This window comes from Lissotriton helveticus, chromosome 11, assembly GCF_964261635.1.
Source record: "Lissotriton helveticus chromosome 11, aLisHel1.1, whole genome shotgun sequence".
Lineage (NCBI taxonomy): Eukaryota > Metazoa > Chordata > Amphibia > Caudata > Salamandridae > Lissotriton > Lissotriton helveticus.
In genome coordinates this window covers 1,096,468,336-1,096,540,424 of record NC_136072.1, presented here as the reverse complement: position 1 = coordinate 1,096,540,424, position 72,089 = coordinate 1,096,468,336, and positions in this window count along the sequence as shown.

The following is a 72,089-nucleotide window of genomic DNA, read 5'->3' as shown; positions in this document are numbered from 1 at the left end:
ATCAACATCATCTCCTACGCCGACGACACCCAACTGATACTCTCCCTCACCAAAGACCCATTCACCGCCAAAACCAACTTCCAGGACGGAATGAAAGATGTCGCAGAATGGATGAAGCACAGCCGTCTGAAGCTCAACTCGGACAAGACGGAGGTCCTCATCCTCGGACAATCCCCTTCCGCCTGGGACGACTCCTGGTGGCCCACGACGCTGGGCACCGCACCAACACCCACAGACCACGCACGCAACCTGGGATTCATCTTGGACTCCTCCCTCACGATGACCAAGCAAGTCAACACAGTCTCGTCCTCTAAGTTCAACACCCTGCGCATGCTCCGAAAGATCTTCCGGTGGATCCCCACCGAAACCAGAAAGACGGTCACCCAGGCCCTCGTCACCAGCCGACTCGACTACGGGAACGCCCTATATGCAGGAACCACAGCCAAACTGCAGAAACGCCTTCAGCGCATACAGAACGCCTCCGCACGACTCATCCTCGACATCCTTCGCCACAGCCACATATCCGCCCACCTGAGAAACCTGCACTGGCTCCCCGTCAGCAAGAGGATCACGTTCAGGCTGCTCACCCACGCACATAAAGTGCTCCACAACATGGGCCCCGAATACCTCAACAACCGCCTCTCGTTCTACACCCCCACCCGCCAGCTCCGATCCACCAGCCTTGCCCTCGCCACCGTCCCACAGATTCGCAGAACCACCACCGGAGGAAGATCGTTCTCCTACCTGGCAGCCAAGACATGGAACTCCCTCCCCGCACACCTACGACTGACCCAGGACCATTTCACCTTCAGGAAACACCTCAAGACCTGGCTATTCGAGCAATAGCGCCCCCCCCCCTCCCTACAGCGCCTTGAGACCCTCACGGGTGAGTAGCGCGCTCCACAAATGTATTGATTGATTGATTGCTTCCTCAGGCTTGCTCCAGAGATCTGGAAAACCCAGCCTCTTACTCTCCTTTCTTATATGACCAAACCATTGGATTTTTTCTGTCCCAGGAAGTCTCATAAGTTCCTTTACTTCTTCCTTAAAGTACCTCAGTTCAGGGGTTACCCATAGTCTGCGCCAGTAGGCTAAAGGGCGGAGACCAATTACCTCGTCTATGGGTCTAATATCTAGGTCCATTCTTAGGGGGATGAGGGGAGTACTCACTGGAAGGGACAGTAGAGATCTCAGAAAACAATTTTCCACTTTAAGAACATCTTCAGTTCGGGAGTGCCCCCACGGTTCTGCCCCGTACAAGATTTAATACCACTTTTAAGGCTTACCAATCGTCTCACGTTAACCTGCATGTCCTCGGCCCCCATAGTAATATCATACTTTTTTACTTCATCTCAGTAAATGGCCGTTCCATAAGTTCGACCATCCCATTTGCTCTAAAGTTAGCTTTGAATAGGCACCCTTCCTCTCATTAAGCCAAAAGGAGAGAAACCAAATGACTTCTTCACAGTTGTTCTGCAAGCCTGCAACTTTTCACCTACTTCATACTCTAGTCCACTCCCTAAAGCACTGCAAACCTTGCTCTGCTTTTTACACATGGATCATTCTGAGCAGAGGCCCTGACAGAAGTTGATGTATCCACTTATAGGATATCTGTTTGAAAGTTTTTCAACGGGACCAGCTCCCACACCTCCAACTCCAGCAGATGCAGCCATTCAACTGGTCAGCTATAGATTCACAGAACATAATCTAAACCACAGAACATGATGACTGGATTACATAAGGTAATCTTCTTTTCTGATTCTCCCTTCCTTGTCCCAGTACTTATATCTTGAGCGGGAGACCCTGCCTTCTTCAGACACATGCACCATTTGAAATGTGTTTTAACTACAATACGTGAATGTGTAAAGCGCACGTCCACCCAAGGGTATCTTGGCGCTGAATAACAGGTGTTTATTGTTACCCAACAGCACTCATTTTATCGGCCTCAGAAGAGTGAAAGGCTGAGTGAAACCACTGGGATTTAAACCTGTGACCATGAGGTCGAACACAGGCCCTACAGTGAGTGGATGCATTAGTCCTAAGCGACCAGATCTAGCTACGCCCTAACCCAACAGTTTACCACATTCCTTACTATGCTCTGCCTGCCACATGGACCCTAGCGGCCATCCAGGCCGTCCACATGTTACCTGTGCCAAGGTAAATAAATTAGAGAACAGACAGAACCTTCAATGAATTGGGGGGCTGTTTGTAAGTATTGGGACAAGGAATGAAGACTGAGTTATGAAGATTGTTTGTATGTGATCCAGGCATTGTGTCCTAATCCACTTCCTCCTGCCCTTCCTTAGATCATGAAGTTATAACCAAGCTGTGAGAAGTTGGCCTGATATATAGTGCTCACTATTCTAGTGATCACTCTGTATCATTCCAAACAACCCTTATTGATGATTGGTTGTAAGTCAACCTTATTAGACCAGCTATCCTAGTAGCGTGGACAAGAGCAGTCTTTAGGCTAAACTCTAGAGGGCGTGTTAAGCCAGCTGTTTTACCATCACATATACCCCTTTAACACCAAGTGAAAGGACACCACACAAGTTGTTATAAAAATAAAGGATATTTATTAATAACAAGACTACCCTGAACTCTTTATGAGTCAGGGAGCTAAGCACAATACAAAACTCTTACGAAAATACTGCAAGTTGCACAAATAACGCAAATGCCCGAGGGGCACGAAAAACCATATACTCTAAAAGTGGAATGCGAAATACTAGCAGGTAAGTAACCCGATCCAGAGGCTTCAGGACCGCTAGGACTACCTTACTGAACCCTCAGGTTAGGAGCAGGAGGCCTAGGGAACCCGGGTGCAGAGTGGGAACTCTTACGCGGGATGCGGGACAAAGTCTATGGATGCTAGTAATTCTAAAGTTACTGTTTCCGGACGAATCCGACTAGGTAGACTAAAAACGAAAAAGGATCTGGACACTAGGATAGTGAACCTGTGCTGGAGCACCGAAATGCTCGGGTTACCTAGCCCAGGGGCTGCGGCTGCACAGGGTTCAAATGACGTCGGGAATCCTCGTTGTAGTCTAGGGAGCCTGAAAGAAGATGTTGCTGGAAGGCGACCAGTGAAGATGTTCGGTGTGATCCAAGGCTGGGGGGACTCAGTTCTCAATCACTAGCCAGTGATTGTGTGGGCACCAGGATGGCACCGGATGAAGTCACCGCGATCAGGTGAGTGGGTAACGCTGGACTCTGCAGCCACACGGGCTAGGAGGCGTTGTCGGCGTCCAGGCTGGAAGTGCGAGCTGTCCCTCGATGGTGTCTGCTGTCGGCGATGCTGGATCCAGGATTGGAGCAACAAGCCTTGGCAAAGGCAAGCCCACGCGGTTGAGTCAAAATGGCGTCTGGAGTGGACCAGGAGGGTCCAGGCAGTGGTCGAAGTGGGGAAAAAAAAGTAGGGGAACTGTGGGTGGAGAATCAGGGGGCGGGAATAACCGAAGATTGAATCAGTGGGCGGAGTCAGGGGTGTGGCTAGAAATAGCAAAACATACCAATTTTTAGTACGTTTAGCATTTCACTGACCAGTTACAGCTTATAACGTTATTTAATTAAAACAATGGATAAACATTTTTGAGGTTTAATAAAAAAAAAAGCAAACACTCATAGGGAATACAGGTTTATGTAAAGCGTGTGAAATATAACCAGGAACAACATGTTACCTTAATGCTTTTACTCAATGTTCAGAAATCCATGATTATTTTTTGTCTCAAACATTGAGATCATGAATACAGGGCTCATCCTGTACACATGTGTTAAGCAGGGCTCAGAAGAGAAAGGAACTCTTCAGGAGAATCTAGACTCACGAAAACCCACAAAGGCTCCTTCATATTCATGTCGCCAGCTAGCTGCTCAATCATAATATAGCAAAAAGAACAACTGAATGCAGAACAATATCATACATTCACCCCAGTACAGAGATCTGGGCCTAAATCAATTGTTTCTTTGCTCACCATGCCATTCCAGTTTGGACCCAGCCATATGCAAATCAGTCTAGATTCTGCACCCAATGGGAACAGTCCTGCCCCCTCCCTTCTCCTGCCCCCGTCACCACGCCTGCCCCCGTCACCGTTCCTGCCCCCGTCACTTCTCCTGTCCCTTCACTTCTCCTGTCCCCGTCACTTCTCCTGTCCCCGTCACTTCTCCTGTCCCCGTCACTTCTCCTGTCCCCGTCACTTCTCCTTCTCCTGTCCCTTCACTTCTCCTGTCCCCTCACTTCTCCTGTCCCGTCACTTCTCCTGTCCCGTCACTTCTCCTGCCCCGTCACTTCTCCTGCCCCGTCACTTCTCCTTCTCCTGTCCCGTCACTTCTCCTGCCCCGTCACTTCTCCTGCCCCGTCACTTCTCCTTCTCCTGTCCCGTCACTTCTCCTGTCCCATCACTTCTCCTGTCACATCACTTCTCCTGTCACATCACTTCTCCTTCTCCTGTCCCGTCACTTCTCCCGTCCCGTCACTTCTCCCGTCCCGTCACTTCTCCCGTCCCGTCACTTCTCCCGTCCCGTCACTTCTCCTGTCCCGTCACTTCTCCTGTCCCGTCACTTCTCCTGTCCCGTCACTTCTCCTGGTCCCTTCACTTCTCCTTCTCCTGTCCCGTCACTTCTCCTTCTCCTGTCCCGTCACTTCTCCTTCTCCTGTCCCGTCACTTCTCCGTCTCCTGTTCCTTCACTTTTCCTGTCCCCGTCACTTCTCCTGCCCCCGTCACTTCTCCTGCCCCCGTCACTTCTCCTGCCCCCATCACTTCTCCTGCCCCCATCCCTTCTCCTGCCCCCGTCACTTTTCCTGTCCCGTCACTTCTCCTGTCCCGTCACTTCTCCGTCTCCTGTCCCGTCACTTCTCCGTCTTCTGTCCCTTCACTTTTACTGTCCCTTCACTTTTACTGTCCCTTCACTTTTACTGTCCCTTCACTTCTCCTGTCCCTTCACTTCTGCCCCGTTCACTGCTCCTGCCCCCGTCACTTCTCCTTCTCCTGTCCCTGTCACTTCTCCTTCTCCTGTCCCTTCACTTCACTTCTCCTTCTCCTGTCCTTTCACTTCATTTCTCCTGTCTCTTCACTTCATTTCTCCTTCTCCTGTCCCTTCACTTCACTTCTCCTTCTCCTGTCCCGTCACTTCTCCTATCCCCGTCACTTCTTCGAGTGGAGGATGGGCACATTTACTTATTTTGCTTGATGTGCATCAGAGGTTTACTGCAAAATGGGGGGCATTTTAATTTTCTGACTACTCCCTTGGTTGGAATTCAGCAGTGAAGGCCGCTCTTATAGGGAGTGCAAAGCACACTCTCATCACGTGCTGATTGCCATTATAAGTGTAGTTCAAAGTTCGGGGCATTTTGATTTTCTGGCTTCTCCCCTGAGCAGAGCCTCACATCTTAAAGGCCACAGGATCGCAGAGGAGGGCTTAAGATCTTGTTGTCCTCCAGTTAAAGGGGTCTGGCAGTTTAAAGGAAAACCCCGTTCTCTTTATCACACCTCATGCAGATCTCACTGGCATATGCTAAAGGCAGGCAGAGGGCAGGCGCATTGTCATTCCAAAGGGGATAATCAGCCTCAATCGGAATGACAATGGGCCCGCCCTCAGTCTGTGCGAGCTCAGGGAGGGGCTGCTGCAGCCTCTGGAGTTCAACAGAGAAGTGCGAGCAGCCCCTGGAAGCAGAAAAAAAAGTTTTCGTTTTTAGTTAGTCGGACTATTCTCTCCGTCCTGGGAGGCTTTTTTCAAAGAAAGAAGTAGGGGAACGGGCTGAAATTATTTTTAGAAGTAGGGGCACGCCGTGCCCTTCCGTCCCCGCCCACTTCTACCGCTGGGTCCAGGGCACTTCTTGTTGAACAAGGAGCAAGGGCCAGTCTAGAGGACCTAGACCAGCAGTGAAAACGTTGTGGTACGTCGTCAGGAGGGCCACTAGCCGACGGGCAAGTGACCGGACAACGTGGCAAACAGCAAGGCAACAGAAGGGCCCCACGCAGATCTCGTGGATGCTGGGGGGCTGGACTTCGGTTCTGGAGCTGCTCAGGGTTGGGGCTTCTCAAACCCCAGTGCACCCACTCGAGGATCCCTCGGCGGTCGTGCTGGTTAAGCGTCGTGCAGGTCTTGAAGATAGCCGGTCCCTCGGGTCTCGTCGCACCCACTAATCTCAACTGGGCTGATGATGCAGGTAGAGGTCAGAGATGGCAGGGAATCCGGGTCTCGTCGAGCTGGGCAGTCTTGATCCGGAGGATGGACGTGCAGCAAACCGCAAGCGCTTAGATGGTGCCTGCTGGTGCAGGGTGGCTACTCCTTAGCCACAAGGGAGAGTCTTCAGAGAATGACAAGAGTTCCTTTCGTGGAAAGTAGTTCAAGTTTCAAGATTATCCAATTTGGGAAGGGTGCCCGCTCCTACCTTTATTCTAAGAAAAGGGGCTGGCACGCGACTAGGTCCTGCCCATGGGTGGGACCAGGAGGGGGGTGGTTACACCCCTCTCCTTTGTCCGGTTTCTCCCCAGCTCAGGGGCTGGTGTTCCCCTGGAACTGGTTTGAGCCGGCATATGCACAGTGAGCACCGGGGTGCTTGCAGTCACCTTCCTCTCAGCCCTGCCTACCTGGGATACACAAAATCCTGTCTGGGATGGTGCTGGCACCGCCCCCGACAGGAAACCCTTTGTCCAGGCCTCCCTCGCTGGAAGGACTCCCAGCAGCAGGAGGTCAGACTCGTGTCTCAGTGGCAGCATCCATTTTGTGATGCTGAGGCTTGAGTTAACTTTTAACCGGGGTTTACAGTTACATACATGTCGTGTCCCTCTAGAAGGGTGGAATGCTACCCCCGTCGCCAGAATTGGCGAGGGGGTAGTATTCCAATTTGTATGACACCTTACTTGACATGTTTTGATAATGTTATACCAGAGTTAGCATTTAACCGCGAGGATTATAATGCACTTAAGAGTATATGGTATAGCGTTATCATGGAACAGCTATTAGGACTTGGTTCCGCAAGCTGCAAACGGGCTCAGCTCATGCCAGAGCACCATCTCACACAATTCCAAGCACTCTGCCTTCAGGATTGATAAGGCCTTCCATAGGAGTGACTGATAGGAATATATGTGTCCATTTTAGGTTTAGATATAGGGATACTATATCTAAAGCAAAGGGTGATTACACCACCTTGCCCCAGCTGTCGTGCAGCCAGTTGTGTCAGATTTGGGTGGCCAGCCAGGGGTGGCATAATACATGCTGCAGCCCCTTGTAGGCCCTGAGTGCACCTATGCCCTGGGTACCTAAGGTACACTGTACAGGGACTGTTAAGGTGACCCAGTATCCAATTGGATATGTACCTAAGGTACATGGAGTCCATTTTGACAGAGAGAGCAGGAATCCTGGGGTCCTGAATAGCAGGATCCCAGGCCAACTAAGTCAAAAACCAGCAAAACACCAGGAACAAAGTTGGGGTAACCGTAGTCAGATATCCACCTTCCTACATAACCCCCCCCCCAAACGAAAGGAGATAAGGCTATCCTTGACCAGGTAAGCCTATATTGCCTGAGTGGCCATATGAGGAGGTGCATGCACTGGCATGGTTACCCCCTATCTCATGGTCCACTAAGCAATCCCTCACCCTAAGGGTATCTGAGGGTCTCCACCATAGGGAATCTCTACCTGTGGTGTGTTTTGGTAAAGAAAAAGGCTGGTGCTGATATGGAGTACTGAAGTGAGGCTCCACTAATTTTGGGCTCAGCTTCCTCCAATCACTACCCACCATGCATGCCTTTCTTTCCAGGACTGAGTTGCTGTATGCTCTCAGGATCAACCTCTGGCTACCTAAAGCTGGAGGCTGGGTCCCTCTGTTTGGCTTACTGGAGGGACAGGTCAGGTTTGGGGCACTTAGGTCCCAGGTTTGGCTGTCCCCAACAGTGTCCATCTGTGGGAGGTCCCTAACTAATTTTAAGGGGGATCCCTCAGGAGTTTGTTTTATTTTCACTTGGCTAGGACTACTAGCTTCAGTGCCCTTAATCTGCTGATTGGGGAGTTCTTTTGGACAGGGGGCCCTTTGGGGTCCACCACTGGCCTCCCTGACCTCTACAGCCCTGGCCTGACTGAGGCAGGGTAGAGAGGGGCAGGTTACCTGCTCCAGACTGGGTCCCACCTTGGAAGGGTCCACTGACATCAGGGGCTCTGCCAGGCTAGGCCTGACTACCTCTGGGGCAGTTTCTTCACAAGGGGTAAGATCAGTTCCCTGAGGAGGCTGATCCTCTCCTAAAGTCTGGTAGGAGGGAGATTTCTCTTCCTCCTCAATGCTCTCTGTTTGAGTGGAGTGATCCATAGTTTCAGGCTTCACAACACTATTATCAGTCTGAGTATGGGCTGTGGCCATCACAACCCCACCAACCTTTTCAGGAAGGGGCTCAGTTTGGGTATGGGCTGTTACCATCACAGCCCTGCTAACCTTTTCAGGGAAGGAATCTATTTGGGATTGGGCTGAGCCTGGCACAGCCCTCCTAACCTGTTCAGGATGATTTACCATTTTAGAATGGGTTTCTTGTTCTACCTCTGCCCAGGCTGAGATCTCTAAATCATTCCCCAGTAGGCAATCTACAGGCAAGTTTGATGACACTGCCACTCTCTTGGGGCCAGTGACACCTCCCCAGCTGAGACTTACCACTGCCATGGGATGATGTTTCTGCACTCCATCAATGTTTGTCACCTGGTATGTGGCACCAGGTATAAGTTGCCTTGAGGGGACTAGGCTCTCAGTCACCATGGTGATGCTAGCCCCTGTGTCTCTATAGGCTTCAACTTTTAGTCCATTGATGAGGGGCTCCTGTCTGTATTTGCCCAAAGTGTTGGGACAATCAGTGAAGTTGGCAAACCCCATGCCATTCTCACAGACAAGAGTATCTGAGTTAGGGGACCTGGTTAGGCCAGAGTCCCCAAGAACTCCCAAAGTAAATCCACCCAAATTCTTGGGGGCACTCCCACCACCGGGGGAATTACTACTAGTAGTAACAGGAGGTTTGGAAGTGTTACTTGGGGGTATGTTCTCCTTATTGTTGTTGGCCCTTGGGCAACTGCTGTCAGTTTTCAAATGGCCTACCTGTTTGCAGGTATAGCAATAAGGTTTCTTCTGGGTATTGGAAGGATTCTGGGACCCACCCCCCTCAGAGGATTTTTGGGGCCCTGATGTGGTTTGATCTGTAGATTTATTCCCACCCTTCTCTTGAGGCTTGGTTGATTCCTTCTTTTGGTCACCACCTTGGTTCTTAGGCCTAATCCTGGTTCTGACCCATTTGTCTGCCCTCTTACCCAATTCTTGTGGAGAGGTCAGATCAGAGTCTAGCAGGTGCTGGTGTAATAACTGGTTCTGACAATTATTTAAGACTTGCTCTCTCATAATTAGATTATACAATCCGTTGTAATCAGTAACCTTACTTCCCAGTAACCAGCCTTCAAAAGCCTTAGTGGCACAATCAACAAAGTCAGCCCAATCCTGAGACTGAATTTTCTGGGTGTCTCTGAACAGCAACCTGTACTGTTCAGTTGTTAAGCCAAACCCATCAATCAGTGTATTCTTCAGCACTTGGTAATTGTTATCATCCTCAGCTCTAGTAGTGAGGAGCTTATCTCTACCTTTACCTTCAAAGGACAGCCACAATATAGCTGCCCACTGACTCTGGGGGATGCACTGGACAGTGCAGGCCCTCTCCAAAGCAGTCATCCATTTGTGGATGTCATCCCCTTGTTTAAAGGGGGGCACTATTTTACTCAGGTGTCTAGTATCAAAACTCCTGTCTTTATCCTTAGGGATATTGCTGCCACCAGTGGGGACTACCCCACTCAACTGTTGCTCTCTAGCAAAGGCAAGCTTCTCCTTGGCAAGGGCAAGTTCTTCCCTCTGGATCCTTAGATTAGCCTGTTTCATCCTTGCTTCATGTTCTCTCCTCTGAGGGGAAGTCATTCTCCTCTGGGGAGAAGTCATTCTCCTCTGAGAAGAGGCATGAGAGTGCACAGATCTATTGGAGTCCCTAGAATGAGACCTATCTCTTCTAACTCCAAAGTTAGGCCTGCTTAGGGTCAGTACTGGGGGTCCCCCAGATCCTTCCCTATGTAGGTCTAAGTTGGCCCTAGTAAGTCTGCTGACTAGCTCAGGACCTTTGTCTGCCTCATTCCCAGAAATATCCTCTTCATCCTCCTCCTCCTCTACTTCTTCAGTTTCAGGGAGGTCAGGATCACCAAGGGTACCTTCTAAGGCTGGCATGCTCCCATCTGTCTGAGAAGCTATTCTAGCATCATATGTCTCTAAGAGACCTAACAGAAAAGGAGTGGTAGGGTTAGAACCCTGTTTCAATTTCCTGGAGGTACACAATTGTCTCATCTCCTGGAAACTGAGAGCTGCATATCTGGAAAGGACCTGTGGAGGGTCACTAACCACTAGGGGAGTCTCTGAAAACTCTCCATGGGTAGACATGCTTCTAGTGTGGTGTAAGTGATGCACCTACCTACACTATGGGTTTACCTACTGATCCCTTGCTAGAGTTGTAGTTAGGGTGTGCTAAGCCCTGTTACACTACACAGCTGGTTCAGTAGAACTCAGAGTATTCTAAGCTAAGTTATATGTACCTTGGTACTTATGTGATCTTTCAATTGATATTCTTAGGATACGCGTGTGGTAAAACAACAGCAAGCTCAAATCCCAACCGCTGCTCACCAATGTGAGAAGTTGGCCTGATATATAGTGCTCACTATTCTAGTGATCACTCTGTATCATTCCAAACAACCCTTATTGATGATTGGTTGTAAGTCAACCTTATTAGACCAGCTATCCTAGTAGCGTGGACAAGAGCAGTCTTTAGGCTAAACTCTAGAGGGCGTGTTAAGCCAGCTGTTTTACCATCACATATACCCCTTGAACACCAAGTGAAAGGACACCACACAAGTTGTTATAAAAATAAAGGATATTTATTAATAACAAGACTACCCTGAACTCTTTATGAGTCAGGGAGCTAAGCACAATACAAAACTCTTACGAAAATACTGCAAGTTGCACAAATAACGCAAATGCCCGAGGGGCACGAAAAACCATATACTCTAAAAGTGGAATGCGAAATACTAGTAGGTAAGTAACACAATCCAGAGGCTTCAGGACCGCTAGGACTACCTTACTGAACCCTCAGGTTAGGAGCAGGAGGCCTAGGGAACCCGGGTGCAGAGTGGGAACTCTTACGCTGGATGCGGGACAAAGTCTATGGATGCTAGTAATTCTAAAGTTACTGTTTCCGGACGAATCCGACTAGGTAGACTAAAAACGAAAAAGGATCTGGACACTAGGATAGTGAACCTGTGCTGGAGCACCGAAATGCTTGGGTTACCTAGCCCAGGGGCTGCGGCTGCATAGGGTTCAAATGACGTCGGGAATCCTCGTTGTAGTCTAGGGAGCCTGAAAGAAGATGTTGCTGGAAGGCGACCAGTGAAGATGTTCGGTGTGATCCAAGGCTGGGGGGACTCAGTTCTCAATCACTAGCCAGTGATTGTGTGGGCACCAGGATAGCACCGGATGAAGTCACCGCGATCAGGTGAGTGGGTGACGCTGGACTCTGCAGCCACACGGGCTAGGAGGCGTTGTCGGCGTCCAGGCTGGAAGTGCGAGCTGTCCCACAATGGTGTCTGCTGTCGGCGATGCTGGATCCAGGATTGGAGCAACAAGCCTTGGCAAAGGCAAGCCCACGCGGTTGAGTCAAAATGACGTCTGGAGTGGACCAGGAGGGTCCAGGGCACTTCTTGTTGAACAAGGAGCAAGGGCCAGTCTAGAGGACCTAGACCAGCGGTGAAAACGTCGTGGTACGTCGTCAGGAGGGCCACTAGCCGACGGGCAAGTGACCGGACAATGTGGCAAACAGCAAGGCAGCAGAAGGGCCCCACGCAGATCTCGTGGATGCTGGGGGGCTGGACTTCGGTGCTGGAGCTGCTCAGGGTTGGGGCTTCTCAAACCGCAGTACACCCACTCGAGGATCCCTCGGCGGTCGTGCTGGTTAAGCGTCGTGCAGGTCTTGAAGATAGCCTGTCCCTTGGGTCTCGTCGCACCCACTAATCTCAGCTGGGCTGATGATGCAGGTAGAGGTCAGAGATGGCAGGGAATTCGGGTCTCGTCGAGCTGGGCAGTCTTGATCCGGAGGATGGACGTGCAGCAAACCGCAAGCGCTTAGATGGTGCCTGCTGGTGCAGGGTGGCTACTCCTTAGCCACAAGGGAGAGTCTTCAGAGAATGACAAGAGTTCCTTTCGTGGAAAGTAGTTCAAGTTTCAAGATTATCCAATTTGGGAAGGGTGCCCGCTCCTACCTTTATTCTAAGAAAAGGGGCTGGCACGCGACTAGGTCCTGCCCATGGGTGGGACCAGGAGGGGGGTGGTTACACCCCTCTCCTTTGTCCGGTTTCTCCCCAGCTCAGGGGCTGGTGTGCCCCTGGAACTGGTTTGAGCCGGCATATGCACAGTGAGCACCGGGGTGCCACTTGCAGTCACCTTCCTCTCAGCCCTGCCTACCTGGGATACACAAAATCCTGTCTGGGATGGTGCTGGCGCCGCCCCTGACAGGAAACCCTTTGTCCAGGCCTCCCTCGCTGGAAGGACTCCCAGCAGCAGGAGGTCAGACTCGTGTCTCAGTGGCAGCATCCATTTTGTGATGCTGAGGCTTGAGTTAACTTTTAACCGGGGTTTACAGTTACATACATGTCGTGTCCCTCTAGAAGGGTGGAATGCTACCCCCGTCGCCAGAATTGGCGAGGGGGTAGTATTCCAATTCGTATGACACCTTACTCGACATGTTTTGATAATGTTATACCAGAGTTAGCATTTAACCGCGAGGATTATAATGCACTTAAGAGTATATGGTATAGCGTTATCATGGAACAGCTATTAGGACTTGGTTCCGCAAGCTGCAAACGGGCTCAGCTCATGCCAGAGCACCATCTCACACAATTCCAAGCACTCTGCCTTCAGGATTGATAAGGCCTTCCATAGGAGTGACTGATAGGAATATATGTGTCCATTTTAGGTTTAGATATAGGGATACTATATCTAAAGCAAAGGGTGATTACACCACCTTGCCCCAGCTGTCGTGCAGCCAGTTGTGTCAGATTTGGGTGGCCATCCAGGGGTGGCATAATACATGCTGCAGCCCCTGGTAGGCCCTGAGTGCACCTATGCCCTGGGTACCTAAGGTACACTGTACAGGGACTGATAAGGTGACCCAGTATCCAATTGGATATGTACCTAAGGTACATGGAGTCCATTTTAACAAAGAGAGCAGGAAGCCTGGGGTCCTGAATAGCAGGATCCCAGGCCAACTAAGTCAAAAACCAGCAAAACACCAGGAAAAAAGTTGGGGTAACCATAGTCAGATATCCACCTTCCTACATACAATAAATTGGGGGGCTGTTTGTAAGTATTGGGACAAGGAATGAAGACTGAGTTATGAAGATTGTTTGTATGTGATCCAGGCATTGTGTCCTAATCCACTTCCTCCTGCCCTTCCTTAGATCATGAAGTTATAACCAAGCTACATGTCTTCATTGTGACATCTGGTTGAGCACAAAACACACTCTGACAGACGGGAGTAATGTAACTCAACACATTTTTTTAATTCATCACCATGAGCAGAAGGAGAAGCACAAATGTTCTCAATTGAAATACCAACCGAGAATGCATTCATACCAAAAGCAACCACAGGACACAACTGGCCGTAGTGTGAAATGTACATGGCAGAAGTAGGCCACGTAACGGCCCTGCAGCTATTTGAAATGGAGACTTCCCCAGCAGGGTGGCACTGGCATACAGGGCAGTCTGGTAGAACGAGAAAGGCTGGTCTGACAGGTCAGTCTGTGGGCCGTTTTTCTGGCTGTTTGTGGGCTTGTATGGTGTAGTGGGTCGGCTTTTACTGATGATTTCCCTGCTATTACCGTAAACATTGCCTGTAGCAAGTACATATGCATTCAGTCTTTCATATCTCGCAAATCACTTGTACAGTGGTTCTCTGTAATTTAAAATCTGCCTCATTTGTAAATTTGGGGCACTTTTTTGTAGCTCTCTGATTTAGTAAGGGGGGTTCATTTTTTTTTATTTTCGGTGCAGTGTCCTATTTTTTTGACCTGTCCAACCCAGCCAGAGAATGTTCAGACTTTACCCAATAACACATGGTAACAGGTGGAAGTCATGAAGCTCCACGTAGCGGCACCATAATTGATGAACAGGCTGTCACAATTTTGGAATTCTGCTAATATGCAATGATAAACCTGCATGGCTTGAGCCACAACAAGCAAGAATAAATGTGATTTATTCTCTGTAATACAATTTGGGAGAGAGACGGGGAGGGCGTTCTCCTGGTCACAATGAAAGGCAGGGTTAACCTCTGAAAGAAATCCCAGGGCCAAACTCCGGTCCCTATGAACAAAAAAAACTGGTCAAGAAGGGAGTAGCCCAACTAACCAAGACTTTGTGAAATGGTGATGGCCACCGAAAAGAGCATTTTGAAGTAAAGGAACCGTACTGAAATCTCCACTGTTGGACCGGACCCTGTTTGCAGGGTTATCCCCATACTTGTTGCCTTCCTCCACCTATCTGCCTCACCTTTTTGCTGGCTTTAGGACTCTGTGCACATTACCACTACTAATCAGTGCTAATGTGCATGTGCTCTCTCCTCTAAAACATAGTATGATTGGTTTCTCAATGATTGGCATATATGATTTACTGGTAAGTCCCTAGTAAAGTGCACTGTGGGTGCTGAGGGCCTGTAAATCAAATGCCACTAGTGTACCTGCCGCACTGATTATGCCACCCACATGAGTGGCCCTGCAAACCTGTCTCAGCAGAGCCTGTTTGTGCAGTTTTATACTGCCATTTCGACCTCACAAGTTCACCTACTTGCCAGGCTCAAACCTTCCCTTTTATTACATGTAAGGGACCCCTAAGGCGAGCCCCATGGGCAGGGTACAGTGTAATAAAAAGATATGGCAGGTATGTTTGAGTTTTACTGTTTTACATGTCCTAGTAGTGAAAATTGCAAAATTTGTTTTTCACTACAGCGAGGCCTATACCATAGGATAGCATTGGAGCTCCCTTGTAACACCTTACAAGTGTATATTCCAATTGGAAGCAGATAGACAATTGGAGGTTGGTGTCTCTGGACTCACAATTTAAAAATACATCTTTTAGTGAAGTTTGTTTTTAAATTGCAGGTCTGAAAATGCCACTTCTAAAAAGTTGCCTTTTTCTTACTTTAGCCATTCTGTGCCTCTGCCTGTCCAGTGAATACACGTCTCGGTTGGATGACTGCGGGACTTTGTGAATCCACTCGAAGCAGTCACACACAAAGGAGCTGAGATGTGCCCTGCATATCCTGATGGCCCACTACCAGGCTGATGAGCCTTCCTAAGCTAGAGTGGTGGGAGTCTATTCTGGTGAAACTTGCACCTGAGTAGGGCTGTGCTTGTCCCAACACAAAGAGCTGCATGCCGCCCTGTAGTGTGGCTGGAGCCTGGGCCAGGAAGGGCAGGGTCCTGTTCACTAGAAAGACCTTTCTTTAAAGTCTCCCTACTTCAAAGACTAAAATGGGTATACATACTGGATCTCTGACACCATATACTCAGAGCACTTCATGACTGAGGACATTCTGCCAGGAAGAAGAACCGTTGCCCTGCAAGGAGGGACTGCCAATTTGCTGCTTGCTTTTCTGAGTTGGCTTGTTACCTGCTGCTTCTTGCCTGGGAGTGAGAGGCTAGACTTTACTCTCTACGTCCTGCATCTAAAGTTTCTCCAAGGAATTGACTGAGTTTGCCTTTTGTTGCTGAAGTTGTGGAGACAACAAAGACTTCACCTGCATCTTGCTACCAGCACATAGGCTCCTCTGCTGGGAGTCCTGCTATACCAAGGGGTTCCAAATCCAGTCCTGGGCCCTTGGAAGTGAGCTTTGTGCTGCAATCAAGAAACCAAAGCATCAACTGTAAGTGTCATTTCGGAACCAATGCATCTCTGTGAAATCTATACATCAAAGCTGCCTTCACTGAAGCCGTGGTCCTAGTTCGCTGAGTGCAGTCCCGGTACAGTGTGGCTTCCAAAGGACGCCTGCAGCACAGAGGTTCAACATCAACCCACGAAGAATCGACGCCTCGCGCTCTTGGCCTCAACCCATGAACACCACGTCGCCTTCTAGAACTGAGGTTTCGCACCAGCAGCCGACGCATCACCTCATCGCACCGCATCGTGACCTTGCGTTAAAGTCTTAACGACCCTGCACTGCCATAAGGAACAAACACCTCACCTGCATCCGGGCGCGCCTCTCTTCCTCTGCACCAAGCATCGCCTGTGATTTCCTAAGCGTCCATTGTACTGTTACTGGGGTCTGCATAACTCCTGTATCCGGCCTGCGCTCCATCACTGTCGGACTGAACGTTTGGAGTTGTCCCGGTCAAGCGCGACCAGATAGCCGCAGTAAGGAGCTATTGACTTCCAAGCATTGATTTTTTACTTAACCTTTCAAAATTCATATCTTGACTTGTGTATGTTGGATTGTTGTTGTTTTGGTCCTTGTGTTACTCAGATAAATATTGGCTATTTTTCTAAACTGGTGAGGAGTATTTTTGGAGTGTTTTCACTGTGTTAGTGTATATATTTGCACACATACTTTACACATTGCCTCTTTAGTGTAGCCTGACTGCTCTGGGGCAGGCTACCAGAGGGTGAGCAAAGGTACATTTTTAGTGTGTACTACACATACTTTGACTAGGATTGAGGTTCCTCCTTGAACAAGTGCATAATCTGCCAACCAAAACGTTAATTTCTAACATCCACCAAGGATTCAGTGGGGGGATCCAGAATGGGCAAATCCCACAAAGAGGTTAGAGCTGTAACTCGGGGCTGCAAGAAGAAAAATTCATGCTAAAGTGTCTTGGTTAGAGCCTCACTAAATAGAAGACAGCCCCAGGTCTCATGAAAGGTGCTGATGGCTGTCTGCAAGTGAAGGGTAGCCACAGACAAACCCTTATCAAAGTCATCCTACAAAATTTGAAGTATCAATTCAGGATCATATGGGAAGGGCAAAAGAACTTGCCAAAGCAGGCCTACCGGTGGTTTTACATTTGCGTGGAGTAAGACCTATCAGAGCCCTGGATGGAGAGTGAGATTGGAAGAGAGAGAGAGCACTCTGCTGCAAAGCTTTGCCTTCTCATCTTCCATGCAGAGATCCTCAGGCAGGATCCTTCATCTAGTTAAGGGTGATGAAAAGTGCGAGAAGCCACAGGCAAAAACCACCCTGAGCACATTGAAGTCCCAAGAAACACTGGAAACCGAGCTCCTCCTCTTTCAAGTCCTCACCAAGAAGTAGGAGATTAGAGGGATCAGAGAGACCGCGAGCAACAACCACAAGGACTCGGATGAGGGGCAGTCCACAGTTCTCATGAGAGGGAAACAGGAATAGAACTCTGCGCATGTACACAAACAGGGTGACAGTGGGAGTCCCAAACTGACTGCGGATTTCATGTAAGACCAGAGGGGTCAGCACCATCTCTTTAGAGGAGAGGTCGCCCAGCTCAGCCTGTCCGCCCTGGAGTTGTCCATCCGATTCTGTGAATGGCTGTGAGGGTAACAATCACATGTTTGCCCATTAAATAGTTTTGAAGACCAGCGGCACCAGGAGCCGGAAGCCCATCTTGAAGTGCCAATTTAGATACATCTTCACTATTTTATGTATTCAAACTACTTCTGTCTGCCCCCTAACCTGCTTCACAAAAACAATACATCTCTCTGGGATGCTGCTAATTCCCTCTTGGTTTCAAAATACCCTGTCTATGTGAAGCTCAACGACCCATGGTCGATGCAAAGCCCACCATAACCCCCTCCCCAAACCCCCCCCCCACCCTCTCTCCAGGCATGTGCCTTCTGTGGCCACCACCATTGGAATGGAGGGCAGCGGGATACTACGGTTGAGACTGGCTGCGGAGAGCCACCACTGAAGTTGTCCACGGACATCCTCCACTGCCTAAACATGCCTCGATGCTGGATCCCAAAGCATGAAAACATGCTGACTAAAGGCCGCAGAGGTAGGCAAGGCCAGAGCGCAGCCAAAACTCTAGCTTCTAAATGCAAGAGAATTGAACAAGCAAGTGGCTGTGAGAAAACCACAGAAGCACGGTCCAAGGACTAAACAAGAAAGCACACAGGGCCATAGGCATTCATCTGGCCCTCTGCGCCCAAAAAACATTACTGGCCAAGGCACAACCTTGCCTCAGTAGGAAAGCAGGGACCACAGCTTGGCTGCTTTGACAGGGAGGAATAAGACCAGTCGTAGGTCCAACAAGATCCATGTCTGATATGTTCCAGGTTCTGGATCGCACAAAGGTGGAATTTAAGCAGGTCGATGAGAAAACAGTGGTTCCAGAGAACCTTAATAAGATGTAGGGTTGGTATCCTGTAGAGCCTAGCTAAGGACGAAGCGTGAGTCAGATTATCTATATAGAGAAGCACCATCACATCTTTCCCGTCTAAGACTGTGATTAGAGGTGCTAAGAGTTTTATGAACACTTGTGGGACACATTTTTGGCTAAAGTGCCACACACTTAGCTGCCAGTGGCTCTTCCACTAGTAGAACTGCAGAAATATATGATGGGACGGCTGGATACTTTATAGAGGTCTACAGGCCGATTAAAGAATGAAAAACTTGCCTACTAGTGGTAGAATCCTCTGCAGAGTGTCTGTTTTGATTTGGGCGTTTGTCACAATGTGGTTGATCCCTTTCTCACCCATGGCCAGGCAGTACGCCCCTGTCAACTTCATTACAGGGAAGACATTGGAAGACTGTTTCTGGGCCACATTCCACCACTGGAACAGGAATAGCCACCTTTAGGATGAAAACCTGATGTGTTCCTCCAACCTGTATGCTGGCTTCGAGGCCACCGAGTACAGACAAGGTCAGAATCTGGTGGAAAGGCAGAGAAGTGGATGCCATAACCTTGCCTCACCACATTCAAAACCAAGTGTCCGAATCTAATTGGCACCACACCTGTAGCAATAGACCCAGGCGGCCACGCACTGAGCTATCGGAATGCAGTATAGTCACAACCATTGCGGCTTGCCCAGTAGATCAACCTAGCTCCAAGGAGGCCCCCTAGGAACTGTGTGCCTAGAAGTGTCCACCTTCCACTCCTGCAGATGGAAGTATGGACGGGCAGCAACCATACATCGAACATCCATTACTGAATCCTTCACATTGATTGTCAATGGTGATATTCAAAATATATTTTGCTTGTCTCCATGTTGACAACTCAAAAAGTGGTTGGTGGGATGATTCAATGAATCTTTAGCCAATGCTGCATTCCAGTATTCAGATTTTATCTTGTTCTGCCTTTACAGACAGTAGCCACCTATATGTAAATCAGACTTTGCCGTGCTCCAAAAGAGACAATCCTACTTAAAGTACCGGGCCAGATCGCTCTGAAAGGGAACATAAACAACCTCATTCCAGTACCAGCTTTGTGGGGTCTCATCAGTGGGATGCAGCTTGAGTCCTATGGCACAGAGAGCTCAGGACTCCTCTGGGTAGATGGGCTAGTCTGTCTCGAACTGCCAAGCCAGGCCTCCTGTGAATGGAATACAAGCATCCCCGACCTGTTTTTGGCGTTATTGAACCTCATCAGTGAGGAAAGGACTGATGTTGCAAGCCAGCTTTAAGTGGTAGTTTCAAGCTTTGACTAGCTCGTTGACCTGCTTGTTGTATGAAACATTGTCTTCGAAATAACCTCCTCTGTTACAGACCGGCTCGAGGAGTATTGGTGAGATCCGAGTTCTGGAGGCCTCCACAGTGGTAGTGGAGGAGGATAAGTAAACAAGCATTGGCAAAGCTAACAGGTCTCGCATGTGCAAGAGCTATTGGCTTTGCAAATATGTTTTAGCCGTGTTGTACACCAGCATGGCTGCTATTCAGAATGGCTAAAAGTTAGTGGGTTAAAGGAGAGTGGAGTGTTGTAAAGTGGAGTGTTGTAAAGTGGAGTGTTGCGGAGTTGAGTGGAGTGTTATGGAGTGGCATAGTGTGGTGTAGAGTAGAGTGTCATGGAGTGATGTAGAGTGGAGTGATGTAGAGTGTTGTGAAGTGTCATGGAAGGAGTAGTGTGTCGTAGAGTGGAAAATAATGGAGTAGAGTGGCATAGAGTTTCATGGAGTGGAATAGAGCAGAATGGAGTGGCATGTAGGGTGTTGCGTCGAGTGGAATAGAGCGGAGTAGATTGTCTTAGAGTGTTAGGGAGTAGAGTATTGTAGAGTGAAGTTGCATAAACTGTCAGTGTGGAGTGGCGTAGAGTGGAGTAGTATGTTGTAGAACAAAGTGGAGTAAAGTGGCATAGGGTGAGTTGCGTAAAGCATCCTGTAGTGTCGTAGAGTGGCTTAGAGTAAAGTGGCATAAAGTACAGTGGTGCAGAGCAGAATGGTATAGAGTGCAGTGATGTAGAGTGCAGTGTTTTAGAGTAGAATGGCGTAGAATGCAGTGGTGTAGAGTAGGACAGATTAGAGTGGCAGAGCGTAGATTGCAGTGGCGTAGAGTGCAGTAGCATAGAGTGGAGCGGTGCAGAGCACAAAGGAGTGGCATATAGGGTGTTGCATAGAGTGTTGTAGAGTGGAGTGGAGTAGAGCGGAGTAGATTGTTTTAGAGTGAAGTGGCATGGAGTGAAGTAGTGTAGTAGAATGGAATGACAGATTAGAGTAGAGTGGCATAGAGTGGTGTAGAGTGGAGTAGTAGGGCATAGAATAGAGTGGAGTAAAGTGGCTTGGAGTGGCATAGAAGGAGTTGCGTAAAGCATTGTGTAGTGTCGTAGAGTGGTATAGAGTGTTATAGAGTGCATTGGCATAGAGAGGAGTAGAGTGTCATAGAGTGGAATATAGTTTAATGGAGTAGAGCGTCAAGGAGTGGAGTATTGTGGAATGTCATAGAGTGGCCTAGAGTGAAGTGCCATAAAGGACAACGGTGCAGAGTAGATTGGCATAGAGTGCATTGGGTTTGAGTAAAGTGGCGTAAAGTGGATTGGTGTGGAGTGCAGTGACATAGAGTGGTGTAGAGTAGAGTGGAGTGCCACACCGTAGGTTGCAGTGGTGTAAGGTGGAGTGGCACAGGGTAGAGTGCAGTGGCATTGAGTGCAGTTATGTAGAGTAGATTGTTTCAGGGTAGAGTGAAGTGGTGCAGGGTAGAGTGCAGATGTGTAAAGTAGAGTGCAGTGGCAATGATTGCTGTGGTGCAGAGTAGATACTAGCGGGATAGAGTGCAGTGAAATAGGCTGGAGTGATGCAGAGTAGCATAGGTAGAGTTGAGTGGTACAGAGTAGAGTGCATTGGCATAGGTTGGAGGGATGTAGAGTAGAGTGGTGTAGAGTGTAGAGGCATAGAGTGCATCAGTGTAGAGTGTAGTAGAGTTGAGTGGTGCAGAGTAGAGTGCAATGACAGAGTGCAGGGGTGCAACGTAGAGTGGCAGAGAGTGCAGTCTTGCAGAGCAGAGTGGCATAGAGTGCAGTAGAGTAGAGTGGTGCAGAGTAGATGAGAGTGGCGTAGATTGCAGTAACAGAGAGCTCAACGGTGTAGAGCAGTATAGCATGCAGTGGAGTAGTGTGCAGTGGCGTAGGATGGAGGGATGCACAGTAGAGTGGCGTTGAGTATAGAGGCATAGAGTGCAACGGTGTAGAGTGTAGTAGAGTTGAGTGGTACAGAGTAGAGTGCCGCGACATAGAGTGCAGGGGTGCAGGGTAGAGTGGCAGAGAGTGCAGTCTTGCAGAGCAGAGTGGCATAGAGTGCAGTGGCATAGAGTAGAGTGGTGTAGAGTAGATTAGAGTGGCGTAGATAGCAGTAACAAAGAGCTCAATGGTGTAGAGCAGTGTAGCGTGAAGTGGAGCAGAGTGCAGTGGCGTAGAGTGTTGAAGAGTAGAGTATAGTGGTGCAGGGTAGTTGGTGTTTAGTGCATTGGTTTTGAGTAAAGTAATGTAGAGTGCATTGGCGTAGAGTGCAGTGGTTTAGAGTAGAGTGGCATAGAGTAGTGCAGAGTAGAGTGGCGAAGCGTAGATTGCATTGGCGTGGAGTGACACAGAATGGAGTACAATGGCGTGTAGTGGCATAGCGTGCAGTGGCATAGAGTAGATTGTTTCAGAATAGAGTGAAGTGCAGAGTGGAGTGGTGCATGGTAGAGTACAGTTGCATAGAGTATACTGACGTAAAGTGGAGTGGTAGTTCAGTGGCTTAGAGTAGAGTGAAGTAGTGCAGAGTAGATTAGAGTGGATCGGCATAGAGTGGAGCAATGCAGACTAGAGTGGCATAGAATGTAGTGGCGTAGAGTGGTGCAGAGTAGAGTGCAGTGGCATAAAGTGTAGTACCGCAGTTGCATAGAGTGTAGTACCACAGAGTAGAGTGGCGTAGAGTTCAGTGGCGGAGAGTAAAGTGTTGCAGAATAGAGTGAAGTGGTGCAGGGTAGAGTGCAGTGGAGTGGAGCGATGCAGAGTAGAGTGGCGTACAGTGCAGTGGCATGGAGTAGAGTGTTGCAGAGTTCAATGACAGAGAGGGCAGAGCAGACTGTCGTAGAGTGCATTGGTGTATCAAAGAGTGTCATAGAGTACAGTAGTGCAAAGTACAATAGAGTGACTTAGAGTATAATGGTGTAGCGTGCAGTGCCATAGTGTGTTGTATAGTGGCGTAGAGTGCAGTGGTGCACAGTAGATTGCCATAAAGTACAGTGGCATAGAGTAAAGTTGTGTAGAGTGCAATAGCATAAAGTAGAGTGGCACAGAGTGATGTAGAGTGTAGTGGCGTAGAGTAGATTTCTTCAGAGTAGAGTGAAGTGGTGTAGAGTAGAGTGGTGCAGGGTAGAATGCAGTGGTGCAGAGTAGTTTAGAATGGCGTAGAGTGAATTGGCATAGAGTGCACTGGTGTAGAATGGAGTGGTACAGCGTAGGGTGCATTGGCAGAGAGTGCAGTGTTGTAGAGTGCAGTGGTGGAGAGAAAAGTGGATTGGCATATTGTGCAATGGCAAATACTGCAGTGTTGAAGAGTAGGATGGCATGGAGTGGAGTGGTGCAGAGTACAGTGCAGTGATGCAGTGTGGTGTGGCTAGTATGGAGTGGTGCAGAGTGAAGTGAAGTGGAGTATACATGGTGTGGTAGCGCACTGCCATTAGAGGCCATGCATCTTGACTTGGAATGACTATTACATTTACACAGACATGCAGATTTACAGATTAAAGTATTTGTGCACAAATGATAATGTGTGGAAATGTCACACCTAGCGTATTGATTTGTTTTGATCGTATTAAAATATTTGTTTCACCACACTTCAAAATTACCCCAAAAATGTGCTTCATTTGTGCTTTTCTAATTCTGATGTATTTTGAAATATATGCACAATTCTTTTACAGACATTTAGATTTTGTTGTGAACTAGAAAAAAAATAACATTGTACAGCCTTTCTCCAGCACACCCCCAGTAGCCAGCATGATTGTCACATAAATCCTCTCACTTTGAAGTTAGAGAAAGAAAAGTAAGCACCAAGCTCCCTCAGAAGACATAGCTCTGTCGTTGAATGCACAGCAAATGTGACAAGATAAGAACAAGATTTAAAGACATGTTAACAGAAAGCGAGTACTGGTGGAAGAATACAGTAAAAAGAGTATGGGCCACAGGAGGGACAAACTCAAGCTGGGTATACCAAAAAAACATAACGCCAGCAATAGAAAGCAAGCAAATATGAGTTATATACCACACTGAATGTCTCCAAGATATTGTTAGTAAACCAGTCAGCTGCGCAGTCTGATAGGCTTCGACCTAAAAAGGAGGCCAGGAGCCCACAACGTGCAAGTGTATCCGTCTTCTTTTGAATATTTGTGTGCACCTCTTCATTACCTCAGTTAGTGGGTGCACGTGGGTCATCAAAAGGTAAAGGTGTTGCACTTATCCTTTCATGCCGTTGCTTTTCCTTTTGAATGCAGGACTACAGGAACCAGAAAGCCAGCCAAAGTCCGGACTGGACTTACGATTCACATCTGTTGTGGTGCACGTTAAGATCTCTGTTGGAGGGAGAAAGAAAAAGGGACAACGCCAAACACCACTGCAAACCAACAAAGCCAGATGAAATATCACGTTATATGTTATAGGTAGATAATACTTGCTGCTGCAAACATCACTACTTTAAGCTACGCTGCATGCAGAAAACACTGCATTGTTTCCCCTTTGTTTCACATTCGCCTTCACCAGTAAGTGTGCTCGCATTGCCCTAAGATCCTCCTTGTACCAAACCCGAAGTTTGTCAGCCTGAAGCATGTTTGTTCCGTCCAGTTGGAGAGTTGCATGGCTCGCAACCATGCATCATTGTAACCAGTCCGTGTCAGGAAGCCACACTGCCATGCCTTTAGTATGTATTGGCGTATTGGCATGTTATCTTATTATCGCAAAATGCATTGTAAGAATACAAGAAATGCCTTGGCGAAGGAACACTTTGTGTCTTAGCCGGGACACATGTGTTGCACAGTGTACCTGTGGTTTAATCTAGCTGCACTGATTTGTTTTATGCAAATTACTGCAGGCAATGCTGTAACAGGGAGCACTGGGCAAAGCTTGCAGGAGCTAAGATTGGTTCCTTTTTATCCACGGGGGTTGTTGCCTGGAGGCTAGATGCCGAGAAGTACAGCAGTGTGTATTAATCAAGTCCACGCATGTTAATGTAATTCAGGATGATTTATTGTTAGTTACAGGATTAGTAGATTAGATAGATAAGTTCAGCACAGGTCCCGAGATTGCCCCACCAGGAGCAGCTACCATGCTGCTCAGCCCATTCTCAACTGTGGCTTTTCTTCACAGACTCCCAACATTCCGTAATACATCATCAGAGTAACATTCCACTGGCTGAGCATGTGGTGGAAAATTACATACATAAACATGAACAGGAGACTAGGATACAACATAACCCCCTTTCTTAGATAATAAAACAAATAAGAAGGCAAACCAAAAAGGGAGAACCATAATGCAATGAAAATAGAGAACCATAAAAGAGGAAAGACAGAGAAATAGAGAAACAGCAAAGTGAAGCAAAGAAATGAACTGCAAGGAAAGAACAGAATGATAATAGAGAGTAGGAGAAAACAACAGAAGAAAAAACAGATAAATATAACACATCCTACCTTCTATATAAAACAACAGAAAAGAAGAGAAAGACACAACGAAAAAAGACAATGAGAAAAAGAAGAGACAAGATGTCGCAATGATTCTGCTCCTACACAGAACTGTGCACAGAAACCCAGGACCTCAGTGAAATGTGGTGTACCAAAAAACTCACCCTAGTGCCTAGAAACCCTAACCAGCTAGCATCAGTGTCACATTAGCTCTTCGTCCTATAGCAAAGGAGCCATGATTAGACAACCCAGAACATGCGACTTAGATTATACTCAGGAATGGTGGGAAGCAAGAACACTCTTTTGTTATACTCTCATACCAGTCCACAACAGGAGTAAAAAAGAGAGACACGGTAAGGTTAAAATGTTTATTTTAACGATGTGCTCTAAGGTGCAGTATCTATGCTAACATAAGCAGACATATGATTAGAAATATTATGATCAGCATTGTTACAATTCCATAAAACACAAAAGGAGAAATCATATTACAATGATGGTGAAAATAGGTACTATAGCGCCTAGTGAATCACCCTCCCTAGATAGGAACTATGTTTTATAAACTAAAGAAGGTCTCTTAGGCTTGTTTGGGGGACCCCCATACCTCTAAGATCAGCAGGAATGAATCACACCAGGATCTGCAAAAGCTCTTTCTCTCTAGAAACGGAAATCTTCCAAGTGTCTGAAATCATGCCTACAGTGTGATATTAAAGGCACCAGGATCAGTTGGCTTGCAGCTGCATATATGTTATGGTTAGAACGTTAGCCGATCAGCCCGGACAACAGCTGCCTTGTTATGATAACCTTGGGGGCTTTAGCTCTCAGTGTGCAGACTAGATTCACGATGTAAGTCTAGGGATGCTGAAAACAAACCATTCTCATGTAAAGCATTTCACACAGCCTAACTTACAACAACAATTATATGCAGTGTCGTGTGCAAAAGCAGCAAAGAGGAAAAATGTCGTTTAAACTTCTAATAAGCTTATGCTAACTTAGCAGTGTGAATAACAAGGCCCAGCCACACTACACCCTCCCTTGATCGGAGAACGGACAATAGCATGGGCAATTTTTAGAACGCAGAGTTCAAATTCGAATGAGACTGAACTAAGTTCAAAAGTTCGCCAAAGTGGATAATTGGGAGTAAATTCTGAATTAGTAACCAAAAAAATGATTGTAAAAAAACCTGACAGGAATGTATAGTGTCAAAACCCATGTAACGCGTAAGCGGAAAGTAAAGAAAAAAATAAAGAAGCCAAAAATCTCAGTACGTGTCTATGAAGCGGGAAAAAGTCATCACTTCAATCCAACAATGTATAGGCACAGTACGTTGCAACTACCTCCAATAGGAAGTCGTTGTTTTCATCAGTGAACATTTCAGCCATCCAATTTAACAATGGAAAAGAACACACATGTTCCTCAACAGCCGGAGCCTCTAGCATCATCAGAGGACAACTCGGGTGTTCTTCGAGATAACTGCGTGCCAGAAAGTCATGGGCTGCAGTCCATATGTTCCAATTGCCCAGGACCCCGTGAGCCGCTGCGCAGGCCATAATCCCGACTCCAGAACAATCAAGTTCATGAGCAACTAGGGGACTCATTAGTAGACCATAATCTGGGTTAGGAGACACCGTGTTGCAGAGACACAAATCCAGAGCCCATTCAAATACACAATCCAGGCAATGGAAAACTGGCTGCACGCATGTAAAATACGACAACCGGAATGAAAGACCATTCGCCACACTCAGAGTCGCCAGAGGTAGCGATCCATAGTATTCAAGCAACCGGTTACGAAGCAAGAGCAGACGTGGCAGACCGTCGTGGGACACAGAATGTGCAACCATTTTGCAGTAAGCAAATTAACAACAGTACGCCTGCAGCTAAAGCGAGAATCAATGGTAACCCGCCAAAGACGCTGGAAAAAATAGAATGAAAAAATGCCAGTATCACACCAAAAATAGTCTGGAATGAAGTGACAAGGCCAGAACTTACTACTTTAAAAAAGTGTGCTGAGCCTTCAGTCCAAGAGGCATTCAAAATTGTGTGAATCAACGCCCCAAAATGCAGGGAGAGATCTGTGTTTAATAAAGCGTGTACCTCAGTACGAGTATTAGCCACGCGAAGGACGAATGTTTCACGGGCAGATGTAAGGGCGACTTCCTTTTGAGACAAAAGCGCTCTTATTCGACTCATCTAGTGGAACTCTGCTCTCAAGGTCGGAACAGAAGGCCAGATGGATAGATCGAGCTTCCCATTTGGAGGAGGAAACTGTACATTCTTGCCACAGACTACTCGCTGGGAAACAGTCACGATGTACGGAATTCCCGCAAGCATCCCACAGCAATCTTCATTATTTAATAACAAATAACTACCGTTTGCTAATAACGTGAAAGTAGGTGTAATCGCTGGGGCGGTGTACCATTTAAAATACAGGCCAAATTTGGTGCTTCTTGGTTGCAAGAACCGTGCAAATGTATATTTCTACAGATTAATGAGTGATCGGGTGCGGATGTGCAATCTTCACCTTTCAAATAAACTTCTTTTCCCTCCCTAAGACACCTATAGGTGACCGGAAGAGACCAAACTTCGTGGAGATAGGCACTCCCTAATGGTTCATATCTACCTATGGCATAGTGTTTCATGCATGCTTCAAATTTAAACAGCGGAAAAGGTAACGTTATTACCCGTGTATAAGCCACACCGCATAATTTGTCCCGGCCACAGAAAATGGCAAGGGTTCTAACTTTTTAATATGCAAAAGCGAAAACGTGGCATCTTTCATTGACATAAAGAGGCCGATTCCGATTCAGGAAAAACCGCTCCGAATAGCCGTTCGGAGCGTTTTTCCCATACGAATCGTACCCTGCAACGTCCCCCGTACGTACGACGAAGTACGATTTGTACCAGGAGCCGTACTCCGTACGAGTCATACAAAGACCGTACAACTCTAATCTCCGTACGATTCTCCCTCAGAACCCGCTGTACGTGACATCTGTACGGTTCGCGGCTGGTTTTTAAGACCCAGCAAGTACGATATGTGTCGGGTACGCACCGTACAACCCTTTTACTACAGGAGCTGAAAACAGCCGTAAAAGCAGAGTTCGTGCCGAAACAGGTACGGACCGCCCCCCCTCCCCCCTGGTACAGTGCGTACCCCCCATGATCGCAGGGGTACGGTGCGTACCCCTGCGATCATGGGGTGTACGCACCGTACCCCATGTACGCTGGGTGTACGCACCGTACCCCATGTACGATGGGTGTATGCACCATACCCCATGTACGATGGGTGTACCCATCGTACATGGGGTACGGTGCATACACCCATCGTACATGGGGTACGGTGCGTACACCCAGCATACATGGGGTACGGTGCGTACACCCAGCGTACATGGGGTACGGTGAGTACACCCATCGTACATGGGGTACTTTGCGTACACCCAGCGTACATGGGGTACGGTGCATACACGGTGCGCCATGAAACCGCTGGTGAAAGTGCGCTTTTATAAATATTTCAAACTCAAACTCAAACTCACACCTATCGTACATGGGGTACGGTGCGTACACCCATCGTACATGGGGTACGATACATATACCTGCGATCATGGGGTGTACGGACCATACGGTGTGTATGTGTTTGTGTGCTTTTCCGTACGACTCGCCCTTACCTGACGTGGACCGTACAAATCGCGTCCTCATACCCCGGTCCGGATCATACTCGTCGGGTCGTACGGCATGTGTATGAGTCGTACGGCATGTGTACGAGTCGTACGGTTCACGGTTTCAGCCTTGCAATACGTACGGATTGCGACGATTTGGACGGATTCACGGAATACGGATCGTACTACGCGACTCGGACGGACGGGTACGATTCGTACTGAGAGGCCTCCGGATACAAATTGTACGGACAGTTTTTTTCCCGAATCGGAATCGACCCCAAATTGTTGTTTAACAGTCGGATTAAATGGTAAAAATAGCAAAGAAGTGTTCATATAGTTCCAAGGCACCTTCCCTGCCTTAAGCGTTTGTAAAGTCCATGCAAACTGCCTAATAGAATGCAATTGATTTTGACCATGGTATAAAACTGAAACTTCATCTTGCATAATATCAACAACAGAAGAAACAATATTATCGAGTGTGTAAATTCGGGAAGAAAGTGTGTTAATGCTATTATCTACAACTGCAAGCACTTTTTCTAAATTAGCTTGATCAATAGCATGTGACCTAGAAGCAGCTTCAATTTGGGACAGCTTCCAAACTTCGTTGTAAACTGCATGAAGCCATCTTTTGGACCTGCCTTGTGCAGGACCCTTCGCAAAGTCATTCAGGTCAACGGCGTCAGTTAATTTAGATAAATGGTGTTTAACTGACACCAAGGTGGAATGTTTGAGCCAGGACTGACTTAGCTTGCCCACAGAGTAGGTAGTGACAGAATGGTCATTTGTAAAACAGGAATCAACCCGAACTTGGTACAGCCAGGGGTCAAGCCTAGAAAACTATGCTGGCATGAATCTGCACTTTTTTGCCATAATAGCCAGCCTTTGGGATCCGAACTGGAAATATGTAACATAGTCTGTAACTCACTAAATGAGCTACTGGTGTGATTATTCCAATTGGAGTATTCTCCCAAATCAGGAATAGAGGGAGCATTTAATTCTTTAGACGTAGCCAAGCCAAAGCAGGTGGTTTGTGAAATTTTCGAATTCAGAAACATGTGCATGTCTCGGGATGAGACATGCACGATGCAAAGCCTCAGAGCCTTCCACTTGCCAACTTTTAGAGCCCCAAACAGATTTAAGATCAATAGTATCTCTTCACAGCTCATAGCCCCTTACAGCCAATTGCTCGACAAAGGACTTCAAATACAATAGTTTTGTGAGGGTGAGTCTAACCTTGGGAGAGGACTTCTCAGTCATCTTAAAATAAAATGCATCAGGATTTGATTGATTAAAATCGGTAAAATAAGAAAACTTTTTCAAAAGAGTTTTGGAGTTGCCTTCAGCAGCCATTGTGTGTTATTAACCACATTTCTAAATGTGTTTGCTTTGTGCAGAAAGTGATTGCCATAGTGTTGATAACAATACAAATTCGCATAATTAGCAGAATCTAAATAGAAATCTTCAGCATCAAATGCAGCATAATATTTCAAATCAGAAAATAGAGACTCTACGGCTTGGTTGTCCCAATCATCAGAACGAATATCTTGTTTAACCACATCCCCCATCGAAACAGGAAGTACATTAGGGACATTAATAACCTCTGTGGGCCCATGGATTTGAAATTTAACAGCATCCCAGATAATTCCATCTAAGACAGGCCAAGCAGTGATATTCACAAAAGTCTGGTCCCTCTTCATTCTGTGTGATGAGGAGTGGGGTGCCAAAGTTCCAGCAATTAGCCTAATTGAAGTTCTTTCTTTAACATAGTGTCCATTCACAAGGCAGAAAAAATACACCACAAATCCAATGGACATGAATAAAAAAATTCAAAAAAGCACCAGCCAAATGTAAGTCCAGGGTGGAATTAAAAAATGTTTTTTAAACCAAACAGCAAAAATCGAAACTTTTGAAGGGATCTTTGATGTAGTCGAGTGAGTGTCAAATGAAAAACGTGATTGATTAGCCACACAAGTCTCTAAATCAGGCATAGATAAGTCTGTGGGTTAAGTGTACTCAGTAACATCAAGAGGATCATCAGCAGGAGGATTCAATAAAGGATTTGTAACTGTAGTCATCTCGATGGCAACATCAGGTCTGGCAGCAGGTGTCGGAGCCAAAACAGAGTTTCGCAGCATAGCTGGACAAGAGACCGCAGGTGTCATACTAAGAAGAATCGGCCACTCTGTGTAATTTGACATTGTCAATAGAGATGTACCTGTTCTCTTTTTGACCAGGAAGTGGAGGTAAAATGACTGTTCTTGTACCCTGCCCGCCAAGCACAGGAACAGGAGCACGATATGAGGGGCCGAATTCCTTCTTGTTCTCAATCTTCTCACGGACCAATTCACCAACTCGGGGTAGCCAGCCAACTACCGGAATCTGCAACGCAGCATCAGATGTGGAGGGCAAAAGTTCCTTTGCAAGACTGTCTCTGGTCTTTTGTAGGTTCTGTAAAACATTACAGTGTTCATCTACGTCAAAGGATGCGGCAGTCGCCGCCATGTCTAGACCTTCAAGGTCCTTGACAAACATTTTGATGCCAAAGAGCATTTCGTATGGGGTCCGCCCACCCAGAGACCTTCTAGAGAGATTATTAAGTGAACGATGAACGCTATTGAGGTGGGCGAGCCAGTTCCAGCCTGCACCTATAACTCTAGCTGTCAAGGATTGCTTTAAGTCACAGTTCATCAGCTCCACAACATTATTGCCCTCAGGCCGATATGGAGACAAAAATTTGACTTGGACCCCCAATGAACGCATGGCATCCTTGTACGCCTTAGAGGCAAATGCTGGACCTGGTCCGAATGGAAGGTACCACATGCAAAAATTCCCACAAAGACACGCAAAACCCTTATGACAGTTCGAGAATCAGCACTCCTTTCGGGCCACAACCACACAAAGCGTGTGCATGAATCAACTGCAACTAAGATGTCCTAATAGGCAGTATCAGAAGAGAAAGGACCGCAGTGATCCAAATAAACACGCAAGTGGTTTATTGGATATGTACAACTGTGTTTGGGGAGCACGCGCAGCAGAAGAAGGTTTAATCTGCTGGCATATGTCACAATGAAGGACATAATCACGCGTTTGTTTGTACAATCGGCGCCAACAGAATCGTTACTGTAAATGTGAAACAGTGGCAGACACTCCGGTGTGCGCAGAGGCAACACCTGCGTGAGCCGCTGAAATCAAAGTCTGCCTGCGGTCCGTGTTGGGAATCAACCTGTCACCAACGTCGTTAATTCTCACATAGGGAACTTTATCAGGACTTAAATTATAAGAGTATTTAGAAGGGAAACCTTTCAGGTAATTACCTCCCTTCTCTGTTGTGGCAATAACTGCCAAGCTGTCATCTTCAATCTTACTTTTGGAACGTGTAACTGCTGCTACTGAGTATGTTGCAACTGCTGTCTTGGCGGCCTCGTCGGCAAGACTATTGCCAACAGCGTGAACTCCTGCACGCTGATGACCAAGAGTATGAATTACAAAGACGAGTGGGAGCCGCTCTTTAAGCTCAGCCACTCGAACCCAGATCATTTTATGTTTTATTGTGCAACCTTTGGAGTCACGATAGTCATTTTAGTACAACAGGGTAAATTCATCAATTGTAATAACTGGTTCTGATACAAAATCCCTATAAATGTGCAAACATAGAACAAATATTTCATTAATAAAGCAATGGTTTGCTAGTGCACAGTCCTCTGCTTATAGAGTTGTGCTTCAGGAGGTTACAATGTATCTTATTATGAATAATTTGAGAACATAAACTGAGTTAACATTGATTTGTTTTACATAAAACAGACAATAAGGTGCACATGTAAGGGTCAGAAAAAATCAAAACACGCCTGTCCTTGATGCAGCCTTGTTCAAACTGCTGCCTGTTATTGACCCTTAGCGAACCCCCCAGCCCCCTTCCCCAAGTGAACCTCAACCTTTCAACACACCTCAGGCCAAGCCTTAACCCAGTGTCACTGTCTCTTCATCCAGTGCTTAATTTGAACCGGTGGGTGCAGGCAGAGCACACAGGCACTCATTTTTGGGGACCAGCACTTATTTTTCCTCAGATTTGGATTCAGGTTGACAGGGAGAAAAACGGAAAATGGACAAAGAAACAGGTAGAGAAAGAGAGAAAAGCAGTGACAGAGGGAGGAAAGCAGGGATGACGAAGAGCCTACTAGAATAAGATACATAGGCAGAAAATGTCTGGTGGTGGATAAAAGAAGCATAAGGTGGACTCAAGCTTATTGCCCCTTGATTTTTGCCACCCTAACCATCAATAGTGCCAGTGGAGGGCTGCTGAACAAAACTTCGGGCCCTGGGACTTACACTTTTAAAATTCACCACTGTCTTCATCTCAGCTTCAACCTCAACCTTGCCATAGCTTAAGCATCACCTCAACGTGAACTGCTTTTCACCTCCACCACTCAATTAAAACTCACCTCACTTCTGTCTTTAATCTCAGCTTTACCTCAACCGTGCCTCAACTTCATCTGCTCCTCACATAACCCCCTTTTGTGCCTTAACCTCACTCCTCACCTCAGTGTCATCTTTCCCTAAACCTCTCGCCTCCTAACCTTACCCCTCTTCATTGTTCTGTTACATTTACCTGTGCACTTTCACATTCTTTTTGCTCTTTATGCACCCTTGCCATATTGTTTAATCGCTTTGAGGCTTTTCAGTATGAGAACTCAGATTTGCTCACGGGTAAATTATGCTTGCACTGATGCTCCTCCCGCTATAAATATTCTGTGTGTCTGAAGAATTCTGGAATTCCAAATGGCCCTCTAGGCCTGGCTGTTCGAATAAGTCTCTGGAACCTGCAAGTGCCTGGATACCCTATTGGGATATTAGCTGCGCCTTATAAATACTGATTGATTGACTGAATGATTGAGGGAAAGTTCGCTACTAATGTACTGTTAGAAATGAGGGTCTCTAGTTGGCAAGGGTTTGCACCTTTGTCCAAGTAGGGACCCTTCCTTCTAGTGAGGATAAGGGAGTTACATTCCTAAAAGAACCCCTGCTCACCCCCTTGCCAGCTTGGCATGAGCAGTCAGGCTTATCTCAGAGGCAGTCTGTAAAGCATTTGCACATATCCAACAGCAATATAGTGAAAACACTACAAAAGGACACCGCACCAATTTAGAAAAATATCCAATATTTTTATATATCCAAAACGATGAGTCCAACATACAGTACTTAAAAATATATACTTTGCAAGATATCCTTTTAAATTGCGGAAATATCTCAAAAACACAGTTCTTCTGAGTCGGTAGGTCCATCTGGGGCTACCGCCATACTGGAAACCAACAGTTACGTCTGACCGCGTGAGTTGGGGGTGTCGGCAGACTTGTAAATAGTACCTTTTTTGTTGCTGCTGACACGGTGCGAGCCGGTCTTGGCAACCATCGCGGTTGCAATGTAAAGTGAAGCGGTGCAGCGTACAGTGCCTTCAATGCGCGGTGCAGGGAGTGGCTTGGTGACGGTCGTCCAGCGGTGTTGGTGAGATCCGGGCTACGATGCGGAGTGAGGCGGTGCTCTTTAAGGTACTGGCAGGTCACTGTGCAAGCGACAGAGTCGGTTAGTTGGAGCTGGCATTTTTTGTCCCAGACTGCTGGGTGGGACGAGGCGGTGCATCTGGAAACTTACAAGCGGTGCCCTCAGCCACGATGCGGTCGCGGTTGTCAAACTCAGCAGGCAGTGACGGCGTCAGTGAGACCAGGTCGGCGAAGTGAAGCAAGGCGGTGTGGTGTGCGGTACCCACAACTCACGGTGCAAGCAGCAAGTGACGACGGCATCAGTTGTCATCGTCAGGGAGACCAGGGTTGCAGTGCGAGATGACGCAGTGCCTTCTGCGGTGCCTTAAGGACACAGAGCCAGTGACAGAATCTGTTGCTTTTCTCTTCTCTATGGCAACTGAAACAATGGTTCCAGAAGCGGTACCCAGAGGTTGGTGGAGTCTTTGCAGTCCCTGAAACTTCAGAACAGGAGGCAAGCTCTACTTCAAGACCTTGGAGATACTCAGCACAAGAAAATAAAGTTTAGTTCAGTCCATTCACTGCCCAAGTCAGAAGCTGAAACAGCAGGCCAACCCAACAAAGCAACAACACAGCAAAGGGGCAGTACTCCTCCTGGCAGCTGTTCCATCTCTTTTTCTTGGCAGGTTCCTTGATTTCAGCGAGTTACAAAATTCTGGGGTTTGGGCCCCCATATTTATACTCAGTTTCTCTTTGTTCTCTCAGGAGGAGAGACTCTGGGGTCAATCCACACCAGTTCTGTCCTCTCTGGCCCAGCTTCCCAGCAGGAGGTGGAGACAGCATTGCGTAAGGCACACCAGGCCCATTCAGGTGCAAAGAATCCCCTCCCACTACCCTAAATGCAGGCCAGGTCAATTCAGCCCAGCCCTGACTAATCCAGGAAAGGCAGGACACAATTCAACCCCCCGTGGCTGTCTACAGCGAATGCACATCCTCAGCCTCTGTCACTCCAAAGCCAGACAGTCAATGCACACACCCATTAGAGGCACACAGGATGGCTAAGCAAGAAAATACCTACTTTTAAAAAGTGGTATTTTCAAACACAGAACATAAAAATCATCTTTACTAAAAGATACATTTTTACACTCTGAGTTCAGGCATACCAAATTCCATTTCCCCATCTTGTCCCAATGGGAAGATATGCTAATAGGATTTTATAAGTAACCTCCCATTCTATCCTATAGGACAGATGACCACCAGAGTCCACCTCCCATTCAAGGGACGGCTCAGAGGGACTGAAGAGTCTTTCACCTATTCTGGTCAGTACCATCTACACCTGATCCTTGGAGAATGGAGCACACCCATCAGCATGATAGATCACTGGATGGGCTATCATCTAGAAATGTTCTGACTTTAGGAGGACCCATCAGCTGACAGGCCTTACAAGGAAGTTTGCTAGTGATGAATTGAGCCCTGGGGTCTGGTGGTATTGAGATTACACAGATTTCTCCCAGAACATAGAAGGATCATCCATGCTGGAGCCAGGTGGCCTGCTAACCTGTAATCTTATAGAAAGGAGGGGGGAAGTTCAGGGATGGTGTTTAAATCCCTATAGGTTATAAAGCCAGGCTTTCCCTGAGACTGGCTGTTCCTTCTTACATTTATTCCTGAGTAAAGGAGGAAGGTGTGTGAGAACCCTGCTCCCAAGAGTTCCCTTCCATTTCCTTCTACAGGATCTGGAGTGACAAACCAACAAGAGAGGTTGCAGCTGTATCTGCTGGTATGTGCTTGGCCCTCATGACATGTAGTGGCCCAGGGTGCCTCATAAGTGCTTCCGAGAAGATGCACCTCTAGGAGAGGAGCATTTCTCCAAGAACCTCCACCCTTTCAGTGCTGACAATCATGTGACCATAGACTCCCCAACACATGGTGTGCCATCCTCATTATCTGACCTTGCACCACCTCAGCAGAAGTGTACTACTGTAACCAGCTTGACAAGTTAGATTATTGTGCATTTCTACAGCCGCCAGGGGGGCCTTTGTATTTAGTAAAGTACTGAGGGACCTTAGTATATATGTGAGTCCTTGCAGATTGGCCCTCCACATGGTTGAAGTTTCTTAGAGACATTCAGATTCTACCTCAGGAACTTTCCAAGTTGTTACCTGTCCTTACGATTAAGATGCAAAAGCAAACGCTTTGCTCTTGTACATAGACTCTTTATGCTCCTGTTCAGTCATGAACCTCTGATGGAAGAGTTCTGCTTGCTGATACCTCATGTCTTACCCCTCTGGGCCCATATCAGCTGCAGAGGCTCACGCCTTGCACTGCACTGTTCTTTACCCCATCCTTCTCGTCTGCCTGGCCTGTTGTTGGCACCATCTGTGGTCTGTGGCATAGACTTCTCTACTGTGCACATCATATTTCAGGTTTACTGTACATGTCTTCAAGGTTCCCAGTTATAATCACCAAAGTGTCCTAACACTCAAAAAGGGAGTGCACTCCTAGGGAGGAATCTGAGTACTTGGGTCAAAGGCTGTAGCTAAGGAGAGGAAGGGTGGCAGGTCATTATTTCTGCCCGCCACCCCCCCATTTCAGCCCCCGTTCTTTTAATGTTATCTTTTCTTTCATTAGGGGTTTCATGTACCTCACTTGAGTCTCTTTTAGTATGGCTGGGTGGTGATGTGCTAATCAAGAGGTGTGGTTGGATTTGCAGGAGCCCTGGTGAACAACCAGCGAGGCCGAGGCTGGCGGGCAGGTGACATGCGCTGCTCCTGTGTGGGGAATGTGACCCTGTGGAGTTTGAGTACAGTGTAGGTGTGTTTGACTGACAGCTGCACCAAGGAAAGAAGGTATTGCATTTGTTCTGCCTTTCCACATAGCCTAGGTCTAGGGTGATCACCAGGTATGGAGGCAAATTTTGCTTAGTGCTTGTAAAAAGTCAAGACAAAGGGTCAAAATTCCAGGTAAAATCTCAGTTCATAAGGTAAGTTTTTAGGACCCATCTGTGGAGCTCAGGCAATAATATAAAAGTAAGTAAATAGACGGCTTGTTCGTGTGCCAGTCAAAATAGGTTCATGTTCTTTGGCTTGTATAATATATAGCAGTATAAAGCAGATATTCACATGTAACTGGGTTTACTTAAATTATGCAAACATATGTATGTAACCCCTAGCCTGCGTTCCTCTCTCTTATCTCTTTTATGGAACACATAACTCCCTGTAACACTGGACTACAGTGGTTTAGGGTTGGAGGATATGGGTTAGAAGGGTCCTTCTCCCCAGGTAAATGTCAACAGGGAAACAATCAGGGAGCCCCTCCAATGGTGAAACGACAACCATGAAACCAGAGACGATAACCCACTAATAGAAAAAGGTGCATCTGATGAGTCACTAACAGTTGAATGCACCTCGTTCATAGTCAACTAGAATATACAGACCACCAATGAAAAAATGCATGCCAGGTATCCTACCCAAAAGGGAAACACATCCAAGGGAACCAACCAACAGCAAGACACATGCTTTAGAACTCTACAGCTGGTTAATACATGCTAAGAAATCTCAAGAGAAAAATACTCAGGGCCTCATTTATGAGAAGTGACACATCGCTGCGTGAAAGCAGCGATGCGTCACTTCTCAGTGCGCCCTCCTTCCGACATGATGAATGCGTCATATTTACTGTATGACGCATCATGTCGCAAGGAGTTACAGCTATGTCAGTATTTCTGGCGTATCTGCAGGTGCAAAAGTGATGCATTGCTGGAGTGTGTCACAAAAGTGTCCTTTCACATGGGGCAACCCCCATGTAAAAGGGCCTGCATCAGTCTTACGCCTGCTGTGAAGCAGGCATAGGTTTTTGACGCATTTGCACCCTAGAAGTGGCGCAGTGAAATCTCGTAGATGCATCTGCTTAGATGCGTCACTTTGTAAATAGGGCGCACCAGGAGGCATGTTTTACGCCACTGATGTGTCACAAAAAGTGACGCAACGGAAGCGCAAAACTGTCGCAAGGCCTCATAAATAAGGCTCAATGTAACCAACCAGGAAGAAAATGTGTGCTGAGAAGCCCACTAGCAGGGACTCGTGCTACATAACAGACTGTGTAGGCATGTGCTCCCAGTCTCAGACAGTGCTGAAATGTAAGTGAGGTAATCCACTAAACGGTGAACCGCCAGCAAAAAGATACACTTTAGGTCACCCACGATTTGAACCATGTTCCGCAAACGAACCAGTGTGAAAACATGCACCGTGTAGCTCATTAGTGTGAAGCTTACACATATCAAAATGTACCTCATCAGGCCCCCAAAATCAGATGATCGTCATCACTCACTTGGTGCAGAACGGATGTCTGGAGATGTCTCCTTTGATTGGCTGTAGTTCTAATTTAAGTAATGGGTCCCTCCATTTTGCTCCACCTACATCCTTTCCACTGTTTACGAAAGTTCAGGTCTAGGTTGTCTGTAGCTATATCCCTTACAGTGGATCTCATTGGAAAGGGCCCCTCTTGTTTATCCTGTGATGATGTCCAATGCTAAGGGGGTCAGGGCCAAGCAGAACCAATGGCATTCTCAGGAAACCTACATGACAGGCCCTGGCCCCTGCTTGATAGGGAGGTTCCAGAAAGTCATTGGAAGCAATGTGTAACTTCTGCTGCTTGAAACTAATCACATCACCCTCCTCCAACCAACTCAAGCCCCTAAACTCAACCATGCTTGGCTCCCCCTGGTGGGCTTATACATAGTTTACTGCACTACGCGGTGCAGGTGGAGACAATACATCTGATTTGTTTTTTTCCCAGCATGTGTTCCATTTGTTGGATCATAAATCTTTGTTTTTTGTTTTAGTTCTATACAGTAGAAACTTGCCGTAAGGGCATCAAAGCACTTCAAATGAGCACGAGATTACATTACACAAGGTCACAGTCATGCTATTTTTTGTAGGCCTGGGAACATAGAGTGATTTAACACGTCTCTTCTCCTTTCAGAGTGTTAAAGGAAAATATACCATACCCATTGTTGTTTTTCCTTTCCGGTGTTATATTCCTATCCATTGCCACAGCTAATCCATCCATTTCTCTATATAAGTGTATATTTTGTAGTGAACACTGTCTCCTCCTCCACTGGCACCGGTGTGAGGAACCAGGCGCACACTTCCCTGAAGGCCATATTCGTTCTGCTCCCTTCTCCATGACTCTGGCGTCACAGAAACCTCTGTTCGCCCCGGAGCGCCTAGAAACCTGCAAACTCCCTCATCAGCTAGACAAGAGCTAAAACAATGAACTTTCTCAATTGGTGTTTTCACTTTCACTTTCACTTTGGCTAGCGCGGATCTCTGTTATTGGTTACGATCGGAAGCCTGCCGCTTAAGTTCAGACAGGACGCTGCATGTCTCCCAGAATGTCAATGTTATAATGTTCCCCTGAATGCAACCTGAACTTCCATGGAAATGAAATGGATTGGATGCATGTTTTGAGATGTTCCGGCCACAATATGGTGATTTCTGAGCTGCAAAGAGGGGAGCCTTTCAGAGCGTCGGGCTTTCTGAGGCTTGCAATCCCACACCCAGAAATACACGATGAAAATTAAATGAGTGACAGAGAGAGTTAAGAGAGTAGACATGGCAGACCAAGAAACATTTATTCTTTGGCAAGCAGCAAGAGCTGGGATTTTGGGGAACAAAACATGCCAGGATAGATGCTAGCATGGACGCTTCATGAACCGAGAGGACAAGGGAGCACAGAGGTGCTACAAGTCTCAGATGGGCGAGTGGAAACACAAACTATGGGAAATATTCACATACTATTGCACCCAACTATGCGGCTCAACTACCAGTGCTACAACTAAACAAACAGCAGATACCTCGATGCAATGACCTTAGCATGGATGCAGGGGGGACTAAGAGAAAGTCTACTCCACATTAATGGCAGAAATAAAGGGCGCGCTCAAAGGCCTGGTGAGTGGTGAAGCCCCAAGACCAGGCAGCATCCCTATAACATTCTCTAAAGAATTTACAGGTGAATCAGCCCCACATTTATAGCGCCTGTAGAAAGAGGATATTGAAAAGGGACAACTGCCGCCCACCATGAGTAAAGCTGTCATCATAGCATTAGTAAAATCGGGGAAAGAATCTGAGATGTTTGCGTCATATAGGCCACTATCACTTCTAAATATTGGTAAAAAAATATTACCAAACCTATAGAGAACAGGTTACAGTTTCTCATGACGTATATGCTACATCCTTGAGCAGCCTGGTTACTAGCCACACTCCTTCACCACACTGAGCCCAATCGACCTGCAGCAGCAATCCCACTCGATGCCGAAACGTGTTTGACTCATTGGAGTGGCCCTTCATAGTGAAAAGTTTGAATTGTAACAGCATTGGCGGCTTCTTTACGAAAATGATGAAACGACATTAGATACTTCAAGTTGTATGTACCCGGGTCAAAGACCTGGAGTCAAGATTAAAAAAAATGATCGAATGGGGTACCCGACAAGGATGCCCCTTATTGCTGATACTATTTGCGCTATCTGCAGAGCAATTCGCGTGGTTGTTGCGGGAGAGACACTTGCACCGCGCAATCTACAGAAGGGAGAGATGCTAATAGTCTCACTATACAACGATGACATCTTTCTGCACATACCAGGACCAACAGAAAACATAAACCCTATGCTTGTTGATGAGGTTCAAGTCAGAGGATAGTCCAAACTGCAGGTAAGCTGGGGCAGAAATGTTTCTGTTACCTGCAAACTGTGAAAAAGTAACATGATTTTCCATTACTGTTGAATCCAGTGCCATAAAGTATCTAGGTATTTACATCTTCAAGAGGGAGGAGAAATGTTAAGGGAGAGGTATGGTAAAGCAATACAGAAACTAACAACAAAAGCTGATAGATGGGTAGCTCTCTCATTATAACCATGGTTTCTAAGGTATACATTGGTAAAGGAAACATATCTAAGTGCAAATAATATGAAATAATATTCATGACTCTTGGAGTTCAATGGCCGCCTTTATATTAATGCTACTATTAATAACAGTGGTTATGTATCAGCAATTTCAAATTTAAGGGAGATCAATAATCTTGAGAAATAACAAAGACAAATGACATGCATTTTATGTTTAATGGTGTTCAATAATGTTATGTAGTCACAGGAAAGTATCTACATATAATGTGTTAGAGGCCTAACTCCCTTGTGTGTTATTTTCCTATTACATGCACATCCTTACAGCTGACTGTGGCTGTTACATGAACATTACTCTCTTGTAATAATGTATTACAGTCATCTAGCAACGTCTCCATACTTACGTCCTATTTAGTAACACCTTAAATCCGCCTTTACAATGTATGAGGTGAGATGGTCCAAATTATGTCAAAGATTAAAAGTGAACCCTTTAAAAAGTTGAATGCCACACTTAATATTATGATTAAAACACCCCTCTATGGCCGTATGCCTTTATATGGTCAAATAACTTTTCGGTGAATTCATCAGGACTCGCAATATCATCATAATTTACAGTAAGGGGTGATTTATTCCATATAAAGTATTAAGGAGACTATGTTCTATTTTTGTAATTTTAGTGTTTCAACTGCAGTTATGAAATGCTTTTTGTAACTAACCTTGATAGGAAGTTTTATTTAACATATGAATTTGTCATTGTGTTGTTTATGTGCACCAATTCCAGGGCTTAATAAACATATTTCTTATTATTGCCCCACTGGGCCTCAGATTACAACACTGAGATAGCAGATGACCAAGCACAGGGACTTGTATTCACAAGGGTTCTTTCAACAATTTTAAATAACTTTTTTTTCGAAGAGGACTCCCATGCTGTTAATTCTCTGGCCAAGAGGAAGCGCATAAAGGCTGCATAAGGAGCGGGCCTCTACTCAGAGGGGGTTTTCAGCACGAATTCTACCAATTCCTAGACATATGCAGACAATGAAATCCAATGGGATGTACCAATTAAACCAAACAGGGCACTATAGCTGTATTCCTTCACAACTTGAAGACAATTAGCAGTCAGACCCCTGCACTAAAACTCGTCCAGTGTTGTTATTTGGAATTTCTGGGAAGGCCTACTCAACTGTGTCCGGTATTCGGACAAAATATAAAATAAAAAATATCGAGATGCAGAAATATCGACTTTTTAATATCGCAATGCACAAATATCATGATGCTTGAATATCGTTGACAAGACAATCGATTTTCTAAGGTAAGTAATATTGAAGTAAAAAATATCTATGTTGTTAATATTGTCGTTAAAAATATCTATGTTGTTAATATGGTTTACAAAAATATTGTTAATAATATATTTTTTTTAATTATCTTTATGTATTTAAGTATATGTTTTAATTGTATATGTTATAAATTGTTTAAATAATTATTGTTAATGTTTTGATATAGCTTGTCCATTTTTAGTTGTTTGAAATTTAATTTAATTGTTTATTGTAATTTTTTGTGTCGTGGTGGGTTCTGGGGTTTGTTGGTGTACAGGGTGGGAAGTAAATTAATTATAATTGATTAATTTTTAATTATCCATGATTTAATTGATAATTATGTAAAGTGTGTAATTAATTTATTTTGTAAGTTATGTTTTAGGTGTGTGTTATGTGGGTAGTAGAGGTGCAGGGTGGGAATTAAATGAGTTATAATGATTTAATACATCATTTTTAATGATTAATTGTTTAATTGATAATTGATTTTTAATTGTGTAATTAATGTATTTCTTATGTTTTACGTATAGGTTGTGAGGTTTATAGGTGTACAGGGTAGGAAGTTAAAACATTATAATTAATGATTAGTTATTTATTTTTAATTGTTAAATTGGTAACTAATTATACAAATTGTATAATTATTATAATGTTTAATATATATTTTAGGTGTGGGATGTTGTTCTTTTAGGATTACAGGGAGGGAAGTTTACTAAGAATTAATTTATTGATAGTTAATTATTACTTTGTTATTAATTATTTAATTGATAATCATGTTAATTGTGAAATTATCATTTGTTAAGATATATTTTAGGTATGTGTTGTAGAGGAGTAAAGTGGGTAGTAATTTAAGTAATCATACAGTACATGTTTTTAATTATTGTATTAAACATTGTTTTTTAGTTATTATTTAATGTTGTAATTCTTTTATACTTTTTCCCTTACATTTGAATTGTTGACTGTTATGTTTGTGGGAATATAGTGTGGTATTTTAATTATAGTAAAAATATTTATTTTTATAGTAATAATTAAACATTGGAATATTTATGTTATTTTTCTTTATTTAGTTAAAAGTTAGGCATTTAAATTTTATATTTAGAATTTTATATTTTTGGGCTTTTGATAGAATCGTTAAAATATGTTATTGATTTGAAGTGGAGTAGTCTTTCTGTGCTGTAGCCGTGAATGTAGTGGGAATAGTTAATTTTACTCCTCCTGACGCTAACACTTTCCCTACTGTTGCACAGACTGGAGTGGGGATAGTTAATTTAACCCCTTCTAAGTCCAATGCTTTCCATACTGTTGCACAGACTGGAGTGGAAATAGTAAATTTAACCCCACCTGTGTTTAACGCTTTCCCTATTGTTGCACAGACTGGAGTGGGAATAGTAAATGTTACCCCTTCTGAGTCCAACGCTTTCCCTACTGTTGTACCGACTGGAGTGGGAATAGTAACTGTTACCCTTCCTAAGTTCATGCTTTCCCTTCTGTTGCACTGACTGGAGTGGGAATAATACATTTTAACCCTCCTGATTACAATGCATTCCCTACTGTTTCACCCACTGGAGTGGAAAAAATAAATTTAACCCATTCCTGAGTCCAACGGTTTCCCTACTGTTGCACTCACTAGAATGGGAATAGTAAATTCTACCCTTCCTAAGTTCATGCTTTCTCTTCTGTTGCAATGACTGGAGTGGGAGTAGTAAATGTTAGCTCTGCTGAGTCCAACGCTTTCCCTACTGTTGCACTGACTGGAGTGGGAATAGTACATTTTACCCCTCCTGAGTCTAACTCTTTCCCTACTGTTGCCCATATTGCCATATTGGAGTGGAAATAGTAAATTTTACCCCCTCTCTCTTAGTTTAACGCTTTCCCTACTGTTGTATACGTTAGAATGGGAATAGTATACTTATTATTTATAGGGTTTCATTTTTTTAATTAATATTGTTTAAATGTATATTATTATTATTATGTGTTTATGTATTTAAATGTATATTTTTTATATCAATACATTTATGTGACTTTTAAGATATTTTTAGCAAAACGTATTGTTATATATTGTTTACTTTTTATGTACAATTAAATTGGAAAGATTTTAAATTTGCAGTGCGTTTATTGTACTTTTTAATTTTTGTATGTGTATTTAGATGTGTTTGCATATGTACATATATATTTATATATTCCATTCACAAAGTTTTGCCACAAAGGAAGAGCCCAACAGGTAGGTGATATTCGCATATTTTATTTGAAGGCTGCAAACAGGTTTGAAAAGCAACGTCCTCCTTCTCGTCGCCAAACGCGTTTCGGATGTAACTCCTTCCTCAATGGCGATTGCGTGCTGAGCCCAAGACAGGATAGTGCAACAAGATCTGTTCATATTAGCCTGGCCCCGCCCCAATGGGCGCGGTCCCTCTCACGGCATCATGGTACTTGTAGTTGCGCTGAGTGAAACCTCTAGTGAGTCCATCTTGAGGTGCACAATAAAACCTTCAATTTGAACCACAGTGGGTGAGGAAACGTCCATTAAACAATTGGGTTGCATTTTAATGTCTTCAAAAGCGCTCTACCCCCGTTCGTAGGTGACGCTCAGTGGCATCTCCACGGGTCGGCTCACACGTATACGGGAGGTAGTGCCGCAATGGTTTGCATTATTCAGCAGCGCCTTGGAGCGGGATCGGCGCTTCACCCACTGGGGTTTTAATTTTTGATTATTTTGTGGGCAAGACTGAGCTGCCTCACTGGAGGAATACTACAATGCAACCACAAGGACCACAATGCTGCAGGAGCAGCGACGCCCACTGGGACAGGTCCGGATGTATTAAGGGCGACATTTTCGGCGTTCATCTTGCCTGCATCACACGCCACTGACGAAGGGGATAACCTGAAACGCGTTTGGCACTGACAGAAAGAAGCTGCTATTTCTGCCATCGATGTCTGCTGTAAACCATTAAATATTTGTGCAAACTAACCTACCTGGCGGCTTTTCCTTGGGGGCAACTCTTTTTGACTGGATATATATATATATATATATATATATATATATATATATACATATATATATATATATATATATATATATATATATATATATATATATATATATATATAATTATTATAGTGATAACTTTAAAAACAATTATAAAGTTATAACATAAGTTAAAATGAATATATTTTTAAGTAGTTTTACATTATATATGTGTATATAAACATACACATTTTGATATATATGTGTGTGTGTTTAAATTAGTAAATATATAGATGTTAAAATATTATTTAAACATATTTAATTTACATTATATTAATGTTATATGTTCAAATATTTAAGTTGTACTTACTTAAACTACATATATAAGAAAAATATTTTTAGGTATTCTGGTAAAACAATATTTCCCCCCCCGATATTTTTGTACTTATCATTAAATGTATAGGAAAACAATATTTTTGTGATCAATATTTTTTTGACATGAAATTCTGCTATCACGATATTTATGGTTTTAATATTGTGTCAGTGATCCTATGTCCTCCGATGTTCCCCGCTTTTCCACAAGAGAAACTCTTTTGGTAAACAGAGAGGTATAGCGGTTATGGAAGAAACGGACACTCGCCCCTCAGGTGGAGTTTATTTTTCAATAACAAGGGCACCTTGGATTTCTACTCAGTCATTCTTAAAACAACTCGATGCTTGGAGAGTTTACTGGTATTTCAAGATGGATAGCATCTCATTTTCCCTCTACGATGAGACTTCTTCAGTTTGAAAGTAAAAGATATCGACATTCTCTTATGCTTCACCTAGCTATTGAAGCTCTTGATGTCAGAGGAGACAGTATGATACTTCACCTAGATAGCATTCTTTTCTTGTCTCAGAACAAGATGACACTGGCAGAAAAGATGTGTCTCACCACAAACGTTTTAGAAGTTCACATTTTTGATGAAATGGTAAAACCCAATGTAAAACATACTCAACAACAGAACATCTTGGGGTTCAAAGCAGACACTGTGATAATTACCCTCTCCATGTAGTCTGCAATCTTCACCCACACAGACCGTCACACAGGCAGTCGCATAAGGCCAAATGCAAGAATCATTTCTAGCATTATTGAAAGGACTGAATAGTGTTTGTTCATCATGATTGTAAAGTATCTGTGGTGCATCCGAATTCATAGTGTTTCAATAGAGCGATGGTTCCTCACCTGTGGTCTGTGGGTCCATGAAGCGTACTCACGGTGTCTGTGACTGATTAGAAAATTAAATAATATTAACACATGTATAAGTGTATATAACCGAAGAAGCAAGCAAAATGTACAGTTGCACATTTTTAAACATTTTGCAAATCTGAAGGAATTTGACGTTGGAGACCCTCCAAATTATTCGTGGGAGCAGTGCAAGTCCATCAAACAGAACATAGTGTAAACAATGAGTTTCCTCAATTGAATTTACAAAAGCTTCCTATTAAAATGAGCAGATATTGCGTTTGAACTATGGTACTGTACTTGATAAACTGTCCAGTCAGGTGGACCGCTGGCTAAAACTACCAATAGCAATGGCAAGTAGAATCGCCATAATTAAAGTGGTTGTGCTCCCAAAATTTCTATACCTGTTTCATAATATACATATTCTGCTGACCTCCTTATTCTTCATAACATTACCATCTCCCTCTTGCACCTAGTGTGGGGTAACAAGAACCTTAGGATTAGATGGGTGTCGCGATTGAAAGCAGCGCAAGAACACGCACGCGCCACTAACCTGACTCTGAGGGCCAGCAGAGACGATAAGACGACAGTCCTCACAACTTCTCCCCACAAACACCAAACAGTGGGAAATCCACCACGGTCTGAGTGTGTAAGAAAAGAGGTCGCGAGGTGGATTGGCAAAGGACTTCTGGGGTTTCTCGAGAATCTCTGGTCAAAGGCTACACAGGAAATCACTGGTATTGCAACACTGCAAGTGAAGGAGAAGACAGAGGACAGGCTATTAGTACCACCAGCTGTTGTCGCTTGTCCTTCAATCCCCCCTGTCGCTGAACTCACCGTTTTCCCCCTCGTCTAGTGCCGTGAATGAATCCGGAAGACTAGGTAATAGAGGATTGCCTAAATGTATGAGAAGTTGACTCCACTTCTCAATGTCAACATCCACCTCGACTTTGTTTCTGATAGAGTAGCGGCTTTTCCGTCTACGAGACTGTGACGTTTCCCCGCGGGCCGCGAGCCCCCTACTTACCCCAGCACGAACATCACCCCTCCTCTGCTCTCCCTTCCAGGATGCGGTGAGGAAGTGCCGCCCTCCGCCCGACCAACAAACCGAAACAACCGTCCCCGCGTCCCTGACAACGGAACACCCGCCTCCCTCTCCGGGTCAGGACCCAATCAGAGAAGAACACGGACCGGAAGGACCTTTCCCCGACCCCGGAAGTCCCACCTCCCGGCTGCCGACTGGACACAGAAAAGACGGAAGACGAGACACAACCGGCGTCGGAGTATCGTGGCAGGAGATTTCGGCTGGCGTGGAGGCGGAAGGAGAAGACGGGAGTGGAGAAGCTGAGGAGTGGTCGGAAGACTGGTGGAGTCCCACGGAGGTGGCTGAAGAGCGGCCGTAACTCGGAGGAGAGTTACGGCGGAGCGCGTGAGTACCAGCTTTCTTCCTTTAGCACGTTAGGTGCACTGTGTATATAGCAAGTCCTCCCCCCTGTAAATATTCCCTCTCCCATAGACACGTCCACTTTGAGAGAAAACCCACCTTGTATATAGCGCACAAACACTGAGCACTGTACAGAGAACTTATACCCTCCCCCTTCACAAAACCCTTCCGAGCACCCTTCCTCTTTACCGCTTCCTACGCCCCCCCCCCTTCCTCACGATCCTTTCTACCTTTACACTCCGGGTTACGGTATGCGGTATCAGGCCTCTAGTCCGGTGTACTAACGGCTCCTTTCTATTCTCTTACTGCCCTCCGAGGAGCCTTCCCAGTGAACGACGGAAGTCTACACCCAAGACACAGGACACCGCTGGAACCCCTTTCCTTCAAGAGGCGACCGGAGAAGACTTCACAGCCCACAGTGTTCCATCTCGTGTATTAAAACTGTTAAGAGTACAATAAAAGACCACTATTGCCCACTATATCCGGCCTCCTCGCCTGCTTTTCCAGTCCGCCGACAGCCCACGATTACATCTGGTGTCAGAAGTGGGATCACCTGGAGGTATGGAGGCCGTGATAAAGAAGATGGCCGAAACCCAGGAACAAATGGGTAAAATGATGCACCAGTTCCTGAAGACCGCTGAGGATGACCGGGGTCAACTCCATGATGTGTTGAAGGGACAGGGGGACACGCACGAGCAAGCCATGGGCAAATTGACCGATGTACTGGGTCATCAGAGGCCCCTGACCTCCCTACCGTCCGTGGTCCTCCAGAAGTACGTGCCCGGGGAGGACCCGGACTTCTTCTTTACAAACTTCGAACGGCTAGCACAGGCCGCCACATGGCCCGTCGACCGGTGGGGCCATTATCTAGGTCCCTTGCTGACCGGCGACCTACAATCAGCTTATCAACAAGCGAACATACAGGGCAACACTCCATACGCCGACATCAAGAAGTGTATACTTGAGCGGCTGGGCATAGACGACGAAACCTATCGAGTACGACTCCGCCAGGCCAAAGAAGGACCCCAAGAGACCCCCAGAGCCCTGTCGTTTCGGATCAAAGACCTGACCAATCGCTGGCTGAGACCCGAAGCTTCCACTAAGGAGGAGATCCTCGAGAAGATATACCTCGAACAGTTCTTAATGTCTTTGTACCCCGCCACTCAGCGATGGGTACGACAACATGCTCGTCTTACTCTCGAGGCCGCTGTGGAAATCGCAAGTGCCTATAGTCGCGCCCAGGAGGTGCAACGTGGAAGAGAGGACCACTCACATAAAGCACATCCCTCAGCGGCCGTCCTGCCGCCACGCCCACCACTACCACGAAGACCGGAGCCGCTCCCCATGTATCCCGCCCCTCTGTTGCCGCGACCTCCCAACCCAGGTCCCCAATGTTACAGCTGTGGGGGCTTCGGTTACATTGCTCGAGTGTGCCCCCACAAGGAAGAGCCGATGGAGGTCGGCCTCGCCCGCAACTATGTATGCTCGACACTGGTGCGACACCTCCCCCATTCCATTGTCCGGTGAACATTGATGGACAAACACTCATGGTTCTGGCAGACACGGGCTGTCGACAGAGCGTGCTCAGACCTCAGGACATGCACCACCCTGTGAGTCCTCCGTCTGGTATGGTTGCCATTCAATGTGTCCATGGCGATACGAAACGATATCCCACCACCCAAGTACATGTCAGTCACCCTAAGGATCCCGGAACCACCCTCACAGTAGGCCTAGTACCAGCCCTACCAGAACAGGCCATCCTTGGAAGTGACTATTCCGGCCTGCCTAGTCTTCTACAGGACACAACCGATTCCCTGACCCGATGGTGGGAAGAAGCACCATTTCCTCAGGGCATGTCCGCCTTCACGAAGGAACCCAGAACCCCGAAAACAAAAGCACAGAAGAAGAAGGAAAAGAGAGAGCACATCGGCGTCTTCCCGGTGGTCCCAGACGACCATCCCTGGCAGACCGACAGGGACTTCAGGGCAGCACAGAGAGAAGACCCTGTTCTACAGGAGGCGTGGGACAAAGCATTAGACAACGAGGATCCCCTGACCGTAGGTCCCCACTTCTTCAAGAAACAGGGGTTGTTGTACCGCAAGGGAGGGCCCCAACAAAAACCCCAACTCCTGATCCCGGGTCCCTTTCGAGAAAAAGTCCTGTACCTTGCCCATAGCCACCTCCTGGGGGGTCATTTCGGCGACGAAAAAACCAGTCAAATGATCCTAGACAAGTTTTATTGGCCCGGGGTTTACCAAAACGTCAAGACGTATTGTAGGGAGTGCCCAGTATGCCAAAAAAACATCAGGTATCGACCCCCCAGGGCACCCCTAAGGCCCCTTCCAGTTATTGTTGTCCCGTTCAGTAGAGTAGGGATGGACATTATAGGGCCCCTGTTGCCTTCCCGAAGCGGCAGCCGTTATGCCCTAGTCATCGTGGACTATGCCACACGCTTCCCTGAAGCCCTACCCCTCCGCCAACCCACAACACAGAATATCGCCAAGGCCCTCGTTTCAGTGTTTTCCAGGGTAGGGTTTCCCCGGGAGATCCTGACTGATCAGGGCACACCCTTTGTCTCGGCTCTGATGAGGCAAGTCTGCTCCCAACTAGGGATTAAACAGATCAGGACCTCAGCCTACCATCCGCAAACCGATGGGCTGGTTGAGAGATACAACGCCACGCTGAAACAGACCTTAAAAAAACTGCTGGGGTTGGAAGCAAAAAAGTGGGAGGATATGCTACCCCTGGCGTTGTTCGCTATACGTTGTGCCCCCCAGAGCAGCACAGGTTACTCACCCTACGAATTGCTGTATGGCCGACCCCCGCGTACCTTCTTGGACATGGCTCAAGAAGCATGGGAGGCAGAACCCGACCGTACCCGTCCCCTCCCCGAATATGCGGACAACCTCAAAACACACTTGTCCGTCCTACGGGACATCGTCCGCCAAAACTTAGAAAACGCCCAAGACAAACAGAAGGGACAGTACGACAAGGGTACGAAACTGAGGGTCTTTGCCATAGGGGATTGGGTTCTACTGATGATGCCTTCCTCGGACCAAAAGCTTCTCGGGCAGTGGCAGGGTCCATACGCCATCCTTCGCCAGGTGACCCCTGTCACTTACGAGATAGAGCTGGACCCCACACGTGGTACCACACAAATATACCACGTGAACCTTCTAAAGAAATGGGAGGGCCCTCGTCCCGTCCTGTCTACCTCTCTTCCTGGGGGCCCCCTCTCCTTTACCCCCTGCATTGATCCTGACTTACCCATGTCGCAGAGACATGACCTCCAGGAAGTCCTGTATCCGTTACGACAGGTGTTTTCCTCCGCCCCCGGCCATACCACCATCACAGAACACGCCATACAAACGGTACCTGGGAAGGTGGTCCGACAACGACCCTATAGAGTCCCCGAAGCCCGCCGAGCCATCATAAAAAGGGAAACCGAAAAAATGCTGGAGATGGGCATAATAGAACCCTCAGTGAGCGATTGGAACTCCCCAATCGTCCTTGTACCCAAACCTGACGGGTCCGTCAGGTTTTGTATCGACTTCCGTGAAGTCAACAAGATATCTTCCTTCGACACATATCCCTTACCCCGCGTCGACGAGATGGTCGAACGCATAGGGAAGGCCAGATATATCTCCACGCTAGACCTCTGCAAGGGGTACTGGCAAATCCCCCTCAGGGAGGAGGACAGAAAGAAGACGGCGTTTTCCACCCCCGAAGGATTGTACCAGTTCTTGGTACTCCCTTTCGGCCTACATGGCGCACCCGCGACATTCCAACGGGCAATGAACCACATCCTGCGACCACACACCTTGTATGCGGGCGCTTATCTGGATGATATTGTCATTTACAGTGACGACTGTACACAACACCTGGATCACCTTTCTAAGGTCGTCGCTTCACTAGGGTCTTATGGTTTCACGATAAACCCTGCAAAAACCACCCTAGCAGCCCAGACGGTCAAGTATCTAGGATATCTCCTGGGGGAGGGTTTGATCAGACCCCAGAAAAACAAGACCGAAGCCATCCAATCCATCCCTTTTCCTCGGACAAAAAGAGATCTTCGGGCGTTTTTAGGCTTCTTGGGTTATTATCGACGGTTCGTACCGAACTTCTCACAAAGAGCAGCGCCTCTCACTGACCTGTTGAAAAAAACCACTAAAACAGAGTCCGTACTCCGGACTCCATCGCCTTTAATGTGGCATGCCTTTAATGACTTGAAAAACGCCCTGACGTCAAGTCCTGTGTTGGTGAGTCCTGATTACTCCCAACACTTCTTGCTCCAGACTGATGCCTCTGAACAAGGACTAGGGGCGGTGCTATCCCAAACAGACCCCTTCGGGAACGAAAAACCCATCCTATACCTCAGTAGGAAACTATTCCCTCAAGAAAAGAACTATGCCGTGGTGGAGAAGGAAGCCTTGGCTATCAAGTGGGCGGTAGAGAGTCTCCGTTATTACTTGGAGGGTCGGGAATTTACCATTTATACTGATCATGCACCCCTGGAGTGGATGGCCCGGAACAAAGGACACAATGACCGGGTCCTCCGTTGGTTTTTGTCGCTCCAGCCTTACCGTTTCACAACGGTACATCGGAAAGGGGTAGACCAGGGCAATGCGGACTTCCTCTCACGCCACCCTTTGTCCACCCCCCGTACTAGAAGGACAGCTAGGGGAAGGGAATGTGACGTTTCCCCGCGGGCCGCGAGCCCCCTACTTACCCCAGCACGAACATCACCCCTCCTCTGCTCTCCCTTTCAGGATGCGGTGAGGAAGTGCCGCCCTCCGCCCGACCAACAAACCGAAACAACCGTCACCGCGTCCCTGACAACGGAACACCCGCCTCCCTCTCCGGGTCAGGACCCAATCAGAGAAGAACACGGACCGGAAGGACCTTTCCCCGACCCCGGAAGTCCCACCTCCCGGCTGCCGACTGGACACAGAAAAGACGGAAGACGAGACACAACCGGCGTCGGAGTATCGTGGCAGGAGATTTCGGCTGGCGTGGAGGCGGAAGGAGAAGACGGGAGTGGAGAAGCTGAGGAGTGGTCGGAAGACTGGTGGAGTCCCACGGAGGTGGCTGAAGAGCGGCCGTAACTCGGAGGAGAGTTACGGCGGAGCGCGTGAGTACCAGCTTTCTTCCTTTAGCACGTTAGGTGCACTGTGTATATAGCAAGTCCTCCCCCCTGTAAATATTCCCTCTCCCATAGACACGTCCACTTTGAGAGAAAACCCACCTTGTATATAGCGCACAAACACTGAGCACTGTACAGAGAACTTATACCCTCCCCCTTCACAAAACCCTTCCGAGCACCCTTCCTCTTTACCGCTTCCTACGCCCCCCCCCCCTTCCTCACGATCCTTTCTACCTTTACACTCCGGGTTACGGTATGCGGTATCAGGCCTCTAGTCCGGTGTACTAACGGCTCCTTTCTATTCTCTTACTGCCCTCCGAGGAGCCTTCCCAGTGAACGACGGAAGTCTACACCCAAGACACAGGACACCGCTGGAACCCCTTTCCTTCAAGAGGCGACCGGAGAAGACTTCACAGCCCACAGTGTTCCATCTCGTGTATTAAGACTGTTAAGAGTACAATAAAAGACCACTATTGCCCACTATATCCGGCCTCCTCGCCTGCTTTTCCAGTCCGCCGACAGCCCACGATTACAGAGACGTTAATACAGCACGTCTAGTACTGACCACAATACTCCTTGTGGTAAATGAGGATTCAAGGTCATTAAACCTGAACGTTATGTGCAAGTTGTAACTTGGAAAGAAAGACTAGCGAGACCCCATGCAAGCTACACAGAATGTACGTAATACCATGTTTGGAATCCAAAACGACAAATTAATAAGGAATAAGAGACCAAGTAGGAGGCGAGCCCACACTCCTCTGGGATACTTGCGGTTACAGGACACGACTTGTCTCGACAGATCTACGACAACTTTGACCACACAGGCTCTTCGTCGACGGGCAGCAAACACAAACACTGACCACGCAGGCTCTTCGTCCACGGGCAGCAAACACAAACACTGACCACGCAGGCTCTTCGTCGACGGGCAGCAAACACAAACACTGACCACGCAGGCTCTTCGTCGACGGGCAGCAAACACAAACACTGACCACGCAGGCTCTTCGTCGACGGGCAGCAAACACAAAGATAAGCATAAACTAGAAACAGGTGAAGGGCTCAGTAACAACATTGACAAGCACTGTTCCGGTCACCGGGAGGGGGCTATATAGAGTCCGCCCATTTCCCTGATCCCCGGCGCCGCACGGCCTTCTGGTATATGTGGTTCCTCCGTAGGGGACACTTACCAAGGTTACGTTTTCTCCTTCTTGCGCCTGCTCGCACTATCGCTACAATGGGACACCCTGACGCTGCCTTACGAACGAGGGGGATTTGGGGTGCTGAATCTTTAGCTATACTACCTGGTGGCTCAATGCAGCTTTGCTCGGTATTGGTATTACCCAGACGTCAGACTCCCCTATACTAAACCGGAGGCAGACCTCATACACCCAACACCACTTTCAGAAGTCTTACCAGACGGTTTGAAATGGGACCCACAAGACATCCAAACTGTTTCAAGAACTAGCTGGACATGGAGGAAACTACTCACATCCACAGGTAGCCACCTCCTTTACGCTCCGGCCCTCCCTTTGGCGGGTAATACCTGGCTGCCCATCACATGGGAAGAAATTGTCAAGTGCACCCTCACTAAGGGGTCCATTTGGATGGCGGGCGGATTGCCAATGCCGGGCCGGCGGTGGTGATCCGCCCGCCAGATGCTCCCTCATCATCCCCGCCATATTAGTATGGCGAGGGGGACCGTGGCGGACGGAAAGACCGCCCGCCGTTTTTCTGCCGGTCGGATTGCCGACCGGGCAGAAAAGGTAGTCAATAAGGTGGCCGTGCCTTGCAGGCACCGCCATCCATATTAGTATGCCTGCCTTTCCATGGCGTAGACTCTGCCATGGAAAGGCATGTGGAGATGGGCCTTAGGGGTCTGTTGTGGCCCCCCGGGGGGAGGTTTGGGGGGGGTGGTTGCACTGGGGGGTACCTATGGTAACTCCCCAACATTGGCATGGACAAGGTGGCAGGCGCCGCGCGGTGCCTGTCTTGTTGTGCATGCAAATGCATAACATGAATGTATTACATGCACCGCCCGCCACAATGTAATATACGCGGGATGCCACCACCACCATGGCAGTGACATCCTAATTGCCATTGCGGGACCGCCGCACCTCTTGCAGGCGGTCCCGTTTGCCGTCCGCCCATCGCAATGATGCCCTAAATTTTCCTTCGACATACTGGGAGATCTATTTCCCCAAGTCCACACATTCTCCCATACAGAAGATGCCAGATTTCACGGCGCGACACAGGTGTATCATTTTATACTACATAGGTGACAAAACGCTTCACGTGCACAAATGCCCAGCCATCCACTCGAGCCACCAGAATTCACCCCTTTGACTCTATGCATCAAAGACTCGGGGGGGGGGGGGGACATCTTATGTCTGAACTCTATCAGGCTTGTATCACACTGCTCCCCCACTGCAGATTCACGAACAAGAGAGGCATGGGAATGGGATCTGGGCCATGCTATACCTGATTTTCAATGGCAGCACTGCTGCAAACAAATCCGTAAAACTTCCATGAATCACCGTCATAAATTGCTGCACTTTAAATTTATATGGCGGGCTTATATGCCTCCCCACAGGGTACATTGCATGGATAACGCTTGCTAGCACGCATGCCCTCAATGCATATGCGGATTTCATACACATGACTTGGGCTTGCACTAAAATAGCTGGTTTTTGGACGACCTTATACCTTGAATTATCACGCATGACAAACCAGACGCTCACAACGAACCCATTACAGTTTCTGCTCCAGTTTGTACATAATGTCCCGAAAGTACGTAGATACGTGGCAATAGCTCTGATGTTAGCAACGTGGGAAATTGCAATACGCTGGGGTAGTAAGCACCCACCGACATGGAAGTGCTGGATTGCTAGCTTGATATATTGTAGCACCAATAGTGACATATATTCCCAACTACAACCACCTACCTCACGCCCGAGAAACATTTGACAACCTCTCCAAGCATACCTTCTAGAAACACAGGACGACTCAGGCCACACTCTGGACTTGGGGTTCTAATTCGACATGCACATGGAACCCCTGCCCCCACAGTCACAAACATTTACGATTTTAGCTATAAACGCTCATGCTCTGAGCACAGTGTAGCTTAATGTTGTGAAATGAATAAAATGTCAATATGGATAAATATACTGTAATAAATGCTATATGATATGTAAAAGGTATGGACTAATATCTGCCATGATCCTAGGGTTTGTTAACAGTATGTTAAAAGGAAAATAAAGTTAAAAAAAAATATTATTTTTTTTATATTTGTTTGTGAATTAAATAACATATTTCATCATTTGTGTATATGTTTGATGAATACTGGCTTCGGTACATTTTCTATACAGTTTTGCAGTTCAAATCAACAAAAATGCTTCCAGTCATTGGGGATCCCCGGATTTCAATAAAGATTCAGTGAGGGTCCCCAGAAGTCAAAAGGTTAAGAACCACTGCAATAAATGTAAATGTATTGCGACTTATATAGCGCACGTATCAAGGCGCTTGCCTTGGGAACCCGTCCTGGCTTTTTCCCTGTGAGATAACCCCTACTGGGTATCCCCAGGGTGAAAGCCAGGCATCCCACAGCGGGGTGGGCCGCCATAGTGGAGATTAAGCAACTATTGCCCAGAGTTGCAGCGTGGGACCCCATGATTAGAATAGGCAACGAGGCGAGAATTATCGAGTCCATGGACATTTTGGGCTCAGGACCCTGCCGCGTTGGGAATTGAACCCTGGTCCCGGGCCAGACATCTGCATCAGAGTCTGCCGCTCTAATCAGTGAGCCACACTCCTCCAATAGAGCATTGAATCTGATGATGGCAAGTAAACTATTATTTTTATGACTTAATTTTTGGCAAAGTGGCAGGATAATAGCAATCACAGCAGCTAGGGAAGAGGCTGCCACCGAGAAAAAGTATCCAAGCGATGGAAACAAAGTATTCCTGAAGTAGCAGTAGGGGAAAATCAAAAAAGCAAACCCTGCCTAGAAACCTCCTCCCCTTTACCAACAGAATCTGCTTACTATTCTCTTAACCCCCATTATCCATCAAATAGCAGTGCTCAGGAAAAGCTAATCAGAAACCCCTTGCTGAATGGGCCTCATAGAGTTCCTAAAGTAGCCCCCTCTCCATTCTCCTTCACTACAGTGTCTGGGTCTCCACCCTCCACCAAGTGAATGTGGGCAATACACTTCCACTGTCAGAGGATGTTGTTTCATCCCTCCATCTTGTGCTGTGCTGGATCAGGGAAGCATCCAAAATGGATCCAGCTGGTGCCATTAGTCACACTAGGAGTCTTGTTACCAAACACTTGCCACATATACAGCAGACAAACACATACTCACCACACACACATAGAATGTCAGCGCAGGGGTCTGGGTGTTGCATCTAGGTAGAACTTTACATGAGTGGGGTCAGTAGGTGGCACCCCATCTGAAAAAGGAAAAGTGTACTCAGGAATATGAATAACCAAACATTGGTATGCTGCCATCACCGCTGTAAGTCAGCAACCTAGGACATAGACTGTAGGCCGAGCCGGTCCAGAAGTCACACTAAGGGGGTCATTAGGATGACAGGCGGACTTTGTCCGCCCGCCATCCTGTCGGAATTCGGGACCGCCCGCCATAAGGGCGGGGGTTCCGTGCGGGGTATTAGGATGTGCCCGCCACAGTGGCGGGCACATCCTGCATTTTTAGCATTGTGGCGGACGGTGTTCTCTGCACCGCCCGCCACAATGCTAAAAATGCATTTCAGCATTTGCATTAACAAAGCGGCAGGCACTGCGCGGTGCCTGCCGCTTTGTTAATGCAAAATGAAGGGGGGTACCACAGGTACCCCCCCGTGTGCACCCCCCACCTATACTTCACTCTGGGGGCCCACAGGGGCCCCCAGAGTGAAGACTGCATGCCTTTCCGTGGCGGCATAGCCGCCCCGGAAATGCACCTAAACACAACCATCATAATATGGCTGGCGGTGTCTGATAGACACCGCCACCATATTATTCTTTTTCCGCCCCGGCCGCAAGGCGACCGGGGCGGAAAAGCAGCGAACGGTCTTTCCGTCTGCCGAGGTCCCCCCCGCCATACTAATATGGCGGGGGGAAAACGAGGGTGGATGTCGGGCGGATTGCCCCCATCAGGCTGGTGGTGGCAATCCGCCCGACATCATAATGGGCCCCTTAGTACTTCCCTCCAGGTCTTATAACAGGTGCTGTACCTTGGCTTTCCCATGGACAATGCCTAGGCATCAGTGCACATGCTGGGTTAGTATCCTAGCTGCCCCAAAAATAAGTCAGGATTGTAGTTTCCTATGGAATCAGGGCACTCATACTGGAATACATACTCATATACCATGATGCAAGAGACATTCCCGTCCCAGTAATGGACCTTTCCATAGTCCAAGTGAGACAGAATACTCACTGCTACAACCCTGGTATGATATTTCAAAGTTTTATTGCACAATCATTGATTGACTGCTCTCTGTAATGGTGGTTTACTTTAGATGAGACTAATGAGAGCCTCATGTCTTTCCGAAGAATAGTAATTTTCCATTATACCATTTAAGCAACTCTAGTTTCTACTAAATTCATGACTCATTGATTGCCAGCCTATTGCCTCTTTGATAGAAGGCGAGAAAGAAAGAATGAAAGAAATCTGAATTCATGAAAGACAGGAAGGCAAGACAGAAGGAAATAGGAGGTCAAGAAAGAAAAAAAACATGCAAAAACTAGGGGAAGAAAGAAAAAAGAAAAGAAAGGAAAAAGGGATTAAAAAGTAAGGACAAAAGAAGAGGAACAAAAGGAAGAAGGAAGCATGAAAGTGGAAAGAAGAGAAGGAAAAAAGAAAGAAGGTAAGAAATAAAAATGAAAGAGGGAAAGAAAGAAGAAACAAAAATAGGGTAACAAGAAAGAAAAAAGGCCCGGGGTCAGCGGCAGGGAGAGCGTAAGGTTATGAGCAGAGCCAACGATCCTGGCGTTCGAGGTCGAATAGTCCCCGCTGGGACTCACCCAGAGACAACACAGCAAGATAAGGCCACGAACATTTGGATGAGAAGCCATCGAACAGTAATGTATAAACTGTGTTGAATGTAAGACTTTGATGCTCCAAGGGGGGCAGCGTGACTGCCAGCCCAGGGTCTCTGACCGGGCTAACTGTTTATCAGATGCACTATCGACCTGAGGGGTTGAGCGAATCGGGGCACTACGGGCGGGCGGCCAGGGACGGGGCTGGCCCACGTTATTCCCAAGTAGAGTTTCCTCGGTGGGGGTTTCTCCCCGGGGTAGGGTTGGGCGACAGGCGCTCTGCTAATTGGGGTGGTGGGTAGTTTGGAACCCACGGAGCAGGGGGCTAGGAGGGGGGGGCTTGTTTTTGCAGAGGAGGGTGGGGATGTTGGGGACGGGTGAGGGGGGGGGGGAGGGTGGAGCCCATTGCTGGATATAACATTGACAGCTTGTGTTGAATACACCAGATGGGTGGGAACCCGGGAGGGATGGGGAGTTGGGGATTCTTTACGGTCACACAGAATATGTTTACACAGAGTCTGCGGGGATGCCGGGGTGCTGGGACGGGGCACTTTGCAGAGCAACGGATATGGCTAGGAGGTGGGAGAAGAGTCTGAAAATTCTGAGCTGGAATGTCAACGGGTTGGGGGACAGACTCAAACGCACCATAGTCCTACAGTTCATTAAGCGGCACCAGCCGGACGCAGTACTACTGCAAGAAACGCATTTGATGGGGAATGTATGTCAGGCCCTCAACTGGTGGGGCTACACTCTTGCAGCTCACTCCGGCTTCACCTCCGGCTCCAGGGGGTGGGGATCCTCCTGCATCGCTCACTCCCCCTCCACGTAGATTTGATTGAATCCGACCCGCAGGGCCGCTTTGCTGCTCTATCTGGACGGTGGGAGGGCCGCACACTTAACCTGCTCTCTGTCTACGTTCCGCCTGGCCTCCAAACTCGGGCCTACGCGGACCTGGGCAAATTATTGCTTTCCCTCCCCGATGGTCAGTTGGTTCTGGGAGGGGACTTTAACGCAGTAGTGTTGGGGACCCTGGACAGACGACCCCCCAGAGACTTGCACCAGGGGCAGAAGTGGCTGGCGGACTTTCTTGAGGCCTTCGGGCTCACGGACGTCTGGCGACTGCACCATCCTACAGATAGCCACTTTACCTTCTTCTCTGGGCCACATCATTCCTTTTCACGCCTAGATTACGTCCTCACTTTGCTACAACACGACATTACAATACAGGAAGCAACACTCCTACCTCGTGGCATCTCAGACCACTCGCCGGTCTTTACGCACATAACGTTTGGAACCGGACGTGAGGGCTGCATAGCATCAATAAACGCCTGGCATTTGAAACACGTGGACACTAGGAAGAGGCTATCCAACTCAATCACACAGTACTTCGATAATAACGTCGGCTCAGTTTACTCCCCTGTCACCCTGTGGGAGGCATTCAAAACCGTGGTAAGGGGGGAGGCGCTCTCGACCATCTCAGCCAGGCGGAAAGAGCAACGGAGACAGGTCACATCACTTGAGGCGGATCTAGAGGATCTAGAGAGGGAAGCGCTAGAAAAAGGGGCCAAGGAAGTCCGACACAGACTGCAGATAAAAGTTGCAGAGTACAGAGCACTGGTTACTCAGGAGGCCCAGACTGTGGCCCGGCATAAGATGGGTAGGTTATATGATCAGGGCGATAAAGCCGGAAAACTCATAGCCTGGCTCGATAAAAAACAGCAGGCCAGAAAGGTGGTGCCAGAAATACGTACGGAATCTGGGATCGTAGTTAGCGAGCCTCGAGAGATAGTGGAGGAGTTTGCGAGACACTACCAACAGGCGGGAGTCGGACCGTCCGGAGGAGGACTCTATAGACCTCCTTACTGATATTCGAATGCCCTCCCTATCTGATGAGGATCGGGAGGCCATTGATAGCCCGCTTACTGAGGCCGAAATACAGCGTGCAATACTGGAGCTCCGCCCGGGTAAGGCCCTAGGACCCAATGGCCTCCCGATAGAGCTCTACAAGCTGAAACCGGACGCCATCAGTAAGTATCTGAAACTCATGTTCGAAAGGAGTAGGGAGATCGGAGTGCTGCCGCGGGACCAGCGCATAGCGACCATAGTGGCGATACCGAAAGAAGGGAAACCCAAAGAATCATGCGCGTCATATAGACCAATTTCGCTACTTAATGCGGAGCCCAAAATACTGGCAAAAACACTTGCCAATAGGCTCAAGTCGGTACTGCCTACACTGGTCCACCCTGACCAATCAGGGTTCATGCCCCACTGTAACACGGCACTTAACATTCGACGGCTAAATGGAGTACTGGGGCAACGTCACAGGCTACAGGAGGACGCGGTGGTGGTCTCCCTACACGCCACCATGGCATTCGATACCCTGGAGTGGCCATATATGTTCGCAGTTCTGCGTAAAATGGGCTTTGGGCCTCATTTTATAACTTGGGTCTGTCTTCTCTATACAGAACCCCTGGCGCAGGTGCTGGTGAACAACAAGATTTCTGAGGTTTTCACACTAGAGAGAGGGACGAGACAGGGTTGCCCCCTCTCTCCCCTTCTATTCGCTCTTTCCCTTGAGCCGCTCGCAGCCTGGATAAGGCAGGATGTTTACTTGAAATGTATAGTATGGGCGAAGGGTGGGAAGACAAAATATCCCTCTACGCCGATGACATCCTACTAGACCTCTGCAGGCCGCGCAGGTCGATAATGGCGGCACTTGACATATTCGCAAGCTTCGGCCGTAACTCTGGCTTCAGTGTCAACTGGAGCAAATCATATCTCTACGTCCTACGTGGCGACCCCCCACGGCTCCCTGACACATGCCCTATCACAGTGGCGGAGGACGGGTTTAAGTACCTGGGAGTATTCATTACCACTAACTAGACTCTAATGTACGACCGAAACCTTAAACCACCATTAAGCCGGCTTCAAAGAGGCCAAATCCTGGCAGCACCTCCCACTGTCTCTACTGGGCCGAGCAGCCCTATTTAAGATGCTAGCGCTACCACGGTTTCTCTACGCTCTACAAAATTATCCAAACCTGGTACCCAATACCTACTTTACAGCAATTGAGGTGGCGCAGCGCGACCTCATCTGGGCCGGGTCGCCCCGAATCGCGTTGAACAAACTCACGCAGGGGTGGTATGACAGCGGAATAGCCCTCCGGGACATTCGTAAATATTACTGGGCAGCCCACCTTTCAGCGATTAATCAGGGGACGTATGGCGATGGTGATGATCCTGCCTACGGAATGGACAGATGGCTACTTCCTGGGGGGAACTACGAGATAGCAGTCTACTCTAAGAGGGGCGCACGTCGACTCACTGGCCCTACACAACACTCTGTGCAAATATGGCATACTGCTCAGAAGAAACTAGGATGGTCGGGAGTCCTTACAATGGCCACGCCACTATGGCCCTCCGAAACTCTGGGTAATCTGGGACGCACCAAGGGATTCCGGAACTGGGACCTGATCGGAATCTCCCAAATCAAGGATATTTGGGGCCCTAAGGGGATCCACACATTCGCCCACCTACAGGACACGTACGAACTGGCACAGACTGAATACTTTAGATACATGCAGGTGCGACACTCCCTACAGGCTAATATCCCACCAGAGACTAAAATACCACAGGCCTCCCCGCTCGAAGACAGACTTCTTGATGGACACATGACAGAACATGCCATATCTCTTACATACAGAAAACTAATCCATAACCCCCCAGACATGCTCCTTCCTCTGAGAGAGAAATAGGTTGCGGATGGGTTGGAAATAGACGAAGAAGACTGGACGTCTGCTCTGGCCTCACCACGCGAGGTCGCGATATCAGCCCGATTGCGACTAATCCAACTGAAGGTACTACATAGAACATACATTTCATGTACGAGGTTACAACTGATGGGGAGGGATGGTACTGGGCTCTGCAAGAGGGGTTGTGGGGGCACAGGTACCTTCTTCCATATACTATGGGACTGCCCGAAGATACAAAAGTACTGGAGAAGGGTGGTGCAGTGTATGCAGGAGGTATGGGAGGTGGAGATTCGCCCAGAGGCCAAGAGATGTCTCCTCAATATTTGGGAGCCAACGGACCTGTCACCAAAGGGTAGACTTTGGGTGACGCTTGGGCAAATGGTGGCAAAAAGAAACATTGCTAGACTATGGGGAAGCCCTACTCCACCAAAATTAACAGACTGGCAAAGCGACATGGACTGGTGTATGCTGCAGGAAAAGACCGTGTACGTAGCGAGAGGGTGCCCCCGGAAATGGGTGGAAATATGGACCAAGTGGAACGACTTCAGGGGAACCATTTGCGAGCCTCCACCCACCACGCAAACCAGCTCAGAGGATATATAAGGACCTTAACGACTCTATGGCTCTAGGTGCTTGTGCGTGGGGCGCTGTTGCTGCATCACCGGTACAGCAGCAGACTTGACTGTGCTTAACTTGATGACCGTGTTAGGGGGGGGGTTGTATTGCTATTAGCCTTTATTTGAAGCAAGAGATTTGGAACCATGCACTAGTTAATGGCTTTAAACTAAAAACCAGACCTTCACTATCCTCCTTCAGACTCTGAATCACGTGCACTCTATGACGCCGCCGTACCCCCGGGTTGTCGGCAATGGGCTGTGTACTCTAGGAAGTAGTGCATATTTTGAGCAATGTGCGGCCGGCCCACTGGGTTGAAGGCTGGAAGCTGTGTATCGTGGATTAATGCAATAAAGGTCTTTAATAAAAAAAAAAAAAAAAAAGAAAGAAAAAAAGGAAGACAGAAAGCAAAAAGAGGAAAAGGAAAAAGGCAAAGAAGGGGAGAAGGAAGGAAAGAAATAGGGACATAGAAAGAAAAAAGTAGTAAGGAAGATAAATGAAAGAAGGGAATAAAGAAGGAAATATGGACCGAAAGAAGGAATGACAGACAGGGTTGCAAAGATAGAGCTTATACTGAGAGTTCATGTGAGCTGCTGATATAGAGTGAAAAAACAGCAGTCACATAAGCAAAGGCATTCAGAAGGAGTTTTACAACAGCATTGGCAGGAAACAAGGAAAGATAAAGCTTGAATGTGCCTGATGCTCCTATCTGGTAGAAAGCTGCTTACTATCACATCAGGCTCTTTAAACAAAGGCAACACTAAGATAATAATAAGGGAAAAACAATAACACTGACACCAAAGGGAGTTACATTGTCTGTGGTCGTGCTCCATGTGAAAGGGCTAAATGCTGTCACTCAAAGTGAAGTTAGCCAGTGGTTGAAGTATGCTGACCCATTGCCCCATGCTGTATGCAGTAGTAACAAGCATTTACAATGCAACGGTCTCACCTTTGCAAAAGTTAGAGCTATTGGCATTGTTAATGACAACATTTTTATTTATGTGTTGGGCTTGAAAAATGGCATTGTCATTTACAATGCCAATAGCTTAATCTCTCGCAAATGCCACACACAAACACACAGACCCACACAGAGCCCCCCCCACACACACACACAGTGCGCCACACACAGAGTGCCACACACACACACAGCGCCACACACACACAGAGCACCACACACACACAGAGCGCCACACACACATACAGAGCGCCACACACACACACAGAGCGCCACACACATACACAGAGGCAAGAAAAACGATCACAATCAGGGAACAGAGGCAAGAAAAAAGAGCACAACCAGGGGGCAGAGGCAAGAAAAGCGAGCACAACTAGGGAACAGAGGCAAGAAAAACTATCACAACCAAGGAACAGAGGAAAGAAAAACGATCACAGCCAGGGAACAGAGGCAAGAAAACGGGGCCTCCCCCGCCCCACGGACATGGCATTCTCCCCCCACCTGACACTACTTGTAGCACTCTGCCCTCCCCACTGGCATGGCATTCTCCCACTTGAGGGCACTGCTGCCCCAGTCAGCCCCCCCCACATCTGCACCAGTGTTCTTCAAGTGCACGACACCCCGTCTGTGCACTACTGTTCACTCGGAGTGCACAAGCCACCGCCCTCTGAAGGAGCCCCAGTCAGCACCCACCTCCCAGCTGCACCAGTGTTCTTCAACTGCACGACACCCCGTCTGTGCACTTTTGTTCACGCAGAGTGCACAAGCCATCGCACATCTGCACCAGTGTTCTTCAAGTCCACAACACCCTGTCTGTGCACTTATGTCCATGCGGAGTGCACAAGCCAACGCCCTCTGAAGGAGCCCCAGTCAGCACCTACCCCCCAGCTGCACCGGTGTTCTTCAACTGCACGACACCCCATCTGTGCACTACTGTTCACGTGGAGTGCAACAGCCTTCGAACCGTGAAGGAGTCCCAGTCAGCACCCCCACAACTCGAATACGTCTACGTAGCCCGAGCAAGCTGTAATTTGTACATCTCTTTTTTTCCCCAGAGTTTTATATAGTGCAAACTAGACCCGAACCGAATAGGGTATCAGAGCGCTTTACATAGCACCAGTTACGTTACATGAGGACACACATTCATTTTTAGGCACGGGGAGATTAAGTGATTTGCCCAGAATCACAGGAGGTTTTGGCGTCGTTACCGAGACTCGAACCCAGTTCTCCAGGTCCGAGGTCGAGCGCCCTAGCCGTTTTTATGAATCGTGGCAAGAAGTTTATTATGCATTACTAAAGTAGAACTCTACTGCACTCCCCTAGTGCCATTTAAGGATGCAACATTTATTATATGCTTGCTCCTTTCTACAAAGATGTCTGCGTATGTTCAGTCTTTGCCATTTTATTTAGAGAAATGCAGGGGGGCTCACAATGTTTTCTTTGAAGCAGGGAAATAAAGATTCTCCCCTGACTGGGGAATTCGCCCATACTCTGTACAGTGCAGCCCTTGTCAAAACGGTAATTGTTCATGGAAAACTGCCTACCTCTCGTGTCCTCTGATATAAATTCTGGAACAAAGGTCAGAATAAAGCAAGGAAAACGTCACTTGTACTTAACAAGCATTGGAAATGCAATAGGTCTCGCAGCATTAGAGTTAGTGCTTTTAGAATTGTTTATGGGTTTTTTGTTGTAAATCTTTAGCATTTTTATTTCTTGTAGCCAATGCTAAAGAATTACAAATCAAAAAAGCCATAAACAATTGTAAAAGCTTTAACTAAAAATCCTCTGAGACCTATTGCACTGTGTGAGGGTGAGGTGTTGAGGGTGAGTGAGGGTGAGGGTGAGTGAGGGTGAGTGAGGGTGAGGGGGTGAGGGTGAGTGAGGGTGAGTGAGGGTGAGTGAGGGAGGGTGAGGGGTTGAGGGGGAGGGGTCGAGGGGGAGGGGTCGAGGGTGAGTGAGGGTGAGGGGTTGAGGGTGAGTGAGGGGTTGAGGGTGAGTGAGAGTGAGAGTGAGTGAGGGTGAGGGTGAGTGAGGGTGATTGTGATTTAGGGTGAGGTGTTGAGGGTGGGTGAGGGTGAGGGTGAGGGGTTGAGGGTGAGTGATGATGAGTGAGGGTGAGTGAGGGGTTGAGGGTGAGTGAGGGTGAGTGAGGGTGAGTGAGGGTGAGTGAGGGTGAGTGAGGGTGAGTGAGGGTGAGTGAGGGTGAGTGAGGGTGAGTGAGGGTGAGTGAAGGTGAGTGAGGGTGAGTGAGGGTGAGGTGTTGAGGGTGAGGTGTTGAGGGTGAGGTGTTGAGGGTGAGGTGTTGAGCGTGAGGTGTTGAGGGTGAGGTGTTGAGGGTGAGGTGGTGAGGGGTTGAGGGTGAGGTGTTGAGGGTGAGGGGTTGAGGGTGAGGGGTTGAGGGTGAGTGAGTGTGAGTGAGTGAGGGTGAGGTGTTGAGGGTGAGTGAGTGAGGTTGAGGGGTTGAGAGTGAGTGAGGGTGAGGTGTTGAGGGTGAGGAGTTGAGGGTGAGGGGGTGAGGGGTTGAGGGTGAGGGGTTGAGGGTGAGGGCGAGTGAGGGTGAGGGGGTGAGGGGTTGAGGGGGTGAGGGTGAGGTGTTGAGGGTGAGTGAGTGAGGGTGAGGCTGAGGTGTAGAGTGTGAGTGAGAGTAAGAGTGAGGGTGATTGAGGGTTTCAGTGTTAGTGAGGGTGAGGGGTTGAGGGTGAGTGAGGGTGAGGGTGAGTGAGGGTGAGGGTGAGTGAGGGTGAGGGGTTGAGGGTGAGTGAGGGTGAGGGGTTGAGGGTGGGTGAGGGTGAGTGAGGGTGAGGGGTTGAGGGTGAGTGAGGGTGAGTGAGGGTGAGGGGTTGAGGGTGAGTGAGGGTGAGGGTGAGGGTGAGTGAGGGTGAGGGTGAGTGAGGGTGAGGGGGTGAGGGTGAGTGAGGGTGAGTGAGGGTGAGTGAGGGAGGGTGAGGGGTTGAGGGGGAGGGGTCGAGGGGGAGGGGTCGAGGGTGAGTGAGGGTGAGGGGTTGAGGGTGAGTGAGGGTGAGGGGTTGAGGGTGAGTGAGGGTGAGGGGTTGAGGGTGGGTGAGGGTGGGTGAGGGTGAGTGAGGGTGAGGGTGGGTGAGGGTGAGTGAGGGTGAGGGGTTGAGGGTGAGTGAGGGTGAGTGAGGGTGAGTGAGGGTGAGTGAGGGTGAGGGGTTGAGGGTGAGTGAGGGTGAGGGTGAGTGAGGGTGAGGGGTTGAGGGTGAGTGAGGGTGAGGGGTTGAGGGTGGGTAAGGGTGAGTGAGGGTGAGGGGTTGAGGGTGAGTGAGGGTGAGTGAGGGTGAGGGGTTGAGGGTGAGTGAGGGTGAGGGTGAGTGAGGGTGAGGGTGAGTGAGGGTGAGGGTGAGTGAGGGTGAGTGAGGGTGAGGGGGTGAGGGTGAGTGAGGGTGAGTGAGGGAGGGTGAGGGGTTGAGGGGGAGGGGTCGAAGGGGAGGGGTCGAGGGTGAGTGAGGGTGAAGGGTTGAGGGTGAGGGGTTGAGGGTGAGTGAGGGTGAGGGGTTGAGGGTGAGTGAGGGTGAGGGGTTGAGGGTGAGTGAGGGTGAGGGGTTGAGGGTGAGTGAGGGGTTGAGGGTGAGGGGTTGAGGGTGAGTGAGGGTGAGGTGTTGAGGGTGAGTGAGGGTGAGTGAGGGTGAGGGGTTGAGGGTGAGTGAGGGTGAGTGAGGGTGAGGGTGAGGGGTTGAGGATGAGGGGTTGAGGATGAGGGGTTGAGGGTGAGGGGTTGAGGGTGAGTGAGGGGTTGAGGGTCGCTGCATCCCATCTTCCGTGTGTGTCTAAATGTCCAATGTGGTGAGGAACCATACGTGGTAGGTCTATCTCTAGACGGAACCCGTTATGCTTGGGTTAGCAGCGGTGAGTAATGATGCATCCAATAGTTCTGGAGGGCCGCCTTGATAAGGGCCTCATGCATGGAACTGTTGTGGAACAAGGAAGATGTGTAAGCATGGTACTAGAGAGCTTCTTGAGCAACAAAAAAGAGCATAGATGGGAGCTCGAATCATGGTGCTAACAGAGGTGGCGCATGTGGGAAGGTCTCAAAAGGGTGTTGAAATGATGTCAGAAGAAAGAAGGAGATGCGCTCAAAATTGGTCTGAATAGTATTAAAGCATAGTAAGAGAGGCATGATAATACATATGGAATATCAGAGACATCAAAAAGTGGAGGACAATGAGTGTAGAGCGGCCGGCAACTCCGTAGGTCTAAAGTCCTAGCCGAGAAAGGCCCTCAATACGTTATACATGGGTGAACAGGGAAAGGTATATACATAATAGAGATCTAAGTATGAAGAAAGGTGGTACAATTTAAAACGGATTAGCCGATCTTCGTGGTGTGCATGATGGGGTGGGCCGGAGATGGGGACAATGGGAGATGATGCAAAAGTAATGCACACATTGCGGAATGCACGTTACCAAATGGTGTGCATGCGTGAACGGGGGCCGGTAAATAACAAACAAAAAAAAGCGCACTTGGGCATGAGTGCAAAGTAAGGCATGTCAATGCTGGAACGAACCAGCAGCAATGCCCAACATATCCCTTCACAAGGGGTGCGAGGGGGCTGGTGGGCGCCGGGTCCTGCAGTGTTAGCAGATCCCAAAGCGTGTGAGCGTGTCGCCTCTGGAGAGGTGTGTCATCCATTGGCTCAGTAGGGAGATTCTTTATATTGGAAGAGTAATGGAAAGCAACGTGTGATGGGGTAAAATGTCAATGGTGAAAACGAGGAGAGACTCCCGTCGACGTGCCCCGTCATACACGATTCAAATCGGCTGGTCGGTCTGCGTGTTACAAAGAACGTTCGGCATGCCGATTGACGGGCCTGTGGCGAGTCATGATAACCATGGGAACAAGAATTCCCAGTGTAAACAAAGAGCGGAGATAATGTCAGCTTCCCCCCGAGAACGTGTGGGGCTGTTGGAGGCGGGCGCTACATAGCTTATCCAAAGGAATATGTGTATATGGGACAAGAGTAAGTAAAACAAGTGAAAGCGGGATGTAAGTAGGGGGGAGGAGAAGTCTGGGCAGGCAGGATGACTCAGGGGAGGGGGCGGAGCGGGGCAGAGCGGCATGTGGGTGTGAAGAAGCCGGGCCTTTGAAGTGAAGCTAAGCTTCACTTCAAAGGTGTCGGAGGAATGCGGGCGGCTGTGCACGCGCTTTTAAGCTCAATGCACATGCGCATTGAGCTTAAAAGTCACGGGCACTGCAAGGAATCGCCACGATTCCTTGCAAGTTAGATAAAGAGTCGATGAGCCCCTATAGTCTCGCTTGCTCGATGCGCATGCGCATCGACAGGCGAGACCTAAAAACGAATTCCCAACAAACAGTCACACTATGAACACCTTCTCATTGTAATTACTTGAGCTGCATTATCTCCTGAACATGGTTCCAAAGTGACCGCAACTTCCAGGAACGTAGGGGCATATTATCAAGGGGGGCGATAGGCACTTTTCGCCGGTTTAGCGGCCGTTTTTGTCCGCTAAGCGGCGAAAATTCTATAGCCCTATTATCAAGCTGTCGCTAACAGCTGTTAGCGACAGCTTGAAGGCGATAGCGAGCGGTATGGGGCCCACTTTGCATGTCAGCCATATTTATCGCTAATGACATGCAAAGTGGGCGTACCCAACCCGTTAGCGACTGAAAGCAGTCGATAACGTCGCTATCGCCCATTCTCAAGGCTGGCGTAGCGATCGAAATATTCCCGCTATCGCCAAAAACTAACGCCTGCTCGACCAGTTCTTAGCCATGTTATCCAATGAGAGGTGGATAACATGGCTAAGAGCATTTTGTCGCTAATGCGAGAATATCGCTATATTCTCAGCGATATTCTCGCATTACGCCGCTATCGCTGGATATTTTAGCGCTATGGAGAAAAACGTTGCTAATAGCATGTTTTCTCCGCTAAAATATCCAGCGATAGGCAGCGATAAAAAAAAGGTCGCTAAGCGCATTTAAGCGATAAATATCGCTAGTTGTTGGTAATATGCCCCGTAGTTTTTAGATCTAATAACTGGCATAACAGCTTGGTGGGTTAAGTAGCTGCACTAGACACAGCCTATTACCTTCCTAAGGTCCATAATACCTGGCTGTACGTGGGATGAAAGAAATGAGGGGTTTCTAAAAGGGCAAACCCTACATAATTAAGGGCAGTGCTTAAAGATAAACTACATTGCTGTGATTTCCATAGTGTGCCACCCGACCGGTATTTAAATATAACTGAGACCTGTGGAAGGGACAGTTGTCTTCAGCGTCTCAGTCACTCCTGTTATGATCACTCTATTAGACATGTATTCCCTATTTCTCCCTACATCTCGCCCATCAACATATCTTACATCTCTTTCCTCTTCAGCACCCTCTTTAAACTCTCTCCTTCCTGACTGTACTACCACCCACCCACTCACCTGCAAGCACTGCATTTTCTTTTACTTCAGCATTGTCAATATTTCAACAACTGTGGGTATTCACTCACATTCCCATAGAATCACAACAACTAGAATACTTGACGATAGCTACGTGCGCTCTGTAGAGCGGCCACTGATTGGATGGCCATGAAATTGGAACACTTTTATGACCCACGGACAGGCACTGTGAAAAATGTGCACTGCCTTCATCCTCAACTCCAGAGCTAACACTGTCAATGTTACAAACACCAGGAGGTGATTCAGTTAATCAGGTTTAAGTATACACTATACAAGATTAAACTGCTGCGAGAAACATACAGAATCACAGCATCGTGGAAACAGATAACACTCTTTGGAAATACAAGATTTAGAAAAACGTGAAATATAAATAGGATATAAATCGTTGACATGGATTACCATATGTTTTACATTTATTGTTCAGAAACAGACCACTGATTTGCCTGGGGTTAAGGACAGGAAAATAGGGCCTACAAGGACATGTTTCAATGTCCAGTTTTAAATGCTACGAGGTCCGGGACATGAAGGAACCCGGCCCACTTAAAGCCCACGGTGCCATATACCTGGACACTAATAATCTGTCTTTATTTACACTTCAGCTCATAGGCCTTTCGTGACAAAAATTAAAACAACGGTATTTGGTGTTTAATGGAGAGAGGGGTTGGGGTGGCATGGCTAATAATATTCATTATTTCCGTGTCAAGAGTCAATTCAGTTTATGGTACACGTACTACTTGCACACCATCAATATTATTAATTTGCCATTTATGTTACACAATACATCAAAATGAGGGGCGTAACTATGCTGCGTTGGAACCAGTGTTGGCATCGCCAAGTATCGCTGGTAGGGTGCCAGAAGAAAGCACATTAAGAGGCACCAACTTTCAAATTTTGACTGTCAATTGAATGAAAATTTGTCCTGCAGGTGGTTTTCACGACGACTCATAGTTGGAAAAGTATTTTAGTGCTCAGCTCTCGCCTACTTATAGCAGCAAAGAGAAAAGCGCAAACTACACCAAACAAAGCTTACAAGGTGGGCCTTATGGTGCAGCAGTC